The sequence below is a fragment of the Cuculus canorus genome, chromosome 1 (genome assembly GCF_017976375.1).
Source record: "Cuculus canorus isolate bCucCan1 chromosome 1, bCucCan1.pri, whole genome shotgun sequence".
Lineage (NCBI taxonomy): Eukaryota > Metazoa > Chordata > Aves > Cuculiformes > Cuculidae > Cuculus > Cuculus canorus.
In genome coordinates, this window is record NC_071401.1 from 132,831,921 (window position 1) to 132,903,021 (window position 71,101).

General features: G+C 45.8%; 3 protein-coding genes across 3 annotated transcripts; 1 reads left to right on the forward strand and 2 right to left on the reverse strand.

Annotated features, from left to right (window-relative positions):
- Positions 1-14,158: 14,158 nt before the first annotated feature.
- Positions 14,159-17,933, forward strand: LOC104060661 (homeobox protein NANOG). Its single transcript, XM_054085154.1, has 4 exons — positions 14,159-14,346; positions 14,682-14,950; positions 15,648-15,737; positions 16,110-17,933. Exons 1-4 carry the CDS (start codon positions 14,229-14,231, stop codon positions 16,527-16,529), a joined length of 897 nt encoding a protein of 298 aa, XP_053941129.1. The 5' UTR covers positions 14,159-14,228; the 3' UTR covers positions 16,530-17,933.
- Positions 17,934-23,159: 5,226 nt separating this feature from the next.
- LOC104060636 (homeobox protein NANOG) lies at positions 23,160-29,104 on the reverse strand. Its single transcript, XM_054056498.1, has 4 exons — positions 28,927-29,104; positions 25,365-25,639; positions 23,942-24,031; positions 23,160-23,522 (listed from the first exon to the last, which is right to left on the reverse strand). The coding sequence occupies exons 1-4, from the start codon at positions 29,102-29,104 to the stop codon at positions 23,160-23,162; spliced, it is 906 nt and encodes a 301-aa protein (XP_053912473.1).
- A 20,529-nt stretch (positions 29,105-49,633) lies between these two features.
- Positions 49,634-60,536, reverse strand: LOC104060637 (solute carrier family 2, facilitated glucose transporter member 3). Its single transcript, XM_054049910.1, has 10 exons — positions 60,399-60,536; positions 57,282-57,377; positions 55,771-55,931; positions 55,245-55,485; positions 54,920-55,082; positions 54,215-54,402; positions 53,750-53,854; positions 53,199-53,300; positions 52,749-52,952; positions 49,634-52,228 (listed from the first exon to the last, which is right to left on the reverse strand). The coding sequence occupies exons 1-10, from the start codon at positions 60,411-60,413 to the stop codon at positions 52,013-52,015; spliced, it is 1,491 nt and encodes a 496-aa protein (XP_053905885.1). The 5' UTR covers positions 60,414-60,536; the 3' UTR covers positions 49,634-52,012.
- Between the last annotated feature and the right edge of the window lie 10,565 nt (positions 60,537-71,101).

Consider the following 71,101-nt stretch of genomic DNA (forward strand, 5'->3'; position numbering starts at 1 on the left):
TTCAGGTGAAATGTACACAGGAAACGAGGAAAACTTAATTTTTTTCTCTCTGGTCTCAGTTTGTCCTGGGTTTTTAGCCTTAGAAAGATATAACATGAACCAGGACAGCTTTATGTTTACTTCAAGATTGTGTCTTTACTAGGATTTTGTAACGGTGCCTTAAAGTGAAGGAGCAGAAGTGAGCTGTGAAATGGGTTCATGTCCAAATCTCAAAACAACAAAGTTGCTTTCTTGGGCTTGTGTCATATCTTTACAGATGGTTTGAAGCAGGATAGTGCACTTACTACAGCACAAATTGTTCATAGGGCTGCAGCAGGACTACTCCTGGCTGTTCGATATTGCTATTCTGTCACCAGTTACCTGTCTTTCACTTGGATTACTGGGAAGGACAGGATGAGTGGTTTCCTCTGTAGATTTCTTAATGCTTAATTCCAATGCTGTCAGTTCTGCAGGAGATAGTAAAAGAGCTTGGAGAGCAGCTCTGCAAAGGAACAGATGGATTTTGGACAAAAAATAACCAGGCACACTAACAAACCAAATTGGAAAGCCGCAATGTCTTATGAAACAAAGCATCACAAACTTGGGGAATTCCATTTTTGCAGAAATACCTTTCTAGACTGACTCCAGGTAAGCCCAAAGACAGATGGCCAGAAATCAGCAGTTTTGTTTCCTGAAAAGCATCACCCTAATGTTCTCATTCCAACTTTTATTCTTTCTCTCCCAGTCTTGCTGGCTTCTTAAGCAAATGTTGTGCTGTCCTCTGAAACAGCTGATAGCCTGTGGCATGCAGCTGGGATGCCACAGAGCCAGGTTTAAAAACAAGTATGAACCTGAGCCTCACCCAGGACTGGCTACGCAATTAATCACCTTCTTTTGAGCCTGGATAACCCTTCCCAAAGGGGATAATAAGACAACCAAAATCATTTCACAGAAACCTTTTGGTTCTGTTCAAGCAAACTTTCCTTACAAAAGCCAAACAATCCTGGCCAGTTCAGCTCTCATTCCTGTGCACATTGCTGTATTTCCAAGATAAAAACCAACTCAAAGGGCTGCAGAAACAGGTTGTCCTTGATTGAGGAGAGCCAAAGCTAAGATTAAGAACACATGAGTAGGATGTAAGTCCTGACAGCTTCACCTTCAGAAGATCAAGGCTTTTGTTAAACATAGTATCAGACTCTGCAGTCACAGCAAGTTTAGCTGCTACCTTTTCTTCTTCTGCTGTCCCAGAGCCCTACTGTCTGTTGCTGCTGCTGGGGCAAGGGGGTACAGTTCTCTGAGGTGAGTCTCTGAGTTTTAAATAATGAGTGAGCACTGTCAAAACTAAAAGGACTGTTGAGCTGGTTAGTGACCATGATGTCTCACATGCCAAGTCAAGACACTGGTTTTATTTCAGCATTGCCCAAGTCTGGGTACTCCATGGCTTTCTACAAATCAAGCACACCTGATCAGAGCCTCCATGCTCAATTTATTACAAACATTACGAAGTGAATACATGTCAAGCACTTTCCTCTATTAATGACTGGTCAGAGATTTACATAGCATTGTAATAAAATTACACTTTTCCCCTATGTTTCCCTGCAATACTGGCAGTCTTGAAGACAAAGCCTGATTCAATGTGTCTTTCTTCAGTCCAAATATCCAGAACATTCATTATATCAGATTATGAGCACCTTGATCTTTTACTTAGTACAAGTTCTACTGTTCTATTTAATATAAACATATGTTAGTCTTTCACTGATTACTATCCAAGTATCCAGAGCAGTGCACACTCTTTTGTAACAGTAGCACACTGAAAATAACATGAATATTCACATCAACATGATAGCGTGAGAAAATCTTCCTGCCCTCAACAGTGAATGGCCATGAACACCTAAACCTTACTGTGCTACAAGAACCTTTGCTCTGTTGTTGCTAACGGATACCCTTCCCTCAGGCCTGGGATTCTGTCATCTTTACCGTTAGACAGGAAACAGGTGACTGCAAGGCTCTGTGGCAGAACTCTAGCTGGGTAGATAGGGTTTTCTTCTAAGACACCACATATTTTGACACAAATAAAGAGCATCTGCACACATGCAAACATTGAAATAGCTGGAAGTTGGATACTAAAGAACTATTGTTACTTTGGCTCCTATGAGCACACAAAGAAGCCTGATGCAATCTGACTGTGATATAGGAGGAAGAGTCGGAAAGCAGATGAAGCTGCCAGGTTGATACCACCCCCTGGTTTGCCTGAAGAGATTGCCACCATGCCAGAGAAGCTGTCATAGCAGCATGGTTGGTGGAAAGTTGTCAGCACTGATGTCCTTGACAGTGGTGCCAATAACATGCATGCTGAGAGCACCTAAGTATCCCCACAATAAAAATGGACCATAATGAAGAAGGATCATAAAACAGAATGAGAGAATTCTCCCTGTCCATGAAAAAAAAATAATAAAAGAAGCATTCATAAAAAGAAAACAGAACAGAATGGAGCAAAGCAGAGGCCTAATCTATAATGATATAGTACCCGCATCCTTGAGGCTGAAGGCAGCTACTGTTGCAGCTGTATTGGTGCAAGTAACAGGTGCATCAAAATCAACTCTATCAGCAGCCGATTTGTCTTCAAGTGATGTTTACTTCGACTACTGGCACAACACATAGAAGAAAGGAAACAGAGTAAGGAGTTACAGGGTCAGGAAGGAAAAAAATAGGAGATTATTTAAATGGCAGGCCATCTGGAGAACAAAATGAATAGGAAAAAATGCAGGAATAAAATCAAGTGAGAGAGAGAATAAGAATAAGCAGGAAAACCCAAAGGGACATCAGAGGTGGGCCAGGCACAGGAGGCTCCCCTGGAACACCACACTTCCATCTTGTTTGAGCAAAGGGAAGAAAACACCGGATACCCCATGCTATAAGGTTCATACGTACCATGCAGAGAGAAGACAGACTAGAGGAGCATGAGGTCATAAAGGGGAAGGAAATCCTTATCCTAGCTCAGCTGAAGCCTTTAATCGTTGATAGCCTGGCTTCTGGCACATGCCCCAGCTCTGCTGCAAATTGTTAGCAACAGCAGGGGAAGTTCAGCCTCATTTCATACAGCCTGCTTGATTCCCAGGCTAATGAGCCCTCCAAGAGCTTAGGCCAGGTATCCACCATACAGATTAAGATCTTTAACTGAAGTGTTTATTGCACAGGAAATTTCCCCAGTCATGGCCTTCATCATACAGGTATAGGTATAGTGGAAACTCTAGCGCATTAGTGAGTTTACTGCAGCATAAGCAGCAAAACCAGCACCCACAGATACTGAACAGCTTGCAGCAAAGCCAGGACCTGGTAGCTATGTCACACCAACAGACACAGAAGTAAAGAATAGTGAGTCTCAGTTGCCACTGAGAACAGAACAGCTGAGTCAACACCTATGCAAGATTTTTAGTGGCACCTTTAGTCTTGTCTTTGCAAAAAGTCAGTTATAGTCTGGCATGTTACCCTAGAAAATGGTGCTAGTCTCTTCCCCTGCGCAAACAAGCAAAGATGTGCATTTTGGACCAGTTAAGCCAGGCTCAGCTTGCAGCCAGTTAAGTTGATGCCAGTGCAAATACCAGGTTGTAGGCGTGTCTGGAACTTGCTGCCAGCAACAGAAATCATAGCCAAAACATATCTGCAGGCGAGCTCTGTGAGCCTGAAGAAGAGAAACGAAGTACAAGAAGAGCAGAAAGACAAGAAACTTTGTGCAGGGGGGAAAGCCATGTTTTCAAGCTTTTCTTTTGGGTGAAAAATGAGTAAATTGAATGCTCTGGATTTATGGGTTGTCACTGCTGATATCACTGCATATCTTGTTCAGGTTCACAACATTCTCTGAATCTCTTGTGAAGGTATTTGAAATTTTCCTCTCAGGACTAACCTTCAGAAGCCAATCCTATTATGAATGAATAGACAAAACGAGGAGAATAAAGGAAGAAATCTTGTCACTAAATTCCCTGAGGTCAGCTCGTGTGATAGCGATGGACAATGCTATGAGAGAAAACACAGCATTCTCCTTCCAAGGAGAGGGACTTCTTCATCAAGATGATGTTTCCTTATTTGCCCTGTCCCTCAGCTGCAGCTCAGCTCTTGTTTTGAGGCAAGAAAAGAGTCATTTGTGTGAGGGAAGAGAGGCCCAAGTTTGTAAAAAAGCTGTGCAGTCCAAGCCCGTCTCACCCTGTGCATGGAGCAGCCACTGTTGAGGTCTGCGACCATGGTGTATTGTTATAGTGTTCACAGCAAGAGGAATCTCTCAGTCCCCGAGAGTGGGAGGAGTTTTCTTTTGAGAAGCTGCCAGCTGGAGATTTCCTGGAGCCTGTCACCAAGAGATGGGCAGGGAAGATGCAGGACAAACACATCTGGCAGGGTGAGCACAGTGCACAGGCTCTGCACCCCTCTCACCCAGCACCGCTGTGCCCTGCCCAGCAGCCCTTAGGCTCAGCTCACTGTCTCGTCCAGTCCCTCTGCTCCCACTGGAGACCCCCAGCTCCCAGTTCCCTCACTGGCTTTGCTTCCAAACCACCTCACCCCCACGTACGTGGCCACCTTGGCGTTCGCCAGTGGCTGCAGCTGAGAGCCTGCTGCTCAGCTTCCCTGCCAACCCGTCCCAGACACCTGCCATCCCCAGACCAGAGGATGCTCTGCCTTCCCAGAAGTGATCTGCCTGCAAAACATTGGCCTCCGGGACCTCCATCACCCCCGTGTCTCAGGACCAGCTCTCCTTCACATCGGGACCACAATCACCAAGTCTGGGTGGGCTCTGAGCCACGGGACTGGTCAGCAGACCTTTTTTCATGCACTTGATGGAGCTGATTGCATAGAGAAGAAAAAGCAACAAAGACAAGGACATGACACTGGGTAGCAACTAATAATCAGCTGCCTTCTGCCAAAAAGTAAAGCAGTATTTTAAGTACGATGTTTAAAAAAGCCATTGTTTTAAAGGGTATATGATAAACTAAGAAAACTTAGAACTGTTGCAAAATCCTATTAGAAGCTGTGGTACTTCAGATTAAATTCCTAGGAGCCAATTACTGGGGTCAATGCAATTATTAGGTCTAATATGAAATGACTAGCTGCCTTAAATGGTGTTCCCTGAACACGTGAAGGCATTCCCTTGCCCAAGTGATGCCCCTCTCCTCAGACAGCAGCACAAGGCAGAAGCACACAACGGAAGCATCACAGCACCCTGCAGCTGTGCTTTGGGATAGGAAGTAGCCAACTTCCACGCTGCCCTCCTAGCAGAGGGCATCATTCCAGCAATCCACCAAAGGTCTGTGGGAGAAGCTGCCTCAACAGGTATGTCAGGAACACAAACAGCCTCCTGCTCTACTCTGTGTGGTCCCTGTGGCTGAGGCACAGAAAGCAGCGGTGTCACAGCCTGTGTACTCTTTGCCTAAATACAAAACAGTAGTCTGGGCAGGAGGCATTGCCGGCATGTGATCCTGGGCTGTATCTTTATCTCTTCTCAGCCCAAGAATGCAAGGTGTCAAAGACACATGAATCACCTGATGCTCCATGCCTGGCAGAACTTCCAGGCCACCACAAAGCCTTGTGACTATGTTTTTTTGCACGAGGGTAGGGGGAAACAATAGCAGTTACCCACTGTTATGTGCACTGCTGAGGGTCGATTGGGAAGGTGGGCAGTGACCTGTTTGTGGGAAGTAGTTAATTAAGATTGTATTTTCCTTTTGTCAGCTATACTAAGAAGATGATGTTACGTTATTTTCAATCCTTCCCCTAACCTTACAATTTAGGTCATGGGTAGATCATTTTACCACACAACTACCTGGTGTAATCGCACTGCATTTTCTTGCAGTTTGGACACCACTCATTCAGGTCACTGCCAGAGTACCCAACCAGCATCTCAGCTGTGTTTTGAAGCTTCCTACCTTCAAACTGCCCATCATTATCATCCAAACTATCTATCATTATCCAGAACCAAGCCACAGAGTTAAGTGCTGGCTTGGAGATATACCCTACAACAGCAGTCCCTGTGGTAAGGTAAGATCTTCCCCTGGTATGGAAGCTGCCTGGAGCTGTCTGCTGATGAACATGGGTTTGTGATGGACTCAACACAGTGGAATGGTTGAGATTGCCCAGTTCACAATCTCCTCAGTGTACCCAGCAGCCTCAGAGTAGCATATAGAAATTCATTTAAGGCTCTGAGGTCAACAGCTGGTGTCTGAAGTAAGCAGTTCCACTTTACCGGTACAGGGGTGCTCTCTAACCCTGTGAAAATCTAATCTAAAGCAGGAGGCAGGGGTGCCTCCGGGTCATAGTAAGGCTGTGCTGCTACATACCCTGTTCTCACCACTGTGCTTTCCAAGTAAAAGGTGCACTTCTCCAAAATACACCTCAAATATACACCTCAAACACACTATGAACAAGCCCCAAGCCAAGCTGTCTAACCCTAAGTGAAATCCTCCACAACATGTGCAGTTCTCTCCCTGCAGAGAGAATGAGAAGGAGACGAAGAACCACATGTGATACATCTGAGTCAGAGCAGTGAAAACTCCACAGGAAAATGCTCAGACACCGTTAACAATGAAGGCAATCTAGGAACACATAGATGGAATAGATTGGTTTTCTGTTCTCTTTTTCTCTTTCCTCCTCTCTGCTTAGTGTGGCTCACCTTTTTCTCACTCTGTTTAACTTTATTTCTTTGTCCAGGAATGCACATATTGCCACATTTAAATAAAGGGTCAGATGAGGCACTCAGGTACGCTCTTACAAGCACAGAAGAATCTCAAATCTCAGTACCACCCAAGCTGATGTGAAACTGTCTTTGACTGTCATGGGACTGGAATCCATCCCTGCTGAGGAATCCTCCCAGTTACACAGAAAGAACAGAAATCGGCACCTAGTCGACTGAGCTAATTTCTTCTCTTTCAGCCTTAATTTCAGGAGGCTGAAACCAGATGTTCATGTGTTTCACCACAGGACAGGTCTTAAAGCTGGGAAGATGATGTTACATAGAAGAGCCTGATTCTGAGCATTTTCTTTTCCTCCTGTTTCCCAGTGCTATCACAGATTGCTGTTAAGCAGGCTGCCAGCAACCCTTGCCATTTCCATGGCTGCATCATTCAGCGCTGCAAGGGGCAGGTTCAAGGGCTCCAGGAGGCTCTCTCAAGCCACTGGTGTGTCAGCACCTGAACAACGCTTGCAGAGGATGGGCATTGAACCCCATGACCAGTGCACAGCTGTTGTGTTGGGATCAAATCACAGGAGTGCAACAGGGTCTGGCCTTCACCACTGAGCTGTGCTGGTGAACGTGCTGTTCAGCAGTTTGCTCAAGGCTGCAGGGCAATGCTGCTGCCTTGTCCCTATATTGGGTGCAGCAGGGGGACCGAGCAGAGATCAGACCTGCAGGTGGTGCCAGCACATGGCCTCGCAGAGCAGATGGGTAGTGACAGAAACTGAAATCTTCAGTGGTTTGTGTCAACGTGCTGTCTGTCAGCAGCAGTGGCTGATGCACTACATCTGGCTTGACCATTTCTGCTGCAAAAGTGGGGCATCTGGTGGGGCGTCTGGTGTAAGGGAAGAGAGACACTGAGGTGTTACCATGTAAAGGGCCCTGCTGGATCACAAGTCAACACCTGCATCTTTCAACCAAAGCCATGCAACACTCTGCAAGGTTACTTTGCATCTGCAGGCACTTCAGCGCTATTATTAGGGTATTTACAACTATAATAAAGCATCTTAGTTGTGAGTGGCATTAAGAGAAGCTGTTCTCAGGCCTGTCTTAGCCACAGAATTTGCATGGAGGACACAATGAGGGATAGTGACCATCACAACTGGTCCTCCTCCATGACTAAGCTGTGCTGGGCAAGAATATTTATTTTGTCACAGCAAAGTCTGGGGTTCAGGAGTTCTTTTACTGTATGATTCTGTGGCTTTTTCTGACCTCGCAGCCTGGGAAGAGATGCAGTGTAGTAACACTGTCTCTTTGATTCTTTCTTTTCTGCCCCAAAAGATGTGCTTTCGCAGCCTGATATGAACTGGTTCTCCATGGACCATCTGAAAGAGATACAGATAATTTTCACCTTTGCACCACTAGCTGATGTCAAATCTATATTGTCCTTCGTAGCCTCCACTCTTCACTGGATTTACTTCTTAGACAAATGACACCCAGCTAAAAAAAAAGCTACAGCCTCTCACTCTTCGTCTCTTTGTCTCTTTTTCTTCCCGTCTCAGGTAAACCTTTTTCTTTCGTCAGTCCCAGACAACATCCACTTGCAGATCCCACTCCACAGCCTTGGGCTTCACCGGCTCTACCATTCAGATGTAGAGCAGGTGCCAGCCAGGGAGCCTCACGCTTTAGCACTTGCTAATTGCTCGTGAATGCATGTGCAAGAGCCAGTCTTGGAGAAAAGGAGAGGGTGGACAGGTGGGGGTAAGGGCCAGGCTATGTTGGCATCCCTGTCTCAGCCCCCTACAGATTTGAAAGACGAGCACCCTAATCCCAGCCTTCCCTGTAATTAGACACTTGCCTTATGGTTCTTAACTGGACTTTCTGGGGCTTAAAAAATTTGGATGGCACAGAATGGTCACAGTGACCTGCCTGAGAAGCATGTGCTAATTCGGAAGAACTTGGTTAGTTGGATGTATTAGCAGTATTTGCAGATTGTGCCCACTTAGGACCTGCGCAAGTATAATTACAGTCATCCGCTTGGCACATAATTCTCATTTGTTCTGTTCTGATATGCATGGGATCAGCCTCAGATGAGATGTAGAAGAAAGCGGGTGCCACAGTACACAGTGAACGTGAGAGAGCCTTCAGCATGCATGGAGTCTAGCTACTGCCCTACTCAAATAGGAGGCTCTGGCAGCAATGGATTTTGCAGATTTTTCCCACTGGGCGGGTTGTAGGAAACTCCCCGTCAGAATGGGAAGAGGAGCAAAGAAGCCTCAGGAAAAAAAAAAAGAGCTTCTGTTTCATTTCGAAGTGGTGTGTGTTTGGAGAACCAAATGCAAACTGTCTGATACAGAGCATCCTTTCCGAGGAAATGTGGGGTGGTGGCTCATGTTTTGAGGCTACGTACGGCCTTCGTACGCTGAAAAACACAGGACTTGCTCTTCCCCTCTGGTGGTGGAAACGGCACATAGCATTTGAACACAGCTATATCTGTGCCATTTGCTTTTAATACGAGAACATCTAACTGAGCCTGTAGGAACAACCACACTATGGCTAAAAGGAAGAGAAATTGAGCAAAGAGGACACTTGGAAGGTTTTTCCTAATATGCCAACGTCTCTGTGTTCCCCATAACTGCACAACCCTGGCTCCAAGCTGTGCTACTTGCAAGTTCTCCCTTGGGTAAACTATTCCGTATCGCATCTGAAGGGCACGTGCTTAGCATCATGTGCGTGGAAGGCATGGATGAAGCACTGGTAAAGAAAGAACAGATCCATCAAACCCTAGAAATCTGAGGTGGCTCACTAGCCTACTTCCCACCTATGTTTTGATACTCAGCTTTCTTGCCTTTTCAAGGAGTCACCTGGTTTTGTGCCATGGCTCCTCTTTCCCAGTCTGCCTTGCAGCTAACAAAAGGCCATATCACCCAGTAATTCTCAGGTGATTGAGAGACTCGGTTGTTGATGGAAGGGAGATCTGTCCTTTTCTCGACCCGCTCCCCTAAAGAGTCAACAGAAAGGAAAACTGTATTTTAATATGAATGAGGGTCTAATTTTTGTTATTCTTTCTTGACTCTTTTTTTCTTCCACAAAGGTGGCATCTTAGGTCCAGACTGTGAGCTGTGACCACGCTACAGGGGGCAGGCTGACCGGAGCCAAGTGCTAGTGAGTACTGAGGGCTGCAGGGACAGAGGGTTCTCATACACCTAACTTGGGGATTGTCTAATGTAATAAAATAAAATAAAATAAAATAAAATAAAATAAAATAAAATAAAATAAAATATCAAAGGTATCTGCTTGGGTGAAAAGCCAGATAAGCTCAACAGAATACAAGACAATGGGGCGATGGGGCTCAGGCTACAGTTCCCTGTTCATTAATAGCAAGCCTGTCCCTTGCCACCCCGCTGAGCTTCATGAACACTAGCAGAATGACACAGCGACACTCAGTGACACTTCACAGCATTCACCAAAACACAAATGACCCTGGCTCGAGCTAGCTATAAGAGGACTGCAGAGCACCTAATCTACATAAAATTTAAGACAGCCTCTACTGCTGTAATATCAACCTACCGGTGAATATTAGTTTAGCAGTGCTCTGACGTAGGTTCCCGTTGCATTTCTGATCCAGTGATATGAGCTGCAGAGCTAGATTTACAGCAGCAGCCAGCTGCTGTTTCCCCAGCTCCAGTTTGTGTGGACTAGCGTGTTTTATCTCTTCAGCACAGGATTGAGCTCCAGACCCCTGAGGGTATTGACTATACTGGCACTAATGGGAGTATCCCTTCCTCCACTGGAGAACTTGATAGATGAAAACACCTTCCAGGCATGATCCTGCCTCAGCTGTCCTTAGGCCAAGGGGTGGAAACTGCTTTTACACCTGAGCTTCTATCTCTGTTGTTGAAGAACTGTGGAAAAAACTTGTTTGGGCATGCTTCTGTCCAGTGAAATGGTTCCATACGCTTTTTGAGCTAACCTATGCTTACTAACCTGACTAATGCTTCACAGTATTAGGCACATAATGAATTGAGAACTGCAAAGTGGGATGGCGGTGGTGCAGCATGAAGGAAGAGTGAGTGGTACACAACCTCGAGCCAAAACCCCAAATTGTTGCTGCTATTTGGCCCTGTTGAGAAGAGCAGGACAGGACTAGATATGGATATGACCTGTGTTGCTGTTCCAGCTGAACACAATTCTAAAAGAAACACAGTTGGATACTTGCATCTGCTCTATGAGTCATTCCCAGTAGGTATTTTTTTAAAGCACATCAGCTCTAGATGTTTGTAGGCAGTATATCCAGTTCACAGGCTGATGGTGCCACAGGGCAGATGTCCGAGACCTAGCACCCTGAGGAGCCTCTCACACATCTACATCTTGCTTCCCATAGCATCCTCTGTGCCTGTATGCCTTCTGGGTTTACCTTCCAGAGATGTTTTTATGTGTCATTTATTTGGGGGAAAATAACTGGATTTCTTTTCCTAAATGAATTCTGACTTTAGATAGTACAGTTTTATACATTCACACAAGTCTTATTTCTCTCATGAGGACATTAAAAAAGATACGTTTGGTCACCTGATTAGAGGTATGGTTGGGGAGGAGGAGCAAATTATCCTCACTGGAAGAGACATACGGAAAAGAAAAGAGATTTGCTGGTTTAAACATAAAAATAAAGGGAATGGAACACAAGCTGGATGAGAAAATCAAAATATGTACAAAGAATAAAAGAAAAGGAGAGGGGAAATTGAATTAGTTCCATGCACACTACAAAGCAGGTCTGTCTCTGGGAAGGAATCTGGTCTATACGTGAAAACTGACCTATCTATGAGAACTGCAAATTATGAGCAGTTCTGCGTTTCCAAACAGACACACACATAACTCACGCACAGACACCGGAGGCAGGAATTGCTGCAGAGGTGATGTTACTCTGTCTGAGAAATACCTGTGCCGCGGGTGTCCCCATAAGCCATGTCCCCTCCGATCGCTCAGTGGTTCGTTCCTTCAGCCTGCGGCAGGATGGCTAGCAGTGCCTCCCGGAGCCCCCAGCTCCAGGCAGCACGGCCTCCACCCAGATGCCCTTGCCAATAGTGTGGTGTTGATAGAGCAAATGCCAGCAAATAAGCTCTAAGACTCAGTCTCAGTTTGGAGTTTTGAAAAGCAAGCATCCCTTATCAGGGCTGGCCAATGCGAGGGAGCGATCTCCATCAAATTGTGTGCAGAGAGACAAGAGCTGGGACAGATTTCCCACTTACGTGCATATGGATGAATTTTCCCAGAAGTCTTATGTGTATTCTATTGCTTTCAAGGACTAATTTTAATGTTATTATAAGACTTCGCAACAGTCAAACCTCTTGCTAATTTGGAGCTTAGGAGCCAGCTCTGCGTGACCTTGCTTTTGAGACAGGGAAAGGTTGCAAACAGAGGGGATCACAGGATCAGACACCTCTGCTCAGCACAGATCACATTGAACACAAGGCATTACCATCTTCAAAGAATGAATGGTGTCTAGAAAACACTGCCTAAGAGAAAACATGCTACCAGAGAAAGAAAACACGCTATTAGAGGGGCATTCTGCCTAACTTTCAAAAAACGCAACAGCTTAGACAAAACTTAACACTTATTTAGCTTAAACCAAAACATTCCACTTTTTGTAATAGTAACTACTTCTTGTGTGGGTGCCTCTCAGAGCTCTGGGGAGCACTGGGTGGCAGGGGGTCCACTCGGGTGCCCTTGCTAACAGCAGGGTGTCAGGATGCATAACCCCTTGCTGTAGAGGGAGGCACGGGGTTCTCTCTGTGCTGTCATTGCAAAGAGACAACCAAACCTTTGGAGACCTTATTGCTCTCCACAACTACCTGAAAAGAGGTTGTAGAGAGGAGGAGCTGGCCTCTTCTCCCAAGTATCAGGGGACAGGACAAGGGGGAATGGCCTCAAGCTCCGCCAGGGGAGGTTCAGACTGAATATCAGAAAAAAAAAAAAATCACAGAAAGGGTCATCGGGCACTGGCAGAGGCTGCCCAGGGACGTGGTCGAGTCACCATCCCTGGAGGTACTTAAAAGACGGGTAGATGAGGTGTTTAGGAGCATGGTTTAGTGGCAGATAGGAGCGGTTGGACTCGATGATCTAAGAGGTCTTTTCCAATCTGGTGATTCTATAAAACCCGTGGGCTTTGGCTAGCAGGCAGCCCCCCTCCCAAGCCAGCACCCCCATGTTTTGACCCGTCTCTGTCACGGGCTGCTGTTGGAGATCTCGGGGAGTCCCTGCGGGGAAGGCAGGAAGTCGAGCGAGCGGACAGCCCCCCCGTCACTGCTCCTTCGGGGCTTTTTCTGGCGCTAGCTCTATGTTTTATCCCTCTTGCCCGGTTATAATCACTTTCACCCGCGTTCCTAATCCTCCCTCCGATCTGGATCCTGTCCCGATTCTAACTGAAACCTTCAATCACCGTTAATTAGGAGGTGATCAAGGACCCCTCAGGCAAGCAGCTCCGCAGTTGCCCCGCCGAGGTGGGCTCAGCTGGGGCTCGTTTCTTGTGATGACTCTAGAGGGGTGGAGGAGATATATGGAAGCCAAGTGAGGCCCTTCTCTGTCATCTCCTAAAGATGTTTAACAGTGCAGCAGGTGAGTAGCTACTCCCCTGCCTTTGTATAGAGGTAGGTGTCTGCGTGCCGTTTCCTTGCACTAGGGGAAGTGGCTGAAGTGTCCCATATCCTCATTTATACTTCTTCCAGGTAGTTTTCCAGGTTTTGTAACTCCTGGACTGTGAGATCCTCCCAATAAGCTTTTAATTTCCTTAAAGGAAGCAGTTCTAGTTGGAAGGGGCGAGAGTTTCTGTTTCTCAAGCAGATTGTAAGACCCTGACTTCAAATCCTTAAGACCTATAAGGCTCTTTTACAGCCTCACCGTTCTTCTTTCCTTTTTTTCTTTGACTGGGTGATTCCCATCTCTTCCTGGTGCGTAGCAAAAACAAACTTTTTTTTTTTTGTCAGTTCAAATTTAAAAAAAAAAACGGAAAAAAGTGTCAAATGGCTGAGGAACAAATTTAATTGAACAAGTTTAATTGAACAAATGTGCCCGTGCCCCCATCGGACCGGCGCGTCCCCCCGTCCCCGCAGCACCGCCCCCGCCCGCGTTCTCCTGCAGGGAATGGGAGGCTTATCTACAATGCAGACGCTCAGGGTCCCCGCATGCCCCGGGGCAGGATCTGGGGTCCTCCTTCCATTCTTTGCACTCGGGTGGAGACCGGCGGGGAGGAAGAGTGTTAAACTTGGGGGTGGGGGGTTGTCTGCTGAGCCCCGTCCAGCTAGCCGGGCGCCTCCTTCCGAGCCTCCCGGCCCCGAGGGCAGAGCCGGCCTCTATCTCCCGCCCCGCAACGGGCAGCAACCGCCTGACTCCCACCGAGCCAGGCAGCGAGTTCTGCCACCCCAGCCCTCCCCCCAAAGCCCCTCCCCGGCAATCAACTGACTTTTAACATGACAATGGCCACGGCGGTGCCTTCCAGCCGAGGCCGGGCCGGGGAAGACATAAAGCATCCTCCTCGCGCCGTGGGCCACCTGCCCACGATCCGCCCGCCCGCATCGCCTGCCGGGGCGGGGGCCCGGCCATGAGCGCCCCCCTGGCCCTGCCGCCCTGCCTGCCATGCCGGGACTGCTGCTGGCTGTCGCCGGGCAGCGCCCCCGCCGACCCGCCGCCCTGCCTCGAGAAGACGCCCAGCCACCCAGGTACCCCGAGCCCGCGACGTGTCCCTCTGCCGCTCGTGTCTCCCCCGCCCCGGGGCGGGAGCGATGCCCGCGATGCACCGAGAGCCACCCCGGCTTGGATGCGACGGGAGTCGCTGCCCCAACGCAGCCTTTGGGTCCTGGGGAACACGGGGCAGCCGTAGTGGGGGCAGAGGGGGCTCGGCTCCGCTGCCCGAGGTGCCCGTGCCGGTCTCGGCATAGCCCGCGGAGCCCCCGCACAAGGCACTCGCGATCTTCGAAGTCCAGCTTCTCTGGAGAATGTAAGTCTTTAGAGTGTTCTCTGCCTGACTCCGCTTACCCCAGATCTCTCTTCTCAGGTGACTCCCCGGCTTCCTCCAGCTCTGGCACGCTCATACAATACACCCCCGACTCTGCCACCAGCCCCACCGCGGAGCGTCCCTCTCCCCATCCCTCCTTCCAGAAGGTCAAGCAGGAAGGTGAGGGGGTGGTAAAGAAGGCCAAGAGTCGCACAGCCTTCTCCCAGGAGCAGCTGCAAATGTTGCACCAGCGGTTCCAGAGCCAGAAGTACCTGAGCCCCCAGCAGATCCGGGAGCTGGCTGCTGCCCTGGGGCTCACCTACAAGCAGGTGAGGTCACATTCATGGTGTGAAGTGATCTTGCAAGCAGTGGGGTTTGGGTGGCTTTTCTCCAGAGATGAGGGGGGTTTGTCTTGGCCTTGTTTATGCCATTGCCTACGTGAGAGAGCAGAGGGTGTGAAAACTTAAGATTCAGTCTTCCTTTTGGTCCTAGCACTCTCCACCCACCCCGTAGAGGGGTTTGAAAGTGCATTCGGAGCAAGGCTATGCAGACTCGGCTTACTGTTCCTGTGGATATGTGAACGTGAAGTCTCGTACTTGCATTACTTATGCAAGTTCCCTTTGTTAGTCAGAGTATCACTTGATTTCTCTCTAGAAAAAGTGTCTTTTCCTCCCCAACTACTTGTGTCTGACTGAAGGAATGACTCAGTCCTGAGTCAGCACCGACCTTGGTGCAGCAGTGAGGTGATGCTCCTCTACAAGCTGTGTTTCTGCTATTGTCTTGGTCTCTTTCAGGTAGGGTTTCCGATGTCACAAAAGGTCCCATGCAGATCCGAGGAGCTTGTTAGAGTTTTCAAGTCTCACCTCTGTGATTCTATAGTTACTTGAGTGTGCTGCATATTGTTACCTCCAGTATTAGAAGCCAAGAAGGAACTGGATTGTAGTACAAGGGAAAACATCTTTAGGATGTGTAGTAAGCTCCAAGAATAAATTTCTAATGCCCTATGTCGTTTCCCTTCACTTCTAGGTGAAAACATGGTTTCAGAATCAACGGATGAAATTCAAACGTTGCCAGAAGGAGAGCCAGTGGGTGGAAAAAGGGGTGTACCTACCTCAGGTGAGAGAATTCCCCCTACCCATATCACCACCGGTCAAAGTTCCTCCAGTCTGAGGGGAGAAGTCAAAGCTATTAAGCTGACCAACACAAAGGACTTGGTATTAACAAGCTAGTTGTATTTCTTGTAATAGCCAAAGAGGGATGGTAAGACTACCCATGCTGGTTTTCTACCCAGACATGTTGAGTTGGAGATTACTAATTTTAGATATTGTCATCTCTGCTATTATTAGTCTATAGTTAGGACAATGAGTATGAAAAAGACTATTGTTTGGCTTGAGAGGGGGCAGGGGAGAAGGGGATACTCATCCAAAAGAATGGGCACAGCTGGTGTGATGCTCTGCATTACTGAACAGCTTTTTCTGTCTCTCACAGAATGGGTTTCATCAGGCTGCATACCTGGATATACCCCCCACATTTCACCAGGGCTTCCCTGTCGGTGCCAGCAGAAACCTTCAGCATGTGATGACCAACATGCACCAGGCTTACAGCAGCAGCCAGACTTATGGGAATGGGCAGAGCCTATACTCATTCATGGCTGTGGAGGATGAGGGGTTCTTCGGAAAAGGAGGGACGAGCTGCAATACTCAGCAAGCCATGGGTTTATTAAGCCAGCAGATGAACTTCTATCATAGCTGCCCTGCCAATATGGATTATGTCAGCTTGGAGTCAGAAGACACCTATGGCTTTCAGAGCACCTCTGACAGTATCGCACCATTCACAAGCTCTCCTGTACGGCATCAGTACCAGGCCCCTTGGCATTCCCTAGGGACCCAGAGTGGTTATGAGTCTTAGACTTGAAGTGGTTTAGTCTCCCTTAAGCTGTTTTGTCTCATGGAGCTTCTAGGGTCTTGACTCAGGCATCCAGTTCTTATTCCTTTCTCTTGGCCCTCCTCCCCTACTCCTGTTTTAACCATTGTTTAGGTTCAGCACCTGCCGCCTTGGGCTAGTTTTCAGTTTGAAGTTGTTTATGCTCATAGCTAACCCTTGCCCAAGGGTGTTTTATGTGTGGATAGATTAAACTTCATTAGTGGAAGGGAATGTGCAATGCCACAATTGGGAGCAGCAGAGGTGGTGAAGGTATATTTTTGCTGTCCAAGTCTTGACTTCCTCTGCTGCCTCTTAATAGCAGGTGATCTCTGATCCCTGCCTTGTGTGTCTTGCAGCAGAGCTTTGCTGGACGAGAAAATCATGCACTTCAGCATGCCTGTTGTAGCCCAGAATCTTTGCTGCTCTTTTGCGTATTTCTGTTACTACCTCAGTCAGCCAATTGCAGATGGACTATTCAACTTTGTCCTCTCTTCCCTCATGGAAAAGCTGCACGAGATCATCTGATTTCAGATACTTGATCCAGTTATTCTCAGCAACTACTTCTGTGAGGGGTCAGCACCTGCCTCTGCTGATTTACTGCCATCCTGTGTACAACAGGGCAGTTAAGTGGAACGGGAGGAGCAGGGGAGCGAAAGTGGGATATTGCCTTTATTGCACATGGAAACTTTGGTATCCAGAGCTGCTAACTTACCCCTGCTGGCTCATTTGGGATGGTGTTTCCGGGGCTGCCTCCACCCTTACCTTTCAACATCTCTGCTGAGAGACTGTTGGCTTGTTCTAACCTGCAAATGGCAGCAGATGGGGTTAGCCCAGAGTGCCAGTGTTGGAAGAGGAATGGCTGTGTGTAGTCGTTTTTGAAGTAGTGAGAACAGTCTGCATATTTGTATGTGATGGTCCCCCTAGCACTTCACAAACACTGCATCGCTAAAAGTGCAGCTTTCTCTGGGGTAGGGGTGGGCAGTTAGGTAAAGGACTCTGTTATTTTAAAGGTGATGTTTAATATCACTTATCCTGGAACCTGGATGTTGAGGGTGGGGAATCCTGTTGGATCCTAGTGGAGTTCTCATCCAAGGAGCTGGAGCAGAGTGGTTCACCACTGCTGTCTACTTCCACTTTTAAGAGTGTAACTTGGTAGGATTTTTGGCCCTTCCCCAGGGCTTAGTTGGATCTCTCATATTCTGCTGAGAAGGTCACTGGCTACCTCATCTGACATTAGTACTGAAGCTCTGGGAGAGGTGAGTTTAGATAAAATGGGGAAAATACCAATTAGAATTTCCAGTTTCTTTTTTTTAAGATTACTATAATTCTTTCCACTACGTAGGAACTTGAAGCCAGCTCCAACTGATGTGAAACTGACTTTTTTACAAGATGTGGTATTTCAGAGTTCAGTAACTTTCACTGCAAAGAAGGTGAACACTTCTCTTTGTTCCAGAATAATTTTTCTTATTGTATTTTCTTGCAGTGTTCTCAAGCATGTTTTATTACGTGCATGATGTTGCTTATTACTGTTTCTGTTTAATGTTCTTACAAATTTGTTTGAACTGAAAATAAATTACTTTATTTTAAAGTTTAAACAGTGTGACCAGCCTGTATTGTAAAAGCTTGCTGTGAAAATGTTTTTTTTTTCTGCACAGGTTAGACCAGCAGTACTGAGGAAAGGAGTTAAAAAGTAACCCTAGTGTTCCTTCCAAGAATAGAATCAAGCAACTGTCACAGAAGGTGCAATCGGCCTTGGTTTTTAACATGGGGGTGTGTTGACCAGTGGAGGGGTAGCCCCCAGGTGTAGGCAACTGGACTGCCAGCTGCTAGATTGCAGTAATGTGTGTGCTTGTATTGGTCTTTTAAGTGCAATGCTTCAAAATGCCTATTTAAGGTATGAGCAAAAGAAAGTGTCTTTTGGGATTGTGTGACCACGTGCTGCTGGTCCCACAAGGTCTGCAAGTCTTGCCTTGAGGCTGCAGCTGCCTTGGAGTTTTTGTGCTAACCTCAAATGGCAGCAGTTCTTATGTAAGCAACTGAATCCTGCGTCCAGCACTGAAACAGCTTACTTTTCCCTTGCTTGGCTCCAAGACTGCATTTATTTCCTCTTAGCAGCTGGGAGCAACGTGTAAAAGGTACTGAAATTTCTCAGACACACTGAGACTGAAGTAGTGCATCAGCAGTCACCAATTTAGAGACTCTATGAAACACCCTCTGCTCAGAAGGTTTGTAAAAGCTTTGGTTCCCTTCTTGTGTCTCAGTTTAAATACCTGTGCAACTTGCACAGGCTGGAAGTGCCCATGGACAGCAACAGTAGTGGAACAAGACGGCTGCCTGTTCAACACTTGATGCTACTGCTCTGTCAGCAGAACCAAGCTCCTCTTAAAAACCATAGTTTAAACTAGCAAAATATTATCTATTTGGGCTTAATACCAGGTTTCTTTAACTACAGTACACCACCAAAGCTTTCAGTTTGAAAAGGATGGTTCAACAGTTACTCCTACTGCCACTGAGTACAATTAGCTAAACTGGCAGCCAACTGCTTAGGCTCAAGCTGCCACAGGTCCTTTACTGACCAGAACCTGCTTGTGTGGGTGCCAAAGCCTATCTGCTTCCCTTTTTGCAGTGTTGTAATGCTCTGTTTCCAAGAGTGAGGTGAAATATGTGCCAGAAGGAGAGGGAATGGAAGTTTGAATTTGTAGAGGAGGAGGAAAGGCAGAGTTGTCCATGCATGGGTTGCCAGCCTTCAACAGCAGGAAAATGTAAACATGGCCCAGAAGAAGGGGAAATGCCAGGTTCATACAGTTTCCTGCATTACAAAACTGACAAGTTCTCATCCTGACTCGAGTCTCATGTCCCAGCACCAGTTTGAATGAATTCTGGGTAATGCTTAAGTAGTAGTGTTATTCCACCTATTCACTTGAAAAAGCATAAACCTGTAAAAGTCATATACTAGAGCCTTGCTGTTCAGCTTTAAAATTAACAGCTTCCAGGTTGTTTTTTTGTTTTGTTTTGGTTTTTTTTAAGATGCAGACTTAAGCTCTCAATAAATACACAAGGTGTGCAGATTCTTGCAGAATGATTGCAGAGGATGCTTGCTATAGATACCTGTGTTGCTTGGGGGTGTTTCTCTTTCAAGTTTGTGCCACAAGGGTAAGGATGTAGCCAGAGCTCTGCTGGCAGATGTCCTGCAGAAACAGATGTTGTTGCTAAAATAGCTCTGAAACTGAGATTATTTGCTCTGTGTGCTGTCTGTGTTAGTGCAGTTACAATGGGACAGTTCTGCATTATTTCCCAGCTTGCATGCAGAATTGGTAAGTACACATAATTGCAGAGCTGGAAGGAATATGCAGAGTGGCTGTTATTGGACCTTTAGTTGGTGGGCTGGAGAGGACTACTACTACTATACGAGAGTTTCCAGAAGATGTGGAATGAAGCAGGACTCTGTCTTTCCACAGTGCTTGAGATCTCCTCTTCTACAGCTGCACAGATGATTGCAGCGCTACTACCAAAAGAGTGGAGCTGCAACTAATCCCTCTAGACTCATACTTCCAAAAGGGGGTTTATGTCAGTTCCTCAGAGTAATTAAATGCATGTCAGCAAAAGCCCTTTCTGCTGGGATTCATTACACCTCTGTTAGGACTGCTGCTTCTTGTGACTGCTGTGTAATTGATTTCTGAACGCTGCAAACATGATTTGCCTTGCCAGCTTGTTCCTAAAAAGGAACAAGCTTATATGGAGCTTTGTATATATTTTAGCTTATGGGAATACACCACTTTCACAGTACCTCTGCAGTGTCAACATTGCAGTTTGTCAATGCTGCAGATGTAACTCCACTGGTGCAGAGAATCCCACTCGAACAGAAGATACTACATCTAGTAGAGACTACTTTAGGCCAGAGTTTATTCTCTAGTTTACTGGGCTGAGGCCGTTGCTGTACCATAGGCAAAATACCAATGAAGTGTAGTGGTGCAAGCAACCTTATTCCTCTCTCTTCCCTACAGGCATGTGTAAACATTATGTTTAGCTATCTAACTACACTGCATGACTCAAATGCTGAGCTAACAGGGTTTTGGAAATTTTCACTAAAGCATTGCCATAAGTCTCTTGCTTAGCCCATAATCAGTAGCCAGCAACATCTTCTCCGATACGGAGTAATCACGAGACATGAAGTATCCAAAATCATGGCAATGGTCTCTGGGGGAGGGAAAAAAGGTTTTTCCTTCCCTGTGAGAGCCACGATATCTTCACTCTGTACAAAGTCCCTCAAGTCATATCTGAATCTCCTTCATAACCAGGCTAGAATTAATTCCTCATTTTTAATGGAAGTCCATCTGCTTACAGACAGAGTGTGTCTCTCAACAGCTGGGCTGTGCTAAATCACTAGATCTGTTACAAATTAGAGCATTGGGGCTGCTGCCTCTGATGAGCCCCAAGATCATCCAAGTCATTGCTATACACTAGGGAAAGAGCAAAAGAGAAAGCAAGACCTCAGTGTCCCTTTCTGGCTGAGCAACTGCCTCTAACAGCAGCTGCATTCCTGCTGCTATTACACAGAGCATTGGGAATGCAGCTCCTGATAGAGCAGACATCAATGATCTCCCTTCCTGGAAGTCTGAATTACTGCATGCTTTTGATCTCCAGAACCACCTGTGGCAGTAAGCTCTGCCTTTGAGTCACGGCATCTGAAAAAGGTCCCTTGAGGAAACTGCAAGTTTTGGTAGTGTTCGTTAGTACAGCTTTGATGAAGGTCAATAGTAGGGAGATCACAACTGTTGCTCTTACTGCCAGCATTCTTCTGCAAGCCAGACTCAAAGACTTAATGCCAAGACCCTGTCTGTCCTAAAGCACCCGCTGAAAGAACAGAACGTGGCAAGTGACTCTTTTTCCAGAGAATTATTAGTGAGGAGCAGTCACAAGCTCAAGTCTTTCACCTACATCAGCCTTTGATGGGTTGGCATGGAAAGGTTCCAGATGATATTCAGGTTAGTAGCAGCACTGTTGGCAACAAAGGAGCTGAAAATACTCCTCCCACTCATGTGAGAGCCCTGATAATTGCTGCTATTGTAGTCCATCTTCTGATGTTAACCAGCACCTTTCAGTTAAGCTAACTCAATCGATCCCCACCCCTCTGATGGTGTGGTAGTTGCAAAGAGCATGTCTTTCCCAAGCTTAGGCACTTGCTGAGTGTAGGACATGTGTGTTTGGCCTGTGCTCTAAAATGGATCTCCAACATGTATTTGCCCTCCAAAAGGCCTTATTTCACCCCAAATCGTGCTGATCACACAGCAGAGCACAGTCCTATAAACAGCAAAACAGCATAGCTGAACAACCAAAAGGTCGAAGAGTGGCTGCATGAGGGGAGTGGGAACAAAGAGCTATGAGGCAGGGGCATAAACCAGCTTTGCCAATAGAAGACCATGCCTCTTATTAGAGCAGTGGCAGACATTGATTGCCTTCATTTTATGCTCATTTTTTAAAACTATGACAGCTACTTCATTGCATTAAGATAAAGTCATTGTCATCATCAAACAGTGATAAAAAACATGTGACTCAGGACACTGCGATTCTGTTGTGAAATGTACTTTGATACACATATCTGGATTTAGGTGCTTAGACACTTAAATAGTATTGAGTTTAGAAATTGTGGTACCTCTACATTCTAGCCAGTCACAGAATTAAATATTGGTGGGTAGGGGAATTCTTAAGGTGAGTGGTAGTTACTCATCCTCTGGCTCTAGATATTTGGCATTGCCAAGAGTCAGGGAGCTGATCCATTCCTAACACAGAAAAATTTCTGTTTATAGTTTCAGAATCAAATCAGTAATTACAAAAGCATATTGTAGCTATGGCTATTGACGCTCCATCTGGGTTTCATATTGCAATGTTCTATTATGGTGGGAAAAAAAGATACAGAAAAATAGGTAACCCATTTTAAAAAAAATATTTTATTATTTCCCAAATTGAATGCACTGTTCTCTGTTCTTGAGGGAAGGCACAGAAAGATACAGATTAGAACAAAGAGTTTATTTATAATTTTGATGCTTGTAAATTAAACTTACCAGCCTTTCTGCATACTGCTTGTCATTATCTCCCTTCACTAAACACTTCATCAATTGACCACCAGAACTGGTGGTCTAACCATCAGATGCATTTCTGGCATGTGGGGTATAACTTCCCCAACTTCACTGAAAGGTTTGTGACCAGCACCTCTCCATACAGCCCGTGGCTTCATGTATTATGAAAACACAACAGTTCAACTCTACAAATGAGATTATCAAAGGAATTTGTATCTCCTCTGAGCCAAGTTACAGTAATTTAGAAGATCCAGGGGATAATCTAGATAGCCAGGTCTTCTAATAAGAGAACTTGGTTGTCTGCGCCAGTAAAGAAGGTTGTGTGCATGTGCGAGAAGACATGAATGAAGGGCTGTGCGTAAATATATGGGCAAAGAGGTATCAGCATGTCTGTGTACACTTGCAGGCACATTTTTGGATGCCAAGACAGGTTCTAGCTACATTATGCTCCTGAGTTGGAAAGCACATGAATAACAAAGAAAGAGATGAGAATAAGATTTGATTCCTGGGTGCCCAAAATACTCCATATCCACAGTGTTTAGGAATGATAGAGATGTTGGCCAGTATTGGTTGGGAAAGGAGTCCCTATGCTGGCCGTGTGGTGAAAGTTACAGCTGTCACTTGTCTTTGTGCATGGATATTCCACGCTGCCAGGACAGCTGTGGTAAAAGTCCACTTTGTGCTGGGCAATGAAGCCCACTGTCTGCTGGACGCTGCAGGTGCCCCCACCTTTTCCAAAGACTCCTCCATCCTCACTGGTTGTGATTGTGTAAGTGTTCTGCCCTGCTCCGTAGTGCTGACGTAGGGGAGGCATGGTTTGGATGTTACTGGCTGCAGCGATTGGGTAGCCCTGGTGGAACTTGGAGTGCATGTCCAGGTAAGCACTTGGCTGGAAGCCACTCTGAAATGGAAAGACAATGAGTGAGAACACATAGCTTCTCCACTGGTGTCCACAAGCCTGACATGTACAGGGGCTCTGTCCCTTCACATTTCACGTTCTCTTGATCAGCAGCAACGGCATGGGTGGGCAAGAAAATGATACCCATCCCTATATCTCAGGGGTCGATACACAGTTGTGTGTGTGTGTGTGTGTGTGTATGTGGAAAACAGCTTCTCTGGAAGCAGTTCAGTGGCATAGCCTGTTGCTAGGCTACATACAGAACATGAAGAGTAGTGCCAAGTCTGTGCCTCTGCGCTAAATAAACCCTAAGACAAGGTATGCCGATACTTGGATTCTTAAGTTGTCACTGTGGAGACAATATGTCACAGGACTTATCTACCCAGACAAGGACCACACTGAGCCATATGCTGTGTTCTTACTTGTGTGAGGCACTGAGCCCGTTCAGTCCACAGGCTGTGCTTCTGGCACCTTTTCAGCTTCATTCTCCGATTCTGGAACCAAGTCTTCACCTGAGTGGGGAAGGGAGAAGAGAGAAAAACATCAGCAAAGGAGAGGGAAGAGCTAATGTTATCAGATTCACAAGCAGCAGGAAGAGTGACCAGATGGCTAGATATTCGGGCAGAAGCAGATAAAGGCCTTTAAGAGCTCCCTGGGGTTGTTGCCAAGGGGAGATGTCTGTCTGGCAGCCTCAGCAGGTGGCTAGTGCATCTGCATGATGGGGGGAGGGAACGGCATTATGTCCCTGGTACAGTTGTAGCTCTGACAAATACACTCATTTCAATCATGAAGATGAATGACCGGTGAAAATTAGACCCACCTAGGTCTCTATTAGCCCACCCTGAGCTATGGGCAAACTTGTGAGGCACTCTTTCTGCAAGTTAGTGAGTGGTGAAGGGAGTGACTCACTCCTTGTACCCAGCAGTTGCCAAATTCAGAGCTCTTTCAGGGGTAAATTCCAGAGCCGTTTTCCCCCTGGGCTATGTCTGTGCTGTGAAAGCAGCATCTGCAGGGATGTGTATTGAAGGAAAGAGCTGATTGTCCCACTAGTTGCTGACAGAACTAGTTCAAATGTATGCGTGCACCTACAATACATCTATACATCTACACATCTACAATACATCTCTTGTAGATGTGTGCATCTACAATACATCCTGGGACATCCAGGCAGTCATGCCCAGCTCTGACATCCAAATACCGGGCCGATTCTGGTCATGTAACTGCAAGAATTTTTGCCCCATTGCCCAGCCTCTCTGCCAGCACCAGATCACTGCACACAGCCACTCTGGAGATGAGCAAAGACCCTGAAGGGCTGCAATGTATGAACCTAGCAGTATTCACATGGAGGAAGGAGTGAGTGTCAAACAGCCAGGCAGTGCTGACTATGAGACACTATTAGATATTGAACAAGATCAGCCCTAGGAAACATTAGCAATAGCTTTCAGCATGTTGCATGCCTGGGATTTAGAGGACTGATGCATGCCAGGGCTTCTGTGAAGTTCACCATTGCCTTGAAAAAGTCTGCGAGGAGCTGTCAGACCGAGAGCAGAGGCTGCTCATGACAAACAACATATTCATTACTGTGTTTGCAATTCTATTATAGGTGTTGGCAACAGTACCCTTAGCTGATCCCCCACTAGGGAAACCCCAATGAGGAGCCACTGACTCTCCTGTCCTCCAGCAGTGCTTCTGATCTCAGGGCATGAATAAGCAGGCGCATAACAGTTGTCTGGCACCTTTGCCTCTGCTTTCTGCTGAGGACTTGTCTTTCCATCCTCACTGCCTTATATCACCATTCAGCTGCTGTGTGACAGATAAACCATGGGTCAAAGTCTTAGTGTTCACCTGCTTGTAGGTGAGCCCCAGAGCAGCAGCCAGCTCCCGGATCTGCTGGGGACTGAGATACTTCTGGCTCTGGAACCGCTGGTGCAGGGTTTGCAGTTGCTCCTTGGAGAAAGCCGTGCGACTCTTGGCCTTCTTCACCTCCTCCCTGCCCTCTTTTCTGCCTTTATGAGACTTAGCCATAGGCTGTGGGGATGAGGATGCCGAATGTGGACTGGTGGCTGAATCTGGTGTGAATTGGCTGAAATTTCCAGAGGTGGATGAAGCTAGGGACTCTTCTTGAAATAAAAAGACAATGGGAAAAGTTATACAAGACACAATACACAGCTGCATGGGTATGAGCATGCTCCCTGCCTGCTGTATCTCTCCTTGCCTACCACGCAGGGCCTCTCTTGAAGCAAAGTCCTGTGTCACCCTCTTTCCTTCATGGATCTGTGAGCACAGACAAGCCCACTGACAGCAAGCAGCTTCCCAGCTCAGCCCTCCTGGATTTCCACCAGGTAGAAAACTCAGGGCAGGGAGGAGAGAATGGTGCATGTTGGCTCATGGTGCTACTATCCTCCTCCAAAAGGCCCTGGTAATATTTCAGTCTCAGTGTGATATAAAGTGACGCAATCATGACTGCAAGCAGAGCTTTGGTTGGTGACTGGGCTGCCCAAAACTAACTGGCCCACAATGTCAAGGCACTTGTTAGACAGTAGCAAAATAATCTCTGACCAGGGTGTATGGTGGAGCAGAGCCATCAGTGCTTACAGGGGCAACAGATGGAGAACATCAGTCAGGCACTGGATATTGGCTAATTCCTGTTTGCCTGTGGCTCCCACCACAGACCACCCCACTGCATATAAGCACACATATAAATTGACGGACGTATTTGGCTTATGGGGACTTCTGGTGAGAGAAGAATGAAGCAGAGGAATTTGACATGAAAGTGGGGACGGAGAGATGAAAGATGGATGTTGGACAGGTGAGAACAGCCAATAATCCTACACAAGGTACGCGGAGGGCAAAATTCAAGAGTGCAGAAGAAGGTGTCCAACCCACTTCTCATTTGTCCTGGTAAGGGGTCTCTGTTGAGGACAAAGTTGAGATAAAGACTTAAAGGAAAAACTTCCTAAACAATCTGGACTGCTAGTCAAGACAGAAGCAGCCAAGATGCAAAGTCATTCAGGCTACCTGAATAGGAAAATGCTAACAAGAGAGATTATCCCAGCACCTTTCTGTCAGATGCCTGGTTGCTGAAGTGTGTGAGAGACTGAGACCTTTTGAGGCCAACTGTGACTGAAGGGCTGTGATTCCTGTCCCTCCGCTTATGTCCAACTACAATGATAAATCCGTCCATCCGTCCTTCCTCCAGCTACTCTTGTGCAAACACTTCTGCAGTGTCCATCCTCGTTCCTCCTACTGACCTTTCAGGAGTGAGGTGGTGCAGTGAATGAGTCAGTGCCATTTTCAGTACACACCTTCTGACCACCTTCTGAGCCCAACCAATAGCTCCCTATCTCCTTCCTAATCAACTTGAGAGCTGTGGCTCTGAAGCCCACTGACACCCTCCTCAACCTCCCAAAGTATGCCCAGTGAAAAGTACTGACGGAATGGCTTCTTTGTCCGTCCTACCAAACCCTTCCTTCTTTCTTCTGTCCTAAGCTGACAGGCTACTAAGCAAGCACTCAGAAGCCCTGAGGTGTTGCTGGGCCTCAGGAAGATGGCCACGTCTGTGATATCTTTTCCCATGTTACCCTCCTGATAGAGGCACAAGCTTCTTTTGTGGCGCCTGCCACTCCAGCATTCCCTGCCTTTATAGGCTTGCTGTTGGCCATTTCCTGTCCCTAGGACATTACAACCTGGAGCTCAGGCTGTATGAAAAGGCAGGTGCATAGTGGGGCAGGTTTCTGGTGCTGGAGAGTCAGGCCATGAGGATTACAAAGTGGATTCTGCTTCCAAGGAGAAAGGGGCTATCAACGGAAGAGGTACAAGAGCCTGAGATGGTATTTGCATTGGCATAGACTGCAAAGCCTGAGAGGAAACTGAACATCCATAACCTGGGTGCATGGAGATAAAAAATTTAATGTGGGACCACAGGGTGCTTGGCTCCTGCAGGCTGTGCAGCGGAAACCTTATAGGTTGAAACAAGCATGCTGAGAGTGTGAGCTTGGAAAACAGCAAAGTCTTCCGTTAGACAGGAACCAGAGCAAGCGACACCACAGAGCCAAATATCCCACGTGTTTTCGCTTGGCTGGTCATCCCTAACCCCTAAACCCCATGTCATTTACCACTTGCAGCTTGAGCACAAGACAAAGGCCTCTCCCAAGAGAACAGAGTGAAGGAAATAGAAAGCAAGAAACACAAACAGTAGGGCAACAGACATAAACATTAGGCAGATCCACTTCCACAAGGTCTTGATGTCTGTAGGTCTTTGCTTCCACCACTGGGCTCTCTCAGTAGAGAGAAGACCTGGAGGAGTGTTTGAAGATGAGTTTCAAGTCTAAATACCAGGCCCATTGGGAGCATGAATGAGTCAATTTGCCTGCTGCCCTTGTGGAGCGGGCAGCATGCAGAGAGACCCTAAGACTTCAGTCAAACTACATAGCAAGTAGTCAGGTGCCAAGCAGCCACTAGTCCCTCTACCTGAACCTGTAGCTCTCTATTACATCTGACGGCTTGGAACAGGCACTTCAAAACCTCGCTCTCCTCCCTGCCTTCCCACTTATTAATCTTACAAGACCGTACTCTGCTGACACCATACAATGAGGCAGGGAGAAGACCTGCTTTCATCAGCTCTTCTATTGCCACTCACTGGAGTAGAAGAGGAATGGCAAGAACAAAAATTGCCACCACAGTGGGGCCTTGGACTTATTTGTAAAGAGGGAAAGGAAAGGCAACAAGAGTATGGAAAGGAAAGGAATAAAGAGAGCAAAATGGCAAACTAGAAGCAGAGGGTATCAACACAGAATTTAAAGGGGGCAGATTTCATAGAATCATCATAGAGTCACCAGGTTGGAAAAGATCTCTTGGATCATCGAGTCCAACCGTTCCTATCTGCCACTAAACCATGTCCCTGAGCAAATTTCTGGCACAGTGATTCAGAAAATGCTGAAGCTTAATGAGCACAAGAAGGGCACGAGGAGTTTGTACAGAGACAAGGGATGTCACGAGCAGAATTGCCTTCAGGATTTGTTTCCTTCCATTGCACACATGACAGAATTTGGCTGAAAGGAGGCCCAGGCTTTCCTGCCCCTATAAGCATGAACTTCCATGGGACCAAGTGATCACAATGCCCTTCAGCCTGGAGGGAGCACAGACCTGCCAGTGCCTGGACTCCAAGGGGCTCTGTTGAGGTTTAGGAAACCGATTCACAGTCAGCAAAGAGAAATAGCATGGAAAGGTGATGTGATGCCCAAGGTCACCCATCCTCCTCGCCTACCACATCACACTTTGCCAAACTCACACAGGAGGAAACAGAGGCAGAGACAGCAAAAATTGCTGAAGGTTGTTAATTGAGTGGCTGGTCTGGGACCACAGGTATCCCGGGGATCAGCTCTAGGACTTAGCTGAAATGCCTTACCTGCCATCTGCCTCTTCCCTGCCTCCGGAGACTGACAGGCACTGGTGGCTTCAGCCGACGCAGCTGAAGCGGTGACATGTCCTGCTTCCCCTGCTGAGTTCCAGTAAAAATCGAGGTACCCCATGCCAGTCCCGCTGGGGTAAGGCTGGTAGGGGGGCAGAGCCAAGTGCGCACACATCGGGGCAAATGAAGGGGTGGTTCCCCCACTTTCTAATAGATGCCACCTTCACCTGGTGGACAGGCCTCACCAGCAAGCTAAGGTAGCCCCGAAGTGTAGACAGGTAGTTACCTTTATAGCTGGCTATACCCTGCCAGGGACTGCAATATCCACCATCATCGCTCCTTGAGACTCTTTGTTATGTTAAAGAGGCTGATTGGTGGGGTGGGGACAGTGCAGGCTGGAGGGGAGGGGGAAGAGAAAGTCACACATGGCATCAGGGCTAAAATATGTCCCCTCTGAATTCTTCCCATTCTGCAGGTTCCCCAGTTACATCTGAGCAGGAGTCTGATCCAGATTCCCAGGAAACCTCCTCCTGCTTGCTCCTTTGGGCTCAGCTCAAATCGTGTTGTCACAAAATAAATCCGTGAGGGCACGTCCTGTAGAATACAGCTGTTCACTGCACTGGGAGAACAAATCCCAACAAATCTTCCCAATGCAGAAGTGAACAAGAGGTAGATCTGGTACTGAGCTGCTCAGTACCATGCTAGGTAAACCCAAGCCCTGGCTGCAGCTTATGAGGAGGGTTCTGAGACCATTGCTTTGTGCTTGTGTCACATTGAGACCCCCCAAAACACACACACACCCACCTACCCAGACCTCTGTCCAGACACTGCAGCACCTCCCACAATCTTGGTGTAGATCTTTCTTTTTTTTGAAACTAAGAAGGAATTTCTTTCACACAGGCATCTGACAGAGCCAGCTGAAAATGTGTCTGGCGAATCTTCCCCACTTCTATGGGGAAGAAAACTCAAAAACACTGATAAAAACACACATCCAACGTCAGATCTTATTTTGCAAAGCAGATTCAGAAATCTCCAGCAGGCTGGTCTACAGAGGGACAATCAGCAGAGACACTTTCACTATGGAGGTAGGAAAAGATTTAGTGCAGGTAAAGCCTTTCATAGGCACATTTCATTTGCGTAGTCTTGGCTATGGCCTTTGCCAGGCTGTCCCAAGCTGCCTGTGATAAAGAAGGTGAAGAGTTTCCTTTAATGCAGAGCTAGCTGATGTTTGCTCACATATGGCCCACCCAAGGGGACAGGCACCTGCAGAGGTAAGTGAGTGAGGCACAAGATTCAGCTATAGGTCTGCAGGTTTATCTGCTAAATGGGCTTTCTCCAGTCCCTTCCCCTCAGGAGGTTTTGCTCTGCCCATGTTTAGGAACAGTTCAGTAATTTTCTCTTGAGAAGCATAGGTAAGGTCTGTAATTCTCAATGTACAGACAGAAGCCCCAGAGTTAATTAAAATACTTCTTGCTAGACCCGGCCCTGCTTTGGCCCCAGGACATGTGTGTGTCTTCTGTCAGAAGCTCAGAGCTGAGGGTGCAGATCCACCAGAGGGTACAATTATTTAATCTGGACTGTCCCTACTCCCCCCAGTGCCTCATTGCTCCATAGGTGCTTGTCATTGCCTTCTTCCCAAGCCTGTCGTAGCACATAGTACTTGCCCAAGAGGCCAGAGAAGGGAACCTGTTTTCCATGAGAGCTTTCGTGTATTAGTAGGGAGAAGAAAGAGGAGAAACAGGTGGCAGTGAACAAGATCACAGGAAATGAGATTTAGAACAGTTTAAAAAGATGTAGAGCATCACTTCTACCAGCTAATCTGCTGCTGCTATTTGTCCCATTACAGGTTACTAGTCCCAGCTTTCCTGCCTGTATAGCATGGTCTGTATAGCATGGAGCATTCTGAGATCCCTACATGGGAAGCCAAAAGCAGCTGCAGGACTGGCCTGTGAGTAAACCTGAAAATCAATGCAGCTACTCTTGAACCATCATAGGCAGACCATTCAACTCACTTGCCACATCACACCATGATCCCACTGCCTTGCAGCCATCTACTCTCCTATGAGGTGCAGACTGGAGGGAACTAAGAGATTCTGTAATTTGACATTCAGTATTATGTTTTCTATGCCTACAAACTGCAGGGACTGACATCTGTTTGCACAAGAAATGCAGTTCTAAATTTCTAAAAAACATGACCTTTTGAGCACATCTACCCTGACAGAATCCGAAAAATATCCTGAATGTGGCTATTACTGTGCAACAATCTCTATATGGTGGTTTGGCTCATGCCTCAATTCTGAATCATTCCATGTCTCAGAGCTGCAGATCATTGTTCCTCATATCAGCCCTCAGGCCCTAGCAAAGGGAAAGAAAATGATGGCATGATCTGTACAGAGCTTAGGACCCCACTGAGCAGCTCCAGTCCCAGTCAGTGAAGGAGAATGACATTCTCCTTCCTATTCAAGTCTGGCCTGTTACCATATGTTGGTGTTCAAGATTTTATGGTCTTACCTGCACTTAGAAAATGAAAACAAGGTAGTAGACCTAGAGGATATCAATATATCTTCTAAGACTGTTTAATTTGAAGACCTGGAAGAAATCGCAAAGATTTGGGGTGCTGGTGTAGGTGACAGTGAGTATCTGGGTACTTGTTGAGAGTTCCTCTGACTGAGCACTTCACACTTGATCTCCTTGATTTCAGCTACTTCTGAAGATGTCTTTCAAAGTGCCCAGAGGCCATAATAAACTAGTATAGTCACCTGCACTACAAAGTCCTCTCTGGGCAGAAGCCAGGAGGCAGGAGGTGCAGAGCCACCGGCCAAACTGGACCAGTGAGTAGGGTAGCATAGAGGGAGTGACCTCCCCGGGGCAGGAGGGGGACTGAGAGGCAGAGGAGCTGAAGGAACCTCAGGGCTTCACCCTCTGTGGTTTCAGAGCAGCACAATCTCTCCTGGAGCAGCTATTCTCCCATGCACAACAGGTGATACATCATCCTGTGGCACAGGGAGCAGCTCCCTAAAACCCATCCTGCAGCATCTGACAGATGTGGCTTGGCATCAAAGTGAGCCACACTCTGGTTGGTTTAGTACTGTGCTGTTCCAGGCTGGGCCCAAATACTTGCTATTATTTCATAACAATCTCCACAAAAACCTTCCCAGTCTCATGCCCTTAACTCTTCAACAACCTTCATCTGCTCATCTGTACCATGAAGCTGAAAGCACTCCAATAAAAAGAGGGTGAATAATTCACAGGCATGTTAGGAACACTATCCTACATGATCCTAAGTCTTTTGCTTTCTCTGAGTTGGCACTGAACTCTGCAATAGTTATGGCAGTGAAACAGTAGCCTGTCAATGACCAGGTTTCCTCTATAAAGGCAGTGATGTAGGAAGACTAGTGGTGAGAGAGACCAGGAGGAATGAGCAGAATTCCTCGTTCTCTGTCCCCATGCCCTCCATGATGTGGTTGTAGCTCATGCTGACTTGCCTAAGATAGCCATAAAGTAGTGAACACAGGTGCTATTGACAGGGAATTCTAGTGACATGGAAGGCAGGAGAGGCTGAAAATATGACCTTGAATACTGGGCTGGTATTATGGACACCATTCAGAAGATGCTCAAGCAGAGTAGAAGGTGGAAAACACGCTCATGGAAATGGTTTCTGTAACTAGGTCCTTTCATTGGTATGGTCCATATCATTGTGACAATCTTATTTTCTTCCCTGCCTAGCCATGGTTGGTCACTGCCCTAATGTCTTCTACACCCTTCACAGATGACTGCAGCAAAATCATGCTTCCAGGCAACAGCTTTTAATATGTTTGGGTTGATTGGATATTTCTTCTGCTTTTCATTGGCGTTTCAGGTAATAAAGTACCTTTCAAACCTCTTCATTTGTCAGTTGCTGCTCTTTTCTCTTGCAGGCCAACTTACTGCAAGCAGTAGGTGAGTAGCTGACACCCCTCTAGAGGCTTTCTGGGCCAGACAGGTGCTTTCTGCAACTACTAATATTGGTAAACAAGTGTTTTTTTCTGTCCAAATTGCATTTAGGAAAAGGAAGGTTTTCCGTCCTTGAGCTTGCTCATTGTGGTTTTGGTTAAGTAATTAGAGACAGTTAATGCAGTTATTTGAAGAAAAAGGCTTTGCTAGACTTATTTTATGGTAGTTCTCCTTTCTTTGAAGCCTTAAACGAATGCCCTGCATTGCTTGAAGATTTGCAGGGATTTTGTGATTGACACTGATAGTAATTCCTTAATCTAAAGAAATTTTCAAAGCAAAAAAATGGAATAGTAATAGAGTTTGAATGGTAGGAAGCAAAGTAGCTAAAACATTCCCTCCTTGCAACATTCCTACTCTGTTCCACTTATAAACATTTAGTTAAGCATGTTAATTCTTTAATTGTAACTTGAACTTACTTCTCTTAAAGAACCACATTTTTCCCAAAGACTGCTTTTTCAGTGATTGATCATTTTCTACATTTTTTTTTGCTTTCTGTGAGAACGTACTATAATCTAGTCAGGTCCATGTGTTTACTTTGTCCTCCTTGCAAATACTTTTTAAAGAGTTTGGATGAGAAAACTGATTTTATGGCAACACCAACATAAAATAGACTCGAGGAGGGGCTAGGAAGTCTGCAAACGTTAAACAACATTCATCAGTTTTTCTAGATGACTTCCATTTTTCCTTTTGTAAATGTAATTTAGGAGTCAACTTCCCATGTTAAGTGGATTTTGTTCATGAAGGACAGGAACAGTCCACAGAGTCTCCTTCTCTTAAATTATTCGGAGTAAAAAAAGCCTAACTTATTTTGCTGTGCAAAGTTTTCCGGTAAATTCAACCAAAGGTAGAAGTGAAAACCTGTTCCACATACCCACACATACACATATTTAAATCCTCTCTCTTTTTCTGTTGCTTTTTTTTTTCCTTTTAATCTGCCCAATGGCAAAGTGCCAAGAATTGATTTGGCTTAGTTTCCAACAAAGTTTAGGACAAGCTGTTGATCATTATCATGGGATGGATTTTTGTGTTCACATATACCTGCTGAAGTCTCTCATACTGTCAGACGTTCCAAGAGAAGCGTAATTTTACCCTGATGTCAAGAAGCTGAAATTGGAAGAAAAGAACTCTGCCAGTGTTGACAGCATTCCCATAGTCTCCTGAGTCTCTTTTAGGATTTTACTTCCCTGGTCTGCTAAAAACAACATGATCAGAGTAGGCAGAAGAGAAGGCCCTGAACAATGTCACCATGTATACCACTTTTAGACCCATTCCAACATTTCTTGAAATGTAATGGATGATTCTTCTGCTCTTGTCCATCCTCCACAAAGCTTTTTCAATCTGTCTCTTGACTCATGTTTAAAAGGCATCTGTGGTTACTGGCTAAAGCAATTTCTCTGGCTACATGGGTACAAACTTATGGGCAATGTGCAGGTACAGCAAATTCTCAGCAAGCCTAATGCTGCTGTGTTTCCCAGTTCTCAAAGTGCCTGTCCATTTGAGGTGAGATAGGCTCAAGCTAAGCTTTCCGTGCTGCTTTCATGGTTTTCACTCATCCTGCTTCATGATCAGTGGATCAGTGCAACAGTCCCCTAAAGGAATTGCGAAAGAGTCCTCAATATCTTTTAGCATGTGGCATACAGGGAGAGGATGAGCTGGTACAGGAGTCTGTCCACAGAACAAGCCAGAAGGAAGAGACAACTGTGTTGAGACACTTCTACAGGGATATAAGACACAGAAAGGTGTCTTATAAGGTGATGGATTGTGGCAGGTAGAAGGAAGTTAGAGGTTCCTTAGTTGCATTAAATGCAGGCAAAGGCTGTCTTAAGGAGCTTATAGGGCCTGAAACATCAAACCTTACAGGCTCTTTGACATATCTAAAAGTGGGAGAAGAATGCAGTATGCTCCTCTTCCAGTTACCAGCTCTGGTATCTGGAATTCCACCAGCTCAAATGTGCCAGGAGTTAAGTCTCCATAGACAAACAGATAACATAGCAGAGCTCTGATCAACGGACTGATATCAACGCAGCAAATCTCTCAGCCCCAGGGATGAATCATCAGAGCAGTTTATTCCAAACTTTTCTCCTCCTTTCAAGTATCAGGTTCAATTGCAGCAACAGCAGCACAAAAGGCTTGGTCATTCTAGGTACTGCAAAGACAGGGAAAGCACAACCAGGAGGAATGGAATTCACAGGTGATACAAGGATGGGAGGGTGTTGCAAATACCACAGAGAACAAAGAAGTAATGCAACAAGAACCTATCTGACTTGGGCAGGGAGGAAGAAGGAAAGATGAGGGCTAGTCATGCACCTGGGGAGAAAGAACCTCAAATGTGAGTAATCGGAGGGAGAGGTAGAAAACACAGCATGAAAAAAAATAAACAAACAAAAAACAAACAAACAAACAAAACCACCATAGACCAAAGAGATCCATGTTTGCCAGCTGAGATACACCAAATTCAAGCAACAGCAATACTACTGCAGGCGTGCAAGCACTTGACAAACATCCATATAATCTGATTTTCATGAATGGGGAAACTGAGGCATCACATGAGCTCAGTAAAGGACCTGTTATTGTGCTGCGCTGGTCGTACCTTGGCAGGGCAGAAAGAGCAGATTGTCAATGAGAAAACTTTTGTCTTAGAGGTAGAGGGCAGTATTACACATAGTTATGGTGACATTGCACATATATTACATTCTGGTTTGTGTGCCCTTCAAAAAAGGACAGATGGGGAGAGGAAGGTCCCAGGGAAGAGCAGCAGGCACGCACCTCTCTGCCAAGAAAGTATCAAACCAGAACTGTAGCATTACATCCTCTCTGCTTCTTACCAATCTATGTTGCAAAAGAGTGTGCACTGCTCTGAACACCTGCATAGTAATCAGTAAATGACTAGCATTTATTTATATTAAATAGAACAGTAGAACTTGCACTAAGTAAAAGATTTACTAAGTAAAAGACCAAAGTACTTATAATCTGATGTCTTTATAATCATAGAATCATAGAATCATAGAATGACTTCCAATGGGTTGGAAGGGACCCACTGGGTCATCGAGTCCAACCATTCCTAACAGTTCCTAAACCATACCTCTCAGCACCTTGTCCACCCGTCCCTTAAACACCTCCAGGGAAGGTGACTCAACCACCTCCCTGAGCAGCCTATTCCAGTGCCCAATGACGCTTTCCATGAAAAATTTTTTCCTGATGTAAAGCCTGAACCTACCCTGGCAGAGCTTGAGGCCATTCCCCCTTGTCCTGTTCCCTGACACCTGGGAGAAGAGGCCAGCTCCCTCCACTCCACAACCTCCTTTCAGGTAGTTGTAGAGAGCAATAAGGTCTCCCCTCAGCCTCCTCTTCTCCAGGCTAAACAACCCCAGCTCTCTCAGCTGCTCCTCATAAGACTTCTTCTCCAGCCCCCTCCCCAGCTTCGTTGCTCTTCTCTGGACACACTCCAGAGCCTCAACATCCTTCTTGTGGTGAGGGGCCCAGAACTGAACACAGTACTCAAGGTTCGATCTCACCAGTGCCAATAACCTGATGTCTTTATAAACTGATGTCTTGCACATCTGGACCAAAGAAGGACATATTAAATCAGGCTTTGTCATCAAGATTGCCAATTTGACAGAGCAACATAGAGGAAGAATGTCCTTAGACAAACTATCTTATTATGCAGTCATATGCATACAAAAACACACCATCAAGCAAAAGGCTACCCGCCTTCAGGAGCAGACCCTAACTCACTGAATGTGAGCACTAGAAAACTATGATCCAAACACGTGTAACTTCAGTATAATAATATGTAAATCTCTGACCAGTCATTTGTAGAAGGAAGTACTTGGCATGTATTCAATTTGTAATTGTGGTAATAAATAGAGCTGAGAGGCTCCAGTCAGGTGTGCTTGATTTTTGGAAAGCCATGGAGTACCCAGAGTTGCGCAACTCTGAAATAAAATCAGTGCCTCAACTTGTTGTGTGAGATCAGCTACCTGCATGCCAGGTGACAAATATGACTTTTCGGGCAACATATGGATCTAATCTTTGTTTACAGGTAGGGGAAAATCTGTCTTGACTGAAAATATTCCCACTACCAGCTCAACTCAGGTTGCCCTTCCCACAAGACGGGTGAGGACAGGTGGAAAGGGGTCTGGAAGACACAATGCCAAAGGCAGGGCTGTAATTAAAGTCAATAAGGTTGTGTGTCATTTTAGCTTTGCCAGCTCTCCTCAATCATCTCACCTGTATATCATCCCACTCTGGAACAGACACAGGCCAGAGGGTCTAGCCATGTCTGATACTTTGCCTCCTCACCATTAGTAAGTGTTATGTTGTATGACCCTTCAGTAGGCATTACTAGAGCATCAGACATATCAGTGCTGCATCTCAATAAGCAATGTTGTCTGTTGGTCTGGTTCCCCCTGTGTTAACTCTGCAAGGAAAACATGAGCAAGACTGTCAACTCTGTAGAAAAATCAGTTGATCTCTGAAGCCTGTAGCTCTGGCTCAGGTGCACACCAGGAGCCACAGAAGTGCTCTTGAGCTATAGTCTGTTTTGGGTTGTGGTTTGGAGTTTGGCGGTTTGAGGGAGAGGGGGTAGGAAAGGCGTTGCGTGTTTCATGGGGTGGTGGCATGGCACTCATGTTTCAAAATAGTTCTATGCTTTGACACACCAAGATTTTCTTCTTTTAGCTACCGGTTCCTCTAAGAAAATGTCACTGATAATTACATTGCAGATGGATCTAAGCTTTGCAAGAATTGGCAGATTGGGGTTGGATGACAACTGTCTCTGTGGACTATTTGCTACGGGTGAGGTACTTGGGAAACATACATGCTTCTAGTTTGTTACCACATAATCAGCCATGTTTCATGCAATAATAATTAATACCGAATCAGCTCCCTCCAGTGAGGCTGCAATGGGCAGCTTGTGTTTCCTTCTGAGCCCTGTGTCCTAGCAGGAATGGGTGACATCAGGAGCAAGGAAGCAATTCACGGTCCAAAGGTAATCCATTTTGGAGAGGCAATGTTAAGTCATTGGGTAGAGAACAGAGAGCTGGTGGCCTGTGGTAATCTCAGCATGAAAAATAAAAAAGGCAGGAGGGAGTTTTTTAAAGGTTGTGATGTTCTTCTGGAACACAGGTGAAGAAGTATCTTTTTCTCACAGAGGAAGAGCCATGTGCCAGAAATTGACAGGGCTTACCACAGAAGGCAGAGCCCTCAGGTTTCTCAGAGCCCCAGGCTTGGGGGCTTTACTGGAGTGGTTCCTGAGGAGCTGCAGACCAGAGAGCCATCTGGGTGGCATGGCCACGCAATGAAAACATGCACTGCCACCTCCAGTGGCAGCACTGCTGGCATCCCCACTGGGTATTTCCCTCTCCAGCACAGCAGAAGACATTGTAAGGTAACCTTGCACTAGGGCAGGACTTGAATATGCAAAGATGGCAGTAGAAACATCGACTGGGCCATGGTCCCTCTGAGAAAATGTTCTGGCTTAGATTTAAGCTCAGCAGATCCCCTCTGTCACTTGGAGGTTGAGATGGGATTAATATAAGTTCAGTCACTGCCCAGGATAACTGTACCTCAAACATCCACACCTTCCCTCAAAGCTTTGTCCACAGGGCTATACATCTTAAAGAAAACCTGAGGCAAGGGAAAGACAGCAGCATGAAGTGGGGCTTGAAGAATGGTTCTTCCATGTGGAAAGACACGACTCAAGTCTCTGTCTGCTGCTGGAAGAGAGTTTGCCACTGCATTGCACTCTTCCATGTACATCAGAGGTGAACTGCAAGACTGACAAGAATTTTGGGGCCCCCTTTGCCATGGAGACCCACCAGGGTGTGATGCAGGGTCTAGGTCACCACTGGATCTCAATGAAAACCTTGATTCTCTCTGCTGAAAAGCTGGGCATGTATGCGTGATTACAGTGATGCAGCTTTTGTCTTAGTTTCGAAGGGAGGATGCAAACTACAAGCTGTGATCAATGTTTTCAGAGGAATCTTCATAGTACTGGCCCAGTATCACAAGTTTTCATTGCATTACTGGGGAGATTCAAGCATACTGTATGTGTGCAGCTGAAGTATTCACACCCACGGATCACGCATCAGATACGTGCTGCAAAACCCAAAGAAAAATATCTTTCTCTCTTTACTTCTACTTCTTTTTTTTTCTTCTTCTTTTATTTTTTTTTTTTTTGTTTCAGTTGCATTCGTAAAAAGAAATAAAACTTGGTCACACAGCAGGATTGCCCTAGATGATGTGTTTGGAAACACTGAAGACTTCCACTGCTACAATGCTTTCAACTTTTGTTGTTGTGACCAAAGCATTACAACATGCACAACTGTGATCTATATATGATCAGTGTGAATATTATCCTTGAGTCAGAATGTGAGAAAAGCCAGACAGTAAAGGTGGTAGGATGCTGCTTCATCACTCCTGAAAGGTTTTGTCTGTGGCATGAAATAAGGAATCTGGAAAGCATTTCTTTCAGTGCTTCTGCACTGATAGTTTTTCTGAGATGGTTGAGCTCCTTGAAGATTTCAGTGCAGTGGTGGGATCTTTCCAGACTGGGTTTTGCTGACATTTGTCTTGGTTAGTTCTGTTTGTCAGGATCTTGTTTTGTGTCAGTTGATGCAGTTAGGAATACATGGTTATGGAAACACTGATTCTGATAGGGTACTCTGCTAACTTTAGCCTAGCTGAGCCAGCTGTGCTTTGCATGCCCACCATTCTTCCCTGGCTGTGGAACTTATTAGGTCTTGAGCATTTATCAGTTTGCCCTGAGCCCTTTATGCAGGCAGCTCTGAGTGGCAGCTGACCATAAATTCCAGCTGTTGGTGCGGTGTGAAATGTGTGTGTTTTGGTAATGTTTCTCTTTGGGTTATATGAGTAAATCTAATTCTGCAGAGAATCGAGCATCCTAATTGAGTCTGCAGGATGTGAGTAACTTTCTGCAGAGGCTGATTACTCATATCCTGTGGGGCAGTTGTAATCTAGCCTACATGGATGGTAAAACACCGTCTTGAAGACATTGCTTCCATAACCAATAAGAGTATAGCTATGGTGTGCTTACCGAAAATTTTCAAAGGCCACCCATCATTTCCCACCACACCCAGCTCCCTTTTCAGTGGTGGTTGTTGAAACTTGACAGTGATGAATTTATCATATCAAGCATAATTTATGTGGGAACATGATGCAACTATATGGTTGAAAAACTCTGCTGTGATGTAGCTGAAGACAGGACCAGGACAGGTCCTTTAGGAAGCCCCTAGTTAAAAAGAACCACTGCCAAGAAATATAACATGTTTTTATGCAGAACCTCAGTAAGAAAGACATGGAAAGGCCCAGGAAATATTTGTCCTTCCTTTTCCTCCAGCAGTGATCATCAACCCGAGTTTAGCTCTGCACTTTTGACAATGTCAAGATTTAACTTAGATGGGCATGATCTTTGTGCACTGACTTCTCTAGGGTCATAATTCTGTTCAGGGAAAAATCCAGGTGCAAGGAAGGGAAGCGGTTTTCTCAAGATCACTCAGCCATTCAGAACGCAATGTGAGTTTTCTGCTCAAAACTGGTCTGCTCTGACCAGGAGATGGCACTGCCAGCTTTTCTGCCTGAAGCTGGCAAGCCTTTTGTGCAACCACACAGCACAGCCAGCAGTTCCAGTCCCTGCCCTGCATGCCAAGCACCACCCAATGATAAGACCTGGGTGATCTACCTTGTCTTGTTTGCTAAACTTTCATCCTGATTGCCCATTCTTCCAATGAGGTTACTCGGGTCAAAAGCTGAGAGATGAAAATATACACTGGCACAACATTTTGCTGCATCCAAAATACTAAGCCATCACTTCTCTCCATATCTATGACAGCCACCTTCCTGTCCCTGTTCTCCCAGACCACTGTCAGAAGAAGCACATAGATGCTCCAAAAAACTGCTCTGTCATGCAGTATTGCTGTCTGTGTTTACACAGCAGGCTCAGCACTGCACTTACTTATCCAAGAAATTTGCAAGCACACTGGTGGTTCTCTGCCTTTCTCATCAACTGCTGTCAAGTTCTGCTTTATCCACGGGATAAAGAGGCCCAGAGTACATCAAGTCCTGTTTCCAGCTGCCAAAACTAGATTAGCCTTTTGTGTACCCCTTACCCCAAAACTGTCCGCATTTTTGTGTTTATTCTCACCACCTCAGTATGCTTGGCAGACATCTCTTTGTACCCACAGAGCACTGTTGGATGGGCATGAAAGAACAGTTTTGGATCAGGCGTGGTGACAAAACGACAAGGACTGCTGGGCGACAGCAAGTGCTGTGTTGCATATTCTTGGAGACTATAGGCTAGAGTTTATTTACCTCCTCTGCCTCGCAGCTGCTTGCTCCCAATCCACCTCAAAGTCATGATGCCATGACTAAAAAGTGAGGTCTACTACTGAGCCACCTAATAGTTAACTCCACCTCACTTTGTTCAGCTCCCCTCACAGCTATACCGCTTTCAAGGATTCTCCCATACAAGGCCTTCACAATCACTTTTACCTTCAGAGACCTGACCACTCTTCATTGCATACTTCTTCCCTCTCTTTATCACACACAGCTTCCTCCCGTCTCCTGCTTTAACTTCTAGACACACTGCCAGCAAGTGACATGCTCTGTGTACATGGTAATCTTCCTGGCTAGTTCACCACTGTGACCACCTCCTCCTGCCTCCTCTAAGACTCTCTTCTGGAGTCACTTGCTGTTTCACACAGGCCTTCTGCTGCATGATCTCCCAGTGCTTCACTCCATTTCATCATTCCTTGGCTTCCTCTTGTTCTTTTCCCTAAACATCATCTTCAATTTCAATCCAACCTTGCCCCTGATCTGCCAGATCTGTGGTCCCTGTATGAGACAGACGTATTCTTTTGACTGCTTTGAGACAGTGGAAAGTGCTCAATGAGCTTTGGAAATTCATTGTCCTTCAGCATGCATAGCTTCTCTTTTGTCCAATTGACATAACACCAGAGAAGGAGGGTAGGCAATAGTTTGTGTCCCAGAAATCTGTAGTTTCTGTTGTGCCATCAGTCATCCACTGATTTGCAGCACCAGCGGAATGTAAAAAGACAGTGACACAGCATCAGCCACTGTTTGTCCTGGCCTAACATCTTGGTGGGTACAAGGACATGAGGAATGAAAGACAACATCTTCAAACCATTTTGTTGTCCAAGGAGCCTGTGACTTTTTCATGAAAGCTATCCTGGCTAAGGAAGGAGTTTCCCAATGAATACAAATGCAAAAACCATGTATGCAAGAGGTGGCAAAAAGGATGGGCCATGGAGGAAGCTGACAGAAGCACTGCTTGGATGCTGAAGGGCAAAATCAGAAAGGCCTCAGAGTCCAGCTGGAGCAAAATCTTGCATGGGACAGGATGAGTGACAAGAGAGAGTCTGTAATTATCCTAGTAGCCAGTTCAGAGGATATACAGGTCTGCTAAGGAAGGCTGGACAAACCTCAGTGTTAGAAGTAACTGAAGTCCTCAAAGTCTTACCTGCAGTAGTCCATAGAATCAAAGCCTTCTCCCAGATCTCTGAACATACCATAATGGTTTGGAAAGTTGAGGTACAGCCAAGACTGAGGCAGTAAAAGGCTCGGGACTACTTAGAGAGGTTGGATATATCACAATGTGTGGAATTGGATAGGATACACTTCGAGAGTGCTGGGATATGACTGAAACTGCTGACAGAATTGCCCGATGTGATTGTGAGACTGCAGTCTTTCATGTCATCCCTGACAGGTGGAAAAATACTAACATTGTGTCCAACTGTACAGAAAGCAAGCAGGATGACTCCAGCAACTCCAGTCCAGTCATGCTTATTTCAGTCCTATATCCACTTGGCATCCAGAACCAAATGTGTAAAGGACAAAATGTAATTGGGAAAGGCTGATACTGGCTTACCAAGGCCAAACTGCCTGCCTTTTAAAATGAAAAGCACAGCTCTATGGATTAAGGGAGATTGATGATGTGGTATACTTTGATGTGAGTTACACTGTAAGTACTGTCACTCAAATCACACTCCTTTGAAAGGAGGGGGAGGTATGGCAGCAAACCGCCACTCAGCCTACCAGGAAATGGGAAGATGTAAAATCTCCCAATGAGGGTGAATGACACCACCAGCAGACTAGCTCTTTGTAATTCCATACTGGTGTCCTGGCAACTTGACATTGCCCAAAGAGTGCCCCAAACAACCCATCACATTCTTCAACACCCTGACACATGTGTTTCTGATGTATTCACATCAGAAAGACTAAGTGTGGAATCTACACCAGCTGACTGTCCATTAAAATATTCTGTAACGCTGAAGATTGAACTGGAGACAGAGGGAAAGCTAGATAGACTGTACAAAGCCATAACCAACTTACTAAATATTAGCAGATTTACCCCAAGCTTTTCATGAGCACTATCTGGAAATGGAAAAAGCATCTAAAAGCATCTTTATTGCCACCACATACTTCTGATGTTCTGCTGATGAACCGTCATTAAATGTTGTTTTTCTTGAACATGTAATTTGTAGACATGGATTTGACCATAAAACTTTTTGCAGCTCCACAAGGTCAGAGAATGTGTCAATAGAGAATTCATAACCAGGGAGACAGAGCAAGGAATAGAGGCTTCACATTATCTTCAGCTCATGCAGAATGGTCATGGGTTATTACTTAAGAAAAATCCAACAGTGTATCTATCTAGGCACAAGCTGCTGGACCTGCTAGCCTGTTCTGGTAACAGTGATGTCCAGACTGGGACAGCCACCAGGATGCTTCAGTGCAGAAGGGAGCAACTAAGATTGCAGGCCATACAGGTTGATTAGCATTTTTCTGTGTACTGGGGTGTGGAACAAACTAGAGCAATACTAGAAGAGATAGGTCAGACGCTGTGAGTTTGAAGGACAAAGTGCAGGAGGCCAATAGTTGCAGGTATTGCAGATCTGGAATTGCTGGGACCACATAGTAGCTACTTGTCTATTTTCTAACCCATATGACAGAGTGCTTCAGAGAATGAGGCACTGATGTATCCTTGGAGCAAAAAAGCCTTGTGTTCAAATTTCTGTCCCAGTCTATTGAGAATGAGGACCTAGCATTAAAGGCACAGACGGGATATACAGAGAGGAGGGAGCTTATGGCTCCCAGTTCTAGGGGTGATCAAGACAGAATGGAAAACCCCAGGTATGAGGGATATTTTGATGAACAGTTGATTTTAAAAGGCAAACAGGGAGAAGGAAATAGAGCAGGGTGCTGAGAAAGTCTTCTCTGGTTTTGAGACCTCCCCACAATTGACTTATAAAATCTTTACCACCTGTCCCCATTAAGCTTCCCTTCCAGAAACACCATTTCTCTTCATGATCAGCACAGACCTAGCTGCTGAGAACTCCTGTCCAGTCCCTCCTCGCCCTCTGAGACATTGATTCCTCTTTGCCTACTGGTCATACCACTACCACTTACTGCACTGAACCCTGACAGTGCAGTGTTGGCACTGAGGCTGGGAGAGTTGGTAATGGGCCACATGCAGCTGGTCTTTGTGTTTTTCAGTGTGACCGATTCCTCTGTTCTCTCATCTACCACCTCCAAAAGGATACAGGCACCTCTCACTCTCTAGTGTTCTGTAAGAAAGGACATAAAAATAGTCTCGAGGGTTTCATACCTGTCTGTTAAGGTTTCAATGTGAACCAAGGGGTTGGACAGGATGACGATTTCAGACGATGTTATTTCAAAAACTAGGAGAGATGGAAAGTCCGGCTTAAACACAGAAACAGCTCTATCCCAACAACTTTGGCCTTCACTTTTAATGCCCTACTTTGAGCAAACAATTAAGCATGATGTGTGCGTGCAACCAAGGTGTTAACACCCACAAAACACATATCAAATATTTTTTTTATCTCAAAAGAAAGACCTGACCTCCCATGAGTTTAAACTGAGTTTTGCCATATGAGTGGGAAGCCATTTCAAGTATGGTTTTCATGGCTCTGCACCAAAACTTTCTCAGTAGCACTCAGTTCTGAGAGCCTGGGAGCAGTGGACAAGTCACCTTTGGTCCAAGACCTTCCCAGTCACCCACCATCTCCTGTGGTCCTTTATACTGGCATCAGGGACAGAACAGCCTCATTCCCTTGTGTCCCTTTTGCACCACCTTGCCTTTCAGTGCATGCTGAAGCCTTCCACTAACGCAATGCTTTCAAGTTTTGTTGTTGGTTCTTGTTGTTGTGACCAAAGCATTACAACATGCATAGTTACTCATGAGCTATGTGTGAATATTATCCTTTGCTGACATTTGTCTTGGCTGGTTCTGTTTGTCAGAACCTTGTCTAGCATTACGTAATGCAGTTAGGAATATTTGGTTATGGAAAGGCTGCTTCTGATAGGGTACTCTGCTAACTTTAGCCTAGCTGAGCCAGCTGTACTCTGCATGACCATCATTTTTCCCTGGCTATAGCACTTAATAAGCATTTTTAATGCCCTCTTCAAGCAAGCAGAACCCCAGCTTTGCGGACCAAGAGGTGAGGTCCCACTGCTGAGTAGGCTGTAGCTCTGAAATAGCTATTTGTTTCAGCTGCAAAGGTTCTTGTGGGTGTTCATGGTGAAGCAGACACTCATACTTCCCTTTCCCTCAAGAAAGATGACATCTCTCCTGTGAGTCATAATCTATTAGAGTCCTATGGGGCTTCACGTTATTTTGCATTCAGCTCAAGGGCCTGTACTTTGGTGCTGTGGCCATCACCTTTCTACCACACACTCTCTTCTGTCTTTCTCTTCCCCATTCTCTCACCTGTTTCTCTCCAAGTTCATAGCCTCCTGTCTCAGACCCTGTTCCACCTTCTCACACTTATGAATGTCTCACCTTTCTTCCAGATCCTGGGTTGGTTTTAGCTTCTATGTCATTCCTCCTTTCCTTGGAGATCAGCAACCCACTGTTCTCTTTTTACTGATTGCTTCAGTACATCCTCATGATCTTTCCCTTCTGTATTCAGGCTCCCACTGGCCCTTCCATACATTGTAAACCTCCCAAGCCACACACTACTCTGTCCATATCCCTCCACACCTTCACCATTGCTCCCAGCTTTCATCCTCTTCTGGCTCTGCACGTCCACATCCTCCTCAATGGAAAATTATTCTGGTGACTATGTCCTAAATCTTGTGGACATAAATCTTTAGGTCATAGACTTGCATCATAGACTATACTCAAAGCAGATCTATGACATTAAGACATGTCACTGAGAGCCTTGAGCCATATCAGAGAGAGCACTTTGAAAGAAATAAGCAAAGTAGAGGGGAACAAAAATAGTCCAGACCTGAAAGTATTTGATGTATATTCATACAAGTTAAAAAAAAAATAATGTAGTCTGGGGACAACAGCAGTTGGTGACAGGAATAAGGAAAACGATACACCACTGAGTTCTCAATAGCAATTTTTTCTCATGATGGAGAATAGAAGAAAGCCGGATGAAACAGAGACGAGACCAGAGATGAACAACTGGTTGATTGTTTGATCAGGTTGATCATTGCATGAATGAACAGTTCAGTACATGGTCTGCAACAGTCCCACACTGCATGCCATAGTGACTGTCAGACCAGTGTGACTGTCTTACACAAATTCATGTGACCATTTGCTAAACAAAAATTGGTTGTGCAATGCAAGCAGAGAACAGACTTAGCAGGTCAGTCATGTGTCTATCAGATATGATGAAACTGTGTCTCAAGGAGAAGGAAGGGACAATTCTTGTAAACACTATGCATTTTAGTGGGGTATAGCATAGAAACAAGATTTACCATGTCAAGTGAGTTGTTTAATAGTTACACAGCCTGCCTCTGGTAGATATGACATAGTTTTAAGTAGCATCAATTAAATTGCCTTAGCAATACATATTTTAGGAAACAAACCCATTTTCTTTCCTAATCTAAGCAAGCCAAATTTCCCTGAATGCTGTCTCCACACAGCACAATACTATGAAGACAACTGTCTCTTGTCTGGTATCTCATATTTGTAAAGATTGGACCAGGCTGAAGCATAACAGACAAGAGCCATGTATTTCATGCTTTCCAGTAGGCATTTCATATGTCTTCAAAGAGTCCTTCTCAAAGTGGAGGAAAGCTTGGAACTGTGCCCTTGGTCAGTTCTGCGGAATGCCTGAAAAAAACACTCAGATAAGTTTTCGGTGCAATTAGATGTGTGTTTAATCTACCTGCTGGGGGTCCTTTCTCTTTATATGTAGAGCAGGAGGAAAGGTTGAACTGGGTTACCAACTGCTGCTGCTCCATTGTGGCCCCCCCACAATGTCACGACCAACATGCACACACCTTCCTTCCTCTGTAACAAAACCGATGACAGCACAGTCCCTCACCAAACTAGCAAATGTGCCTTCTTTGAGGGCTACTCTTTCAGGGCTATTAGCAGCTTTGCCTGGACTTAAGACTGCAACACTGATTAGACTCTCACCTAAGTACCTCCCCAGATACTGAGATGTCTGGAATTTAAAAAGAGCACAAAATCACATATATAGACTTGTGCACAGGTCACACTGTGGTCAAATTTACTTCCAATAAAATGGGGGGGTTGTTCACATTTCTTCTCACAGAAATTAGCTGCTTTTCTTGTCTGGTACACAAATATGTTCATAAGAAATAACACATGCAAAAAGTGACTAATGTTGGCAGTTACACTGTGACGCTCTTTATCATGCTCCAGCCTGTAAAATGGCACTGAAACCTCTGATGTGGTTGATGTCACTTAGGGATCTTCTCTTGTCCACTAAGCAGTGGTTTCTGTCCTAGAAGGGTTCATACACATCCTATGGCTTTCTGGTTCTATGGACATGTCAAGACTTCCCACACCATCACCAGGGCTAACACCTCTACCAGCCACTGCTCAGATACGAAACACAATGGAATAGAGATGGAATCCAGGGTGGTCCTGAGCTGGCATGAACTCCATCTCTGCCAACAGTATGACATCTGAGAAGGTGCTGAAAAGCTCACAAGTTTTGTAAGGTAGGCTGTTGGGCAAAGAGGAAGTGGCAAAGGGAGGGGATTTCCTCCAACACTTATTCTGACTAAATTTTCACTTCTTTTGTCATCACTGTCTCCTTTTGCGCTCTGCCTTCCTTCCCTATGGGTGGGAAGCAGAGACTTGGAAGTGTCCTGCTTCCTATCAGAGGCCATATTCCACCAGCTCTTACTCAAGAGGTAATGTGGGCATATTAACAGGAAAAAAAAGCCCACTATAGCTAAATGTTAATCTCACACACTGCTCTGGGGGCTACCTTGATTTTCAGAGGCTTGTGCAATGCTTTGAAGGTCTCTGCAGTGCCACTTCCACACAGCAAGCTAGAACAAAGCTCCACAGGTAGCCTCAAAGACATACCTGTTCAAATCAGCTCTGCCACTGCATCACCCCTCAGAGCTGAGTGACACTTTTGTGAAGGATTGTGGTGCAAGAACTGCCCCCATGCTCACATGAATGCAATGAACAGTTTCAACTGAAAACAACCCATCAACTATTCAAACTATTCAATTGCACATTTTGAAGCTTCCTTACAACTTTTCAGAAATGTAATAACGACATCTGAAACACCTTCCCAACCAAAAGTTTATCAGAAAAATAAAAGATTCATCATTGATTTAGGGCTCAGTGAATCACACACTTCAGCCTTGAATGATTTCACTCTCTAGTTCCCATTATAGTTGAGCCCGGCCTAAGTGTGCTTATGAGTTTGGATGGCTGGATTTTTTTTTTCTTTTTCAGCTCAGCCACACAGCATTGCAAAATAAACACACATAGCTCAACCCAGAGCACTCCCCAGCTCTTAGGCTGGCTGCATAGCAAACTTCACAAAACACAGGCACCGGTTAGGAACATGCAGCAGCCTGTAATGTCATGTTTCAGAAAGACTGCACTGCTTCTGTGTTACAGATTTTTCCAGACATGCCCTACTGTTTCCTGGCTGCTTTGTGCAACTCTGGAGTTGTCCTAGTCTGATTCTTCCTGTATACTACCTCAGCTTCTGTTGACTTTTCCTTTGACAATCCTCTGAAGGATATCGCCTTAATTTTTTCATGAACTGTTCTCACAGTTCTCTGCACAGAAACACAGAAAGAACCCTTAGGATTCTAAGATGGCTGTATGACAGGGAAAGGAGTGTACTAGAGCTACAATTTGTTGCCTCATCACAATTGACAGGTGCAAGAAAGCCATGGGCAAGACCACTCCCCAGACCTGTCAGTGGGTCAGGAATTCCACAGCCCCTGGGGTAAGGATGCAGCTCAGGCAAGCTGGCCCAAGGAGGATAAGGTCATCACTTGCCACAGAGGGAAGGGCTCCCTCTTCACCTTCACAGCAGAAGGTGAAGTCAAGGCCTTCTCTCAGAGGTGTTTCAGCTCTGGGTGGGATCCCCAACCTCCAGCAACTTCCCACTTCTGTCCCATTACTGAGTAATACTGGCAAAGGATTTGAATGCAAAGAAGTCAGATAAGAACATATTTCTAGTTTAAAAACTTCTAAGGAATAGCAGCAAGGGAATTTATTAATGTAATATGACAGAGGGTGAGAGAACTGGTCATTTCCACTAGAATAAACCAGCAAATCCAGAGTGCTGGGCTAGCCAGAAAGGCTGCAAGGAGAAAGTGAACGACATTACAGGATGTAGTCCCAGGCTGTGATAAAGTATTAAGAAACAGAAGACCTACAATACAAAGGTAAAATCCAAACCAGATACTTAGTCCTATAATTTTTATTTTAAAAACAGGAACATTACTAAGCATATAAAACCCATCCAAAATATTCACAATGCAGTTACAGAAAAAGAAACTAACAAAGATACCATGTATAGTTAGAAAGACCTACACATTTCAGTCCAAGCCAATACAGATCTGTGATGCAAAGTATGGAACACTCTTATGCACAGCTGAAGGGGGAAACTCCTAGTATATAGATGCCCTTATAGAACTATGTCTAGAAGTGCTGGAAAGTCAAAAGGTAGGAACAAAATCTGTATAAAACCGAGCCAAAATATGAAAACTGCTAGGGAAAACTGGATGTAATAGGATTCGATTGTGCAGAGGGGTATACCAAATGAAGTCACATGAATTATTTCACAGCAGCAAGTCTTACTGATCATTGTGACTGTTTATCTTTAGGGAAGGTAGAAGTGTTCTCATTCTAGTTACTGAAAATGCCAGGATGTCCCCCCAGAATATACAACAGGAACATCTGCGACCTGCTCCGAAGCAGTATGTTGTCAAGAAAGCTTGGGCTATTATTCATGCTGCAACAACTTTGCTGTTATTCCCCTAACTCACCTTGGAATCTGTGAACCTACCTCTGTACCATATCCCACAATGACTCCAGCATGAGTCCAAATCGGACCTACCTCTGTACCACCTTTAGATAGCTTGGGCAGCTCTAGACACAGGCCTGGAGTGTGTTTCTTGACAGATCGCAGCAGCCTATGAAGCAAAGTTCTCCCGATTGCAAGTGTACCGTATGAGCTACTTTTTGCTTTCCTTAAGCATGCTAGCTTGGCAGCAAGGGTAGGTCTATACATACCTGATTGCCTTCCAGTATGACAAGCAGAGAGACAGACATTTACTGGTGTAAAGCTACTGTCAAAGCTACTGTCTGCCATTTCCCTTTTACCAGAGGCATTTTACAAAGCTGTACACATACACACAGCATGCTGCACACTGGTGAGCATCACATCACACAAATCTTCTATATATCACACATAGCGCAAAGTATCTGTCTATGGTTGGACAGAGCACTACAAGACTTTCACACTGCTACACTAAGTGAGTTCCAGTAGCTCTGGTCCCCAGGCCCAGAGTTCATAAAGGCTCCATCTTTATGAACTCATACATGCCATAACTGACTATGCCTGTGTCTAGAAGGGTCACGCTACATGCCTCTCTAATATTTATAAGAGCAATGGCTAAGAAAATACAGCTTTGGAAAATAAATTTTTGTCCTTGCATACTTTGAAGTAACAATCTGCAAATTTCAGACTTTCTGACCAAACTGAATACAGTAGAGAAGGCAAAAAAGTAAAATCAAGAAGGCAGGAAGTTACCTTCTGGTTCACAACTATCACTCTCACTCATCCCATAAAACACTTAACCATGACTGAAAACAAACACCACTCATTTGCTGCAATACCACACTTTCCAATCAACACCTGGAAATACATTTAAAATTGTCACCCAAACCATCCCAAATAACAGATCTGGTGGACAAACATACCTCTTCTCATCAGAAATAGATTCAAAGAATTGCATACTAGAGGGCACAAATAACCTAAAGGTGACCCACATAACTGGCTGTTTGTACATACCATCCAAAGGCCCAATCTCCTCTTTAGTACCACCTTTCTCCTTTACAGTCTTATTGCACCACCTCAAGTCTACAGCATCTTTTGTTACAATAGCTATTTCTCTTAAACATCTTAAATTTCATGATCTGTACATTTCTGTACACCATTAAAAAAATAAATATTTACAAAGTGACATACAAATAAATAAACTTAAGTAAAAGTATGCTTTCAGTCTGTCTATACAAAAAATAAAAGAGCAGGAAAAAATATGCATGTAACTTGGTCCCCTGTTTCCTGAGGCTGAAAAAAGTGCACACTGGATAGGAAAAAAAAAAGCAAGGAGATGGCTTTTTGGTAGACTTGAATTCCAGTGTAACACTGCACACACGCACACAGTAGATTCAAAGGGCTGGGGACGTGTTTAGTGGGTCACTTCAACTCACTACAAAAATAACTAGATTTAAATACGTAACAGTCACTGCGTGCGTAGGTAATGTTAACCCCAAATAGCAGTTACAGGTGAGAAAAGCAGAAATATTACTAGCTCTTCTCTGTTCTCCTGATGTTTGTGACAGGGAAAAGCGTAATTACAAGTGCCAGGTGCCTTTCAGTACTTGAAAATGGGATCACCCACATCCAGTTTGCTTAATGCCTGGCAGAATGGCAGAGTATGTGGATGCAAAGACGAAAATAGCAGCAATTGAGGAAGGGGAAAAATGTCCCAGTTCTCATAGTTTTCTTTGCTCATTCCTTTAATGACACTTGTCAAGGAAAGGGTGTCATGAATTTTAGGCAACTTCTTTGTCAGGCTGTATGCTGTTCATCTCTACCATGGGGTTCTTCTCCACAGGTGATGTGGGCCTGGCTTCTGCTCGTCCTTCAAAGCCCCTGGAGATGTCTTCAAAAGTCCTGCCCTTGGTCTCTGGCACTTTGAAGAATGTGAAGACAAAGAAGATGACCAGGAAAACAAGGAAGATGAGGAAGACATAGGAGCCACATAATTTCTGCAGAGAGGACAAAAGCAAGAGATTTAATTTGAAAAGCTCAAACCTAATTGTGAGGTCATTTGCTGTTGACAAATCAAAATTCTATATACCATTCACCAACAATGCCCTTCCTAACTTTTCTTCAGAACAGCAGTTTTTAAAATATCAGCTTCCTGTGGGCTTCTGAAATGCTTTGTGCTCCTGAGGGTGATGAAAATCGTGGCTCTTGAAGGGAAAGCCTTGATGTGCTAGTTAAGATAGCTCAACAACAGTTCTAAAAGCTATTAGCAGTTAAGACAGAATATAAGGTGAGCCAGAACATTCAACCTTCAGTACCAATCGGAACACAGAATCACAGACCTCTGGAAGACTGACTAGGTCTCTGCTCCAAGCAAGGACAACTTCAAGGAGAAGCCAGGTTGTTAAGGGTCATGCAGCAACGTTTTAAAGTCACTGAGGATGGAGATTCTACAACCACTCTCCTGACACCTATTCCAATGCTACAGCACTCTTACCGCTTTGCAAACTGGGTCTTTACCTCTGCATACGGGAAGAGCATTCCCACCAAGAAATTAGAGGTCCAGTTGGAACAACCAGCCACTGCCATGGCTGCAGGCCGTGGGCCCTGGCTGAAGAGTTCTGCCACGATGAACCAGGGGATAGGGCCAGGGCCAACCTCAAAAAGAGCCACAAAGCCAAAAGTGGCAACAATACTGATGTATCTGATCCACTCCACAATGTCCTGCAAGGGAACAAAAATGATCAGCTTCAATTTGAGAGGCAAATACAGCACAGCGCCATCTCCTGTGTCACAACTTTCTCCACTGCACTGTAAACAGTTTCAGCAGTTCGGAAGTTGCACTCCACACACAGCTCTAGCCCCTGCTGAATGTACTTTCCTGCAGGGTAGAATTGCAAGGCAAAGCAGATCTATAGTCTAATAGGGCCTCTGCTGAGGTCAGCTGGGACAATAACACAAATTACTCACCTTCAGAGCTAAAGCGATGGTCATAACAGCAGCACACACAGCCATGCCACCCAAACCAACTAAATGGAGGGTCCTGCGCCCTGCACGCTCCACCAGGAACAGCTGGAAACATAGGAGAAAAAAAAATCCATGTCTTTGGCAGCAAGAGCAGGAGAAACTCCCTTGCTCAGTGTGCCCTGCACCTGTATACATGCCTATAGCCATTAGTGCCAGTGATCCCAGTGCAGTTCACCAGGCTGCTCCATACGTGGGCACAAGTTACTCCTCTGTTTCTTGCTACTGCATTTTCTCATGGTTGTTTTCACCCATGCATTCCTCTTTAACCACCACCCCTTCTTTTCCAAAGATAACAATATCCCTTACTCCATTCCTCCTTTCTCACAATGCTTTAATGCATTCTTTTCTTTGCTTGTGTAAGCCTGACCTCATGTATTGCCTGACCCAGTGATTTTCCATAGTATGGCTACTTGTGTTCGGTTTTATTTCTCCTCCTTCCCACCAAAATAAAGTCCAGGCAGGTAAGTCTCACTATAAAGCCCAGTTCCACTCACCGACACAACAGTGAAGACAGTGTTGACCACACCAGCTCCAATTGTGGCATACACAGGCTGTGTGATACCAGCTCTTTCAAAAATCCCTGTAGAATAATAGAATACCTAGGAAAAGAAGTGAAAATTGGACACTGTCACTACTCCAGTGGTTGACAGTATGCCTCTTGTTCCCTGCCTAATGGCCTGCATGCTAAACAGGGAGCTTCTAAGAAGTACTCAACAGTACAAAACACCATGGTTCATTTCACTTTATGCAAGAGTGCAACATCTTGCCAGAAGATGTGTGGGAAAAGTGAAAGTAAATATAATCTTCACCTTCCATTTTAGCAATTCCTGCAGTCATCACAAAACAGTGACCTCTGGTCAAGGTGCAAAAATAGGATTTTAGAAGCACAGTTCTTTAAATTAGTGCAAGTGTAGCCAGAGGTAAGGAAAGACCATCAGATGGGCAGGAAGATAACTCACAGCATTAATGCCTGAGAGCTGCTGGGAGAGCTGCAGCATGATAGCTATGATAATGGCTTGACGGTAGCTTGGAGAACGAAAGAGCTCTGCCACAGTTGCCTTCTTTTCCTGGGACATTTTAGCACTCTCTTCTTTCATCTCCAGGATGTCTTGAGACACATCTTGTGTACCACGGAGCTTCTGAAGAACTAGAGGGAAGAATCAAAAAAATAACTGCTATAATACATATATACAGCCTTGCTTATCTTTTCAACCTAGAGGTCAGGGTGCTGTGATCAGCAGGGAAGCTAGGCCCAGGTCCTGTTCCTGTTGTTTGATATCCATACTTATTTGATCCCTAATTCTTTTCACATGCTTGCCAAAACAGATTCCAGCCCTCTGCAGTATAAGAGGGAAACACCCTCCAAGCTCCTTGTTAAATATCAGCCTATTTCCTGTCTTTCAGGAGCTGGCCCTGCTACATCCCACCAGGGCAGGTGCCACACCTCACATCTCAATCCCACCTACAGTCTCTGTTGGGATGTCAGGTTTCTCACACATCCTGGTCCCAGTGCAACCTAAAAGAGGCGAGTGTAGGTTTGGTGCCCTCTGGGTGTCACACCCTGATCCACCACAGAATCCAGAGCCAGTCCTGGCCTCCCACTCAAGCTCAGTGCAGGCTGAGAGCCAGAATACAGCCCTGCCTCTTAAGAGATGAGTTCTTACCTGCTTGTGCCTTCTCTTCCTCCATCTTGTTGATCAATAAGAAACGGGGGCTCTCAGGGCAGAAAAGAAGAGCCACACACTGCAGGAGTGCTGGCAGGATTGTGAATCCCAAAAGTAGTGGCCAAAGTGCTTCAGTTCCCATAATACTCTGCAGGCCAAAGATCTACAACAAGATTTGGAGAAAATGTTAAATACTAATTCCTCACATGCACAGTAGTGAGTACAACAGGACAACAGAACACACTTGATGGCAAGTGTAGACCACCTCACCCTTGTCCAGCCCCTCTCTCCCCTGAGGGCAGGATAAGGTAGTGTTAAAGCTCACCTGTGCCACCAGGATGCCTACAACAATGCCTAGCTGGTTGAGGGTTCCAAAGGCTCCACGGAGGCTGGTGGGTGAGACCTCACTGATGTACATGGGCACAAAGCCAGTGCAGAGACCACAGAAGATGCCAATAATGAAGCGGCCAATGATCAGCATCTCCATTGCCTTTGCCATCTTAGAGAAGGCCATCAGAGTGCCACCAACAAAGGCAAGGATGTTCACCAGCAGCATGGAGTTCCTCCTGCCAGAATAAAGATGTCAAGACTGAGCTTAGACTCACATCATAGGGAGGGGAAACTACACCCAAAAACACTGGGAGAGGGATAAACCTGCCCATAATAACCATGTCAGGGGATGGAGAACAGAGTAATTCCCATTCAGCTCCTGCCTTGGCCTGCAACCTTTTCTTTCTGCAGCCCACACATTCTTGATTCCTCCTTCCTCTCACTTCTGCCCTCTTCCTCCCAATACCCCACTACAGAAGGAAAAAATTCCCTAATAGTTTCAATCACTCTTCTCAACTTACCTGCCCAATCTGTTGGCAAACACGCTGACTGAGAAGGAGCCGATCATACCTCCTACTGAGAAGATAGCCACAGAAAGAGACCACATAGAGGTGAGGAGCTCAGGGGAGATAGCCTCCCCTTTCCGTTCTGACAAGGTTCTGTTGAAGAAGTTCTGAATGATCTGCAACACAAAGCAGGTGTAGACAGCGTTACAATCCAGCAGGAGACATGTTGCACTGGGTAGAGGGGAGGTTACTTCTGAGGTCTTCCTTCTGTTTTCATGGAGGCAAGAAGGAAAAACAGATGCTAAAAATTAGTAGATGGCAGCGACTCATACAAGGGGAAGACTGGGGTGCAGAAAGAGGAACTTTAACAAGTCCAGACATGGGTAATAGTATGATGAGGGAAAGATTGCTGCAATGAACATGATTGGAATGGGCCAGTGATGATTAAGGAAAACAGGCTTATCTCCTGAATGTTTCTGGATAATGGGAGTCACTGGTGGTGCCTGAGGGGGGTGCAGGAGATGCAAGAGACAGCTGGGAGTGAGATGGGAGGGAACAAAATCACATGAGCAGAGAATGGCACTTTTCTGGCAGTTCAAAACCTCTGGCAGCAAGGATGGGCTTTCTGAGGTAGCAATAGTTTAAAAGAAAGTTTCGCTGAGCCAAGCCTGAAAACCTGTAGCACTATAGAAACAGTCCTTTTGCTGTCCCATGTGGATGTGGCAGGGCTGTGCTGCTGATTTCCAAGGCATTTGCTTTGATGATGTCAGAAATTCTGCAATGGCTGAGTGACGTGGCCTCAGAGCATCCACCCCCAGCAGATGGCAGCAGGACACTAGCTAGGAAGGACCCAACCCCCATCCCCCACTGTGTGATATGACAGCTATTCCCGGAGACTGGGTGGATGTGGCATTGGTGACTCAGTTCCCCGAGAGAGAGAGAGAAACGTCAAATAGTTAGAAGTAAACCACATCTCATTTTCTTCATCTCTTCTCTTTCTTAGGCTACAGTCATGAGATGATTTGGTCAGAGTGCCCCAATCACAACCCTTCCACAAGCACTGAATCTCCACTTAATAAAAGGAATGAACAAATAAGAGATCGTCCCCAAAATAAACTGAACTAGAGCAACTGTAATCCCTACCACCCTTCAACTTTTTTCTGCATGCTGGTCTCTACATTCCTTCTGTCACAATTGGTTTAATAAAACTAAAAATGGTTTAATACAACTAAAAACTGAGGTGGCTTGCATTCCTTCATGCACCAAATATAGACCTACCAAGAAGCTGCAGACAGCCCTCCCTGCCCCACTCCTCACTCCTAAATTAACCTCTCTGCTTGCTCTTCCTCTCTCCTTCCCAAAACTTTGCCCTTCCTGTCATTGTTGTAGTTGACAGGGAGAATGTCTTCCTGACTTCATAAACTAGAACAAAATCATTAGCTGCTTAAGAGACAGCTCTTTTTTACACCTTTGTTTTCTCACTAGCACTTCACTCAAACCATCTCCCAACTCATTCCTCCTCTCACCTTCTCAGGAGCATTGATGACACCAGTGTTGTACCCAAACTGGAGAGATCCAATGGCAGCAATGGAAACAGCATAGAGAAGGGGTGCTGTGATTTTCTGTAGAAACAAAGAAAATTTAGTTAATTTGTTTTTCCATTCGTTCTACAGTACTTGAATTTTTCTTCTGCAGCGGCACCTTATAGGTGAAAGGTGCAAGTGAGAAAAAGGCAGGGAATGGCTTTTATCAGCAAGGGTGGGCACCAGTTACAGACTGAAAAGGGAGATGATGGGACTAACTGTACAGCTGGGGTTCTGTGACTAGAAGGAGGACCTATTAGGACCTCCCCTTTACTATCTCCTGATCCTCATCAACTATTCTCAGCTCATTAGTAATGAATACACTGCCTGCATTAGTGGCAGTTATTTTGGGTTGATCTGCTTTACAGAAAAGCTTTTGCTGATCTCTGGCATGCCATGAAACAAAGGTCTAACTCCTGCCCATGCCAACTAACAAATTCCCATAACTTGAATCTCAAGTGTCCCCATAGGCTATATACTGGCAGTCACTCCTAACAGTTAAAACAACAGGTCTGCTTTTCCCAGGCTAGAGCTTCCCGACCCTGCCCCAGGGCACTGGCACAGCAGCCTGCCTTAAAGACGGCAGCAGTGCTGTCAGCTTTCCCGTTTATTTTTCTTGACACTGTGGCAATACTTGGTATTTTAAATGAAGGACAGGGAATTTGTGTGTGCATCTCTATCAAATTAAGATTAAGAAATGCTGAGCCCTCAGAGCCATAGAAGACTGAGGGTGCAGCCTCAGAAGTCCCAAAGATTGAGAAAAGCATCTGACATTGTCCACATTTTTAAAGCTTGTGGCTTTAAGCCAGCTCTGTGCTAGGGAGACATGGGGAGCGGGTGACTAAGGAGTTGGCACTCAAGATCGCCAGTGCTTGAGCTGGTACAATTTGGAAAGATCATGTTTCTGTCTCGAGAGCAACTGGATGCTTTTTTAAATAAAAATTACCAGTCCCTTTTTCATGGCTTTCCAATTATCGCCCTTAAAGCCGACACTGGTTAGAGGTACTGTTCCACAGGGCCTACTGTTGCAGCTCTACCGGTCTCTCTCCCTTTTCAGCTCAGCTCCAGGAGCAAGGGCTCCTAAGGCTGCTCTAAATTTGCCAGTAACCATCTGCCAGTGGACACACCACCTTTAGATGCTTGGCTTGAAAGACGGCCTGCACAACCCTGACAGCTACCAGTCAGGCCCCAGTAAACAGAAACTAGGGAAATGACTCTCCCCCACTGACATGATGTAAATGTCTCAGGCTGAGCTCTCTTCCTGCCGAGGTTGGCGATTTGAGAAAGAAGACGAGGTTCTTTTCTTGCAGGGTCAGATGACTCCCCAGGTACCGTTCACCCCTAAACATCTCCCAGGCAAGTCTAGGGCTTCTCCCTGCCACACTGTGACAGCTCCCCTCATTTCTGTCGCAAGAAAATTTGGCACAGAATCACAAGGACACAGCTCTTTCAAAGCAGCTGGATGCCTGTGAAAGGGCATTAAAACATTTAAGCACTTTCAGGACTCCAGGCCAGGTTACCCCTGGCCAGCAGGTAAAACAAAGCTGATGACAATACCCAGCTCTCCATGTTTTCAACACAATGACTCAACGCATGAGCACCTTTCCCCACGAGGTTCTGCTTTGTCATAGCTTGCAGTGGTCGTAGCTGGCCTTTTTCTTCTGAATGCAGCAGGGATCATACTCGGTGCATAAGGCTAATAGTTCTACCGTCGTTCATACTCCCTTTTCCTGGCTGTTGTCTGCTCCTCACCTCCTACCCAGTCTCGTTCCCCTGGACATTCCACGGCCTGACCCATCCCCTCCAGAGTCACCGCCATCCGATGCACGGATCTTCTGTGACCGCTGGAAGTGCCTCGCTTCTCAACAGGGAAACAAGGAGCCCAGAAATAGCACAGCTACACCCATCTTATCCAAAGGCTCGAGGCTGAGGACTAGACACTATACACCGGCAAGGAATTCAAACCACCACCCCTCCCTCAACCACAGGCAGCGGCAGCAATCATTCTCCAAGAGATGCTTCTCAGCAGCCCTCCCCCCTTCACCGACTGGAAACTCGGAGCAATACAACTTGTTGAGCCCAGCAAAGAGCTGCCTCCTTCGAGCGACCTTGAGCAGATGTTCTGCTCTCCTCTGCCTCATCTTCTCGTACCTCCTCTCAATATGGCGGTTAGAGCCCGGGCCGCCCCGATTCTGTTCTCCCCTGGCATCCCGCACCACGTTCAGTTCGGAGTTTGCCGTCTCCCTCCTCCCCGAGGCGCCCAAACGTGCGGTCATTACCCAGCTCGGCGTCTGCACGCCCCGCTCGTAGCTGCGGACCCGCAGGACCAGACAGATCCCGGCTCTCCCAAAGGGAAAAAGACACGCTTTGCTTTCTCCTTGAAATTTAAGATTACCCGTATTATGGCCAGCCCTCTACCACAGGACAAAAAGACCAATCTTCCTTTTAGCATCACGAATCCTGGGACAAAAGTCTGCTGCCCTGCCAGGAAGGCAAACCTCGCGATCAATTCAACAAAACGCAGATAGCATAGCCCGGATCATCAGGCCACACGCATGGAAGCCAATCCATCTGGCGAACTGCAGCAACCCCTCTTTTAAACAATGTGTACATCTTCCCCTCCACCCCGAGCTTGTCCCGAGTCCCCTCGCTGAAGGAGGCGGCTGTGCCCGCCGGTACCGCTACCGCATCCATACACCCATGCTTCCATCACCGCCGCAACCGCATCCATCCATCCATCGGTCCATTCCCACCGCCGGCAGGGCCACCACATCCATCCACCCATCCTTCCATCACCGCCGGCACTGCCACCGCATCCATCCATCCCTCCCATCCCCATCGCATCCCTCCCCACGCCGGCACCATAACTACCCATCCCTCTACCCTTCCATCCCCACCGCCAGCACCGCCACCGCGTCCATCCCCCTCCTTCATCCACCCCTCCTCCCTCCACCGGTACCCGGCGGCCCCGAGACGCCGCGGCGGCCCCCGCACGCCCCCTCCGCAGCCCGGGGCCCCGAAGGGCGGCTGCGAGACCGAAACCCGCGCCCTACTCCCCACCTTCTTGCCGTCCATGGCCAGTGGTCGCTGCCCCCCCGCCTAACGGGCCCGAGCACCCGCCCGCCAGTCTCAAGCGCTCCTGCCTCGCGCAAGCTCACGCTTACCCCGCCCGGCCCCTGCTTTTATGGGCGCTGTTAGGGGCGGGGGGCGGGGGAGGGGCCGGGGAGGAGCGCCCCGGCATCCTCCAAAAAGAAGCTAAATCGTCCTTCTGGGACTCATAAGGATCATCAGTCCAGCCAGTGTTGGGGTTGTCCTGTGCAGGGCAACCTCAACATTCACGCCATGTGTCTGAGGGCGTTGGCCAAATGCCGCTGGAATATTTTCAGGCTTGGCACCATAACCACTTCCCTGGGGAGCTGTACCAGTGCTCCACCAACCTCCAAGTGAAGAATCTTTCCTAATATCCAATCTAAACCTGTCCTGGCACATCTTTTGCCATTCCCTCAGGTCATGTCACTGGTCGCCAGAGAGAAGAGATCTGCACCCTTGTGAGGAGGCAGTAAAGTTCAATGAGGTCCCCCCTCAAGCTCCTCCAGGCTGAAAAGGCCAAGTGGCTTTAGCTTCTCGTGGGGCATCCTCTCTTAACCCTTGACCAATTATGTGGCCTCCTCAGACACTCTCCAGTAGCTTTAGATCCTTTTTATACTGCAGTGCCCAAAACTGCACAGAGTACTAAAGATGGGGCCACACCAGTGCACAGTAGAGTGGGACAATCTCCTCCCTTGACCAGCAGGCAATGCCATGCTTGATGCACCCCAGGACGTGGCTGGCCCTCTCGCCTGCCAGGGCACTGTTAGCTTGCATTCACCTTGCTGTCAACCAGAACTCCCAGACCCCTTCCTGCAGGGTTGCTCTCCAGCTGCTCCCAAACCTGTATGTATATCCGGGAATGCCACGTCCCAGGTGCAAAATCTGGCACTTGTCCTTGTTAAACTTCATGTGATTGGCAATTGCCCAGCTTTCCAATGTTCATGTACACTGATGATTTGCATGCTATAAAGCTGTTTCCAATCTATAGTTACAACAGTGTGGCAGATAACAGGTACACAGGCAGCTGCACGAATAACACAGGCAGAAGTCAAACACTGCCCTGTGGATGCTCTTCCCACCTCCCAAAGGTGAAGCACAGTTCTGGATAACTGGGTTCAGGGGATTTTTTGGTTGGTTGTTTGCTAACTTTTTTTTCTGTGGAGGGTTTTTTTGTTCTTTGGATGAGGTTTTTAAATAAATATTTTTCCTATGAAGCTAGAATCTATGGGGTCAGGGCTTGACTTGTGACTCTGCAGCTGCATTTAGTTGCAAACTTGTGCTCTGTCAGCCAAACTGTGCTACTATGCTTCATATTTTGCCTACAGGAATGCTGGGGAGACATTCTTTAACAGGGAATGTAGTGGTAGGATGAGGGGGAATGGGTTTAAGCCAAAAGAGGGGAGATTTAGGTTAGATATAAGGAAGAATTTTTTTACTGTGAGGGTGGTGAGGCACTGGTACAAGTTGCCCAGAGAAGTAGTGGCTGTCCCATCCCTGGAGGTGTTTAAGGCCAGCTGGATGAGGCTTTGAGCCACCGGATCCAGTGGGAGGTGTCCCTATCCATGGCAGGGATCTTGGAACTGGATGATCTTTAAGGTCCCTTCCAACTCAAACCGTTCTATGAATCTATGATATTTATTTGTGGTCCATCCTTCAAGTCAATCAATGAGCAAGATATTCCAGGAGAGTAATGAAGAGCCGTGCAAAAGGCAAAACTACTGTCAAACAATAACAGTCTTTACTGAATTTATAATCTGGCAAGAATTTTGACTCCAGAAAACAGCAACACCTTAGAGCTAGGGCTGGAGGCAAGACTGCGGGAGAAAGCTGTCTTTTGCCAGTTTTCGTTCTTAGGAAAGTTATAGTGAGAGCAGCAACCGCCTTAGTCACCAGATTCTGAAGAAGCTGAAGGATCACATTTTAATTTTGCCTGTTTATTTGGGAAGGTCAACTGACCACACATAACTGGAAATGAACAGGTCAGATGGGGTTACACTTTTCCTCACTCCCTTCATATGGTGGTTTTGAAATATTATTCTCAACAGCAAAACAGTTGTGTAGAAGGGCAAGGAAATCCTGCACAGGCCTCTTTCTTAGGCTACGTGATAAAAGCTCGTCCGCACTCCCAGCAGGGAGCAAAGTGAGACAATGGCAGGAGGAGGAGCCCAAATAACACCCTCACCAGGGTAGCCCCAGCTACTCCCAGCCCCATCACAGAGGTCATCAGCACATCAAAGGCTCCATTTGCACACACTCCGAGGAGCACAGGGCACAAAGCCAGGTGGCAACCCAAATAGAGGACTGAGAGGAAGGGACACTGGTCTCGCCCCTCCAAGGTGTGGGCCTCCCAGCCACATTGTCCAAGCGTGAAAGCCATCACGAAGAGTCAATGGATGGAGCACCTTTCAGACCGGAGGAGGGGGCAGTGACAGTACAGGAGCATCGGACACATTACAGGGGGCCAACAGCATTTGGGGATTGCACAGGACTTACTATGGGATGTTTAGAGGAAGACTCAAAGAGGTGAAAGGGCCAGTTGCATGTCGACTGTTGGCTGGCCAACACACATGGCAAGCTTTCCCGTGCACTTGATCACCACAGCCTGTCCTACCTTGATACTAAATTCTATTTCTAATTCTTTTCCTGGGTGCTGTGCTCTCTCTTTGGGAGTGGAGTGATGTGGTGTGTACAGGGGACTGAGTGCCAGGTCACAGGGGCACATGTGCAGTGGGTGTGAGCATGCAGGTGAGGCTCTGAGCACTAGTAAAGATCCATCTGGGCCAGCTGCATGCAGGTGAAGCGTCCTGGGAGCCAGGAGGGTGTGTCTGTAAAGGAGGAACCGTCTATCAGAGTGACTAGGGACAGTCCCAGCCAGCTGCTGGAGAGACCATGGGGTCTGGGGGTCTACAAGGGTGAGACCACTGCTGTCTGTGTGAGGTGATGGCACATTGGCTACTGGAGGGACATAGAGAGTCCTGGCCAGCAGTGCATATGTAGGCACACACGTGTGAATGACAGGGTCTGTACCAGCAACAGGAATGGGGCTGCAGCCTTGGGGTCTCCTATACCCATGTGCCAGCAACACGGGAGACAGGAATCCAGGGGCAGACTGAGTGTCTGAGCCCAGTCTCTGGAAGGATCCATCTTATGCACATGTATACATGTATGCATATAAGTATATGTGTATATATAACTATATAAATATATATTTCCTACTAATGGACCCCTATCCTGCTCAGTTTGGGAGGGGAACACGATAAGGTCATTGGTGCTGTTTCTTTTTGTATAAAAGTTCTATGTGTTTGTGTAGATCTGTGTGGTGGCCATATATATGTTTCTGTACATGTGCTTACTGGTAATACATGCTTAGCCTTGCTTCTAGTTGCACCTGGGAGGAAGAAGCCTTTATCAGGCTGCCAGATCTGGCCCTAATTCTCTAACAGTCTTTGTTTGACTAATCTTGCCTCCTGTTTATTTTTCTTATTCCTAGCTTATTTTCCATTTGCTTGCAAGCATAGCAAACTCCACCTCGAATATGATCACCTAGCTGTCTCAAACCCTAGCATTAGCTCTTGTGATTGTGGGAAGTTGTCATATTTGGGGAAGCTCTAAGCATATCCAGATTTCAGAGGCAATCTCTGGCCTGTGAAAAACATGCATCTGAAATGGCCTGGTTCCTAGTTTACTCTTGACCCACATGTCTCTGTAGTAAGCGCTGAGAAATCTAGACTTCAAAATTAGATTAAATACATATGTAGTTACCAGTCCAACTTAGAAGCAGTAAGAGTTTAGCTGCAGATTAAACCTCTAACACCTGATGGAGAACACAGTGGGTGGCACTTCCTTATCTTTACAGAGCTGGTGGAGTAAACAGCAGTGAGAAAGAGACACAAGCTCAAAATGCATCACTGAAAACCAAATTTCCCCTAAGGAATGTGAAAAAAATAACACACACCACATTCCAGTTTCAGTGAGTCTTACCCCAGTCTGAATTTATCTGCTGGTGCTCAAATATTTAGATTTGAAGTGTGCATCACAATTTATTCCTCCCAAATATCAGTTTTGGACACCCAACTATGTCTTACATCATAGATAATTCTTCTGAAGATCACCTGTTGGGGGAAATACTTTAATACCTCCTTAGCAGAGTTATCTGATACTGTGCCAACTAAAACTACCCATCTAGTCTTTTTGTGAATATAATACTTGCATATCATGCAAACTACATTAACTGCATTAGGATGGAGGCCCATTGTGGGTTGCCAGCAGTCAGCCAGATATAACATTTCTAAGAGAAGGCCCAGGTGGAAACTGGGTAGAACAAGGGTAGAACTTGATGGTGGCTGCCCCATATTAAGCACCATTATCCTAACCATGGAGCTATGGGGACTGGGAAAGACTCATATTTTGCTTAACAAGCTTTTTTCTTTTTAGCTTTGAGAACACTTGCGTGTCTAAACTAGTACATGCAAACTAATATTTTATTTCCAGGGAGCTTACATTTTTCGATTAAAGCTGTTCTAATCACAGAGTGCCTATTTAGCATTAAGCAAGAGCCCCAACAACAGGCAAGCCTGTTCTTATCTAAATTTATCCCAAAGCCTGAGGCTGGCAAATGACACAGAAACACCTTACTGTGGCTTGTTGAGAACATCAGTGGAGTTCCAACAGGTACAGTTCACTGCCAAACACATTTTGTATACATAAGGCCTTGGCTCAGGGCACAAATGCGGAGAAGGCACGAGAAATTGTGTGCTAAAAGTAAATAGATTCCATCCTGTCCATGCCTCCACAACCTCCTGAGAATAGAAACTTATCATCAGGGACTGATCAACCACCAAGAAGGGTGATCACCTTTCTGTCCAAGTTCCTGGCAAGCTCTATTTCACCTTAGCTGTTTTGTCATATCTGCCCGTCTTTCAGTTATCTGCCCCATATGATGGAGCTCTTTTCAGTCTCTTTTTTCCCCTCCAAATTTGGTGAATGCTTTCTATGCCTCTTATTATTTTGCCTGGAGAACAAATTCTTCAGAGATAAGAGGAGGAGGGACTAGGAGGATTATTACACAGAGTTTGCCTTGAGGGATGATTTTGTGTTTTTCTGTTTGTTGTGTTTAAAACAAAAGCGCATTGAGAACAAAGGGGAGAGAATGAAAGCCAGCATGGGCCAGATGCTTTCCCACACCCCCACCCCACCCAACCCGCAAGACTTGAGTGACTTTTGTTGTTGAGAGGAGCTGAGAAGGAGTGCAAAAAAGGAGGAAAGATAAAAGAGATGATGGGTAGGGAGTAGGGTGGACCGTAAACAACAGGAGGTTAATAGAGTGAGAAAAGAACCTATGGAGAGACAGAAGGCAAAACCAAAAAGACAGGAAAAGGAATAATGAGACAAACAAAGAAAGGTACTAAAACAGGTTAGGAAGGCAAAACAAAGGTATAAAAGATGAGAAGAAGGAAAAGGCAGCAGAAAATACCAGAGGAAAAGGGCTAACAGGTGAATAGATACCAGACAGAGAGAAGTACAGGAGGAAATTGCAGAATTACTGAGCTAGGAGACTGCATACACATCATGGCATTAAACCAAAGTCACCTTTAATCTCTACATATCTCAGAAAACTCTGCTAATTAATCTAGTTGATTAGTCAAGTCGCTTAAGTCAAAAGCTTATTAACTTTGCATGAAAAGAGGAAATAACCTTTGTAAAAAAACCCAAATAGTTCTTCAGAAACCAACATGTAATTCTTTATCAATCACTTGAACGGAAAAATAACCTTTGTGGGAAAAAAAATAGTTCTGCAGAAACCAACATGGGGAGTAAGCCACAAGCAATAGCACTACATTGAAAATTCTGTTTCCTGTACTTGGTGCTACGCGAGAGACATGACAACCCCCAGAAAGTCATCTAAGGCCTCCTAGTCCCACTTCCACTAACCCTTCAGGCTTTGTGCTCTTCTTTTGCTCTAACTGGAAAAAGACTCTTGCCCAGCATCTGGGCACATGCCTGCTTTTTTTCTGTATGTGAACAGCAGTTCTGTATGTGTGCATTTGCCCTTTTCTTGGGCTATCTATTTATCTTGGTTTACTGTAACATTGGACCACATCTAAGAATAGCAATAATGAAGGATGTGCACGTGACTCACAGACAATGCTGTAAATATATTGTTTCCATAAGCAACTGCTCTTCTTATCTTTCTTGTTTTCTACCTCCTTTCTTCTGGAATGCACAAGCAACAGGTGAACTACATTTGAAACTGCCCCAAAGCCAAAGTCCCTGCCCTGGACAGGGATGCTGCAGTAGCAGGGGAGGTGGAAGCACCAGCAGAGCTGTGATGGAGCAAGAGGCTTTGGCCAAAATGTGGTGAGTTTTTTTTATATATCTTCCACTGCATTTTGGCATGATTTTCTCCACCCTGAGCAAGAAACTAAATTTGAAGGACAGTGTAAGAAAACAACTTGGCTAACTAAGTTCAATTAAAAACTATCAGCATAAGAAGAGAAAAAAAATGTACTCAGAAATAAAATTACGGCAAGAAATTTCCTATCAAAGTCCTGAGCAGTAGCACGGCTACAGGAAAACACACTTGGTTCAGGAGAGTGGTTGGACTGGAGTGAAGTATGGGATAGTGGAAATTAGGCTTGCTGTTCAGATGAGACATCAGATTACCCTTACCTCTTTTTTTTTTCCAAGAGCTGCACAGCACATGCATAAGGAGTGGGTTTCTTTTGACACAAATCTAATATTTATATCATATTTCTTGAGAAAATGCTAGATTCAGATGGAAAAATGTTATCTCTTAAGGAGGCCAAACAATTTTCCTCTGTAAGACATAAAAAGAATCTCACTCTGGTATTTGTGGGGCACCGTGCCAGCTCAACAGAAGGATGATGGGAAGTTTGATGAATTCAGCTAGACAATGTTCTCTGGCCGCTTAACCAGCTGCAGTGTTTCAGTCACACAGATACTGATCAGAAGCATAGGCATCCTCACAACAGCATTTTATGCCTAGCCTGGTCAATCCAGTGCCACTGGAATAGGTGCTGGGGCATACTTGCCTCCTGGCACCTAGAGCCAGTCTGGGCCCGCAAACCATGGCATGGGGTGAAGGCGTTTCACCTGTTTCACCAGTGTAAGTTACCTTATCTTATGTCCCCATTTAGAAATACTTCTCACACCCCAACATTAGTAAAAGAAAACTACATGTACAGCCAGCCCATACACTTACAGTATGCAGAGCTGAACCCACCCGCTATACAATCACACTCCCCAGCAAATACACAGATTAAACATACATATATTGACATAGCATCTCAGACACAGAAACACACTGACAGATAACTGGGCACAAGCAGAGCTGCAGATTCACAAACACCACTTCTGGAGGCATTTCTCATTGAGGCACGGTTCTCCACCAGATATTTGTCTGGACTCACACTACATTTTCCAGCCATAGTATGAAGGGCTGTAGCCTGGGGACAGGGGCACGGGGGATGGAGCAGAGACTGGGGAAATGGCTCAACTGGGATCACACTGATGTAATTACAGCAGCAGGATTCACAGGAAAGAAATAAAGCCTCTGGCTGACCCTTCTCTGCTTCTCTCACTGTTGCTGTTGTAACCTAAAATTAGCTGTTGTTGAACTGGAAACACTCAGGCAGCAGGACCTGAGCCTCTCCCTATGCTACCACATGGACCAACAACAGCTAAGCGAAGTGTAACACACAGGGGTTTATCACTCCTCTTCCAGCAGGAGTGGCCCTGTTGTGCTTCCCTCGTCCCACCAAGTACAGCACCCCACACTTGCTGCTCAGTTACAAGGATCACAAGGACCAGTCCACACAGGACAAGAAAGAGGGCAATGTGGAGGACGCTCGAAAACACTGTGCACTGCTTCTGTGCTGAGATCCAGGTGAATGAAACAAAGAAGGAGGAAATTAAACTCATTCTTTAGGAAGAGCTGCCTCATGCTGCCAGTCTTGCCATACATTCCCAGCAGGATCAGCCACCAGAAAGGGAGCAGGAGGGATACCAGCATGCAGCCTCATCATCCCATCCCAGCAGTTCTGCCCTGCTCCCCCTTGGAAATGGGATGACAACAAGCCAGGGTGGTCATCTTCCCTGGGCCACCTTCTCTTTTCATACAGTCTCTTTTCAGGGTGAAGCAAGGAATAAATCATTAAGAATAATAAGAATAATAAGAATCAAATCTTGGCCAGCTTGCAGTAAGAAAGAATCTGATTGTAACAGGAATTTAGCTTGTTTACTAGTTGAAACAAGGATAGTCCCCCAGCAGGAACAAAGGACAGACCTGAGCTCACCAAGAGGACACAATGAGAAGATAAGATAAAGTGCATCAGAGGATTCTGAAAACACAAAGGAACTGTGATGTACATTCCAGACTGGGTGATAAGATATGATGAGTGCTATGTATGTTTAACCAATATTTCCATAATATGTAACCAGTGTTTCCCAGAATCTATACGAATATGTATTTTTAACCAATATAAAAGTCCTGTAACCAGCCTCAATGGACACACACATTAGATGAATTGATTCCCTGTGTGTCTGACCTCATGTTATTTGTTAAAGCAATACCTGCTTAATAATGAAATTAGCATTGATTATTGAGTTTGGCCTTTTCACAGCATCAATTTTGGCACCCCAGACAGGACAACCTCTGCTCGGCTGCATGATCCAGTGAGTACAAGGACTCCCTTGGGTACCCCTGGGATCTTTTCTGAGGGGCTCCTTCCTGTTTCCTAATTCATGCTCTCTGTCTCTTCCAGAGCTTCATTCATGACCCTCCAGTGACACCACCCCTGCTCATGCAAACCTGTCTGGCTCTTGCATTGCTCCCTCTGTGTGCTCCACACACTCTTTGTCATCCCCCAGGATCATGCCTGCACCCTTTCATGGCTCATGTCCACTCCTACAAACACATAAACCTGCTTCCCTGTGGCCTTCCTCATCTTTTTGAAAATGAGAGTGGTTACATTCAGCCAGCTTAGCTGTGTGAGTTTGCTATGTACATAGTTGCTCAGGTGTGCTTCTGCAGGCATTTGGAGGATTTCTGGGACTTATATTACACTTGTATTTCTGTATAAGATCTAACTTTATGTTCTGATACATAAACAGATATGTAATGTGTGCTATTGCATGTCTGTACAAATACTAGCATGTTGGAGATTACCAATGCATGAGCTCATCATATTAAAATGTGTACATGTGTATTACTTTATGTCCATATATATTCATTTTATTTCTGAGTATACAATTAAGTGTCGTATATCGTTAAATATTTGCACACATGCTAATTCACAAAGGTACATATATATATATGTATGTATGCGCTCATATGAGTGTATACACAGTATATAGCTGTATTTTTGTTTGTGTTTGCATCTCTGTACTTGCTTGCATTCATGTATCTACTACATTTATTTATATGTATGCATTTCTGTGTATCGGTATTCACCTGTTCCCTATTTGAAAGACTACATTTTTATTGTTTTTTTCTTCTTGGCACAGTTTGTCTGAACTCAAACGTTAACTTTCACATTAGCATTCACATTAACAAAATGAAAAGCAAAATAAAATCCTACACAGAAACTTGTGTAGGTAATGAAGGAGAGTTTTTTCTTAGTATTTTGTTGTGCAAAAAATATCACTCTTTGCAGTGACAAGCTCTCAAAACCCCGAAAAAGACAAAGCTTGAACAGTAGAGATAAGAGTTTTGCTGAAAGCATTAGTACGATTGACCAAACTAGTACAATTGACCAAATCCTCAGTGAAATCTGTACTTTCCAACAAGATGTGAAGGGCAATGCTTTTAATATTTTCTATCACCATTTGCAATAGGGTAGGCCACAACTGCTGTTCTGCACAGCCACCTTTGCTTTACACTTCCATGTAAGGAGAGATCCTCAGTACTCCCCAGTGGCAAGTGAAGGATTCGAAGTCCTGGCTGCATGGATCCCTCCTTTCAATCCGTGGTACTCCAGCACAAGTCTTCCCTGCAAAATCCTTTGCTCTGAAACAGTTCTCACCATGGCCCTGTTTCTCAGTAAGGAACGGGCTAGCTGCTGAAAAGCCAGAGACTCCTTCAACAATAGGCTTAGAGGCAGCAAGGGTTTAAATATTATCAGTACTGAGAAGTTCAGATCTGCGTTCCCCAGACATAATACATATTGTGGGACAGCTGAGAGGAAGAAGGCTCAACACTGCTCTGGCAGTTTTGGTCTGTGATAGCAACAGCTTCATAAAGCATCTACACTGCTTGTTACAACCAGGACAATCCTCCAAGAGATTGGGGCAGATCATACAGGTGTGTATCACACAGAAAACACCATCACATTTGGCTCCGACTCTGCTGTGGTCTGCCTGAGCAAACAGTGGACAGTGTCCCTCCCACAGCTCCAGATAGAGCTGAGGTGGTATTCACAAGGGAAAGTGCTTGGCCTCAGGTCAGTGCTTCTGCACAGATTTGTTCCAGTTTAATTGACCAGGTGGGAACAGGGTGCACTTTGTTTGAAAGAGATTATACTCCTGAATTAGGTCTCCTGCCAAGTCTGTTATCGCTCTGCAAACAATGTGAGTATGGGGAAATGGACCTGGGAAAGCATAGACTGGATGCATGAGGAAGAGTGTAGATTCCTCTATTGATGACACAGATAAGT

Coding starts and splice junctions, on each gene's coding strand:
- LOC104060636 (XM_054056498.1), bottom strand. CDS start 29,104: ATGTGTGCGCACTTGGCTCTGCCCCCCTACCAGCCTTACCCCAGCGGG. Junction 25,640..28,926: donor AGGGAAGAGGCAGATGGCAG/GTAAGGCATTTC, acceptor TTTTATTTCAAG/AAGAGTCCCTAGCTTCATCC. Junction 24,032..25,364: donor TGGGGCTCACCTACAAGCAG/GTGAACACTAAG, acceptor TTCCCCACTCAG/GTGAAGACTTGGTTCCAGAA.
- LOC104060661 (XM_054085154.1), top strand. CDS start 14,229: ATGAGCGCCCCCCTGGCCCTGCCGCCCTGCCTGCCATGCCGGGACTGC. Junction 14,347..14,681: donor GAAGACGCCCAGCCACCCAG/GTACCCCGAGCC, acceptor CTCTCTTCTCAG/GTGACTCCCCGGCTTCCTCC. Junction 15,738..16,109: donor AAGGGGTGTACCTACCTCAG/GTGAGAGAATTC, acceptor TGTCTCTCACAG/AATGGGTTTCATCAGGCTGC.
- LOC104060637 (XM_054049910.1), bottom strand. Junction 53,855..54,214: donor AGCTCTCAGGCATTAATGCT/GTGAGTTATCTT, acceptor TTCTTTTCCTAG/GTATTCTATTATTCTACAGG. Junction 52,953..53,198: donor CCATCGCTTTAGCTCTGAAG/GTGAGTAATTTG, acceptor GTTCCCTTGCAG/GACATTGTGGAGTGGATCAG.